Source organism: Capricornis sumatraensis, chromosome 11 (assembly GCF_032405125.1).
Source record: "Capricornis sumatraensis isolate serow.1 chromosome 11, serow.2, whole genome shotgun sequence".
NCBI classification, from domain to species: domain Eukaryota; kingdom Metazoa; phylum Chordata; class Mammalia; order Artiodactyla; family Bovidae; genus Capricornis; species Capricornis sumatraensis.
Window position 1 is genome coordinate 40,688,753 of NC_091079.1, and position 72,089 is coordinate 40,760,841.

The 72,089-nt window shown below is 42.4% G+C and overlaps 1 protein-coding gene across 1 annotated transcript; it reads right to left on the reverse strand.

The window, feature by feature from the left end:
* Positions 1–18,408: 18,408 nt before the first annotated feature.
* Positions 18,409–49,930, reverse strand: RB1CC1 (RB1 inducible coiled-coil 1). The gene is made up of 23 exons (XM_068984147.1): positions 49,833–49,930; positions 48,793–48,913; positions 47,735–47,861; positions 47,408–47,578; positions 44,902–45,104; positions 43,082–43,508; positions 39,813–39,983; positions 36,993–37,177; positions 36,643–36,829; positions 36,480–36,561; positions 36,297–36,358; positions 34,988–35,091; positions 34,467–34,593; positions 32,478–34,378; positions 27,834–27,999; positions 27,172–27,280; positions 26,862–27,090; positions 26,247–26,301; positions 25,333–25,380; positions 24,110–24,168; positions 22,423–22,559; positions 20,470–20,540; positions 18,409–19,741 (listed from the first exon to the last, which is right to left on the reverse strand). The coding sequence occupies exons 2-23, from the start codon at positions 48,861–48,863 to the stop codon at positions 19,664–19,666; spliced, it is 4,770 nt and encodes a 1,589-aa protein (XP_068840248.1). The 5' UTR covers positions 48,864–48,913; positions 49,833–49,930; the 3' UTR covers positions 18,409–19,663.
* Positions 49,931–72,089: the final 22,159 nt, after the last annotated feature.

Below are 72,089 nucleotides of genomic sequence, written 5' to 3' on the forward strand. Positions count from 1 at the left end.
CACAGCATAGAAGAAGGAGACAAGAAAAAAAATGGTAGGTGAAGGGCAGGCTTGGATCCATCTATAACAAAGAATGATCATCAAAGGTTTCAAAGTCACAAACAGAAATAAAACTAAACATTGTGATAGAACAATTTCAATGCTTCTGAAAAGCTGAATTCTCTTGGAAGACAAATTAAAATCCACCAAGACGTGGGTGGAATTAAACTATTAAGTAGGTGGAATTAAACTATTAAGGCAACTGGTAGAGGCCGTCTATGGGATCGCAGAGTCGGACACGACTGAAGCAACTTAGCAGCAGCTGCAGCAGAGGAAACAATCTGTAATTTAGGCCACAGAGAACATTTTCGGGCTTCCCAGGTAGCACTAGTGATAAACAGTGATAAACAGCCTGCCTGCCAATGCAGGCACATAATGAGATGTGGGTTCAATCCCTGACTTGGGAAGCTCCCCTGGAGAAGGGAATGGCTACCCACTCCAGTATTCTTGCCTCAAAAATCCCATGGAGAGAGAAGCCTGGTGGGCTATTGTGCAAAGGGCTGTAAAGAGTTGGACATGAATGAAGCAGCTTAGCACACACACGGACAGTTTTAGTTTCGCCCTTCTCATTTGATATCGTCTTTGCAAAACTTAAAAAATAAAACAGGTTCCGGTTTGTTTAGAAAATTTCTTGGCATCTGTTGTAGTAATTGAGCTCAGTCATGTGATGATCTCAGAAACTTTCTTATTAATTTGTAATTATTTTAAATTGTATAAAGTAGTAAGCCTTCATCACAGTTGTAGAAATAATATTTCTTTGTGAGCTGTTGGCCATTTTATTTTGGTTATTCCAGTCACTGAAGAGACTTTTTCATTAGCACAGACAAGTTTATCTTTTTCTCTTCCTTTTATAATTTCTTTTTTGTAAGATTAGAAAGTCTCCCCCTTCCGGGTGGTGACAAACATTTAACTGTATCACTGAGCTTGTATTTAAATGGCATTTACATTTTCTATTGGAGAAGGAAATGGCAACCCACTCCAGTATTCTTGCCTGGAGAATCCCGTGGACAGAGGAGCCTGGTGGGCTGCTGTCCATAGGGTCACACAGAGTCGGACACGACTGAAGCAACTGAACACGTATGCATGCCCTGGAGGAGGAAACGGCAACCACTCCAGTGTTCTTGCCTGGAGAATCCCAGGGACAGAGGAGCCCGGTGGGCTGCCGTCTATGGGGTCACACAGAGTTGGACACGACTGAAGTGACTTAGCAGCAGCACATTTTCTATCCTCAGTTCATCTAGATGTTATTTTGGGTGAGAAACTAGGTTGATTTTTTTTTTTTTCAAGCAAGGTAGCTCTCTCCTCTGACTACATGTATAAAGTGTGTTGGTTTGGCTAAACTGGCCTAGTTCCTCTGATGCTTTAGAAAGATCTGGAATTTCGCTTGTCCCTGGGGTGCGTTGCGGGCTTGGGTGATGGGTTTAGCTGAGGGCAGGGAGAGATGATGGAGGTCTTGTCCAGGGTTAAGGCAGGAGATGCCAGCAAGGGGCATTTTGTGGGCTTCCACCAGTGCTACCAGGCACCCAGACAGTGACCAAGGAGGCCCCTCAATGCGGGGAGGGAGCTGCTTTAAAAACGCAAATTAAACCACCCCAACTTCTTGTCCTTTCTCCATCAACAAAGATATGGATCTGGCATTCTCTTTCATGCACACTCCTCCTAGGCTACACACTATATCATTTAATTTAAGTTTCAAAATTGGACAGGTCATCTGTCCTGAGCCGTTTTTCTGGCATATTGTTAACCACGGGCTGCACATGCTTTAAAGTGCCAGCAATAAGAAAGCAGAGCCTTCCAATTTTCTTGCTTTGAGTTCCCCTCTTCAAGCATGTTTCGGAGAAGGCAATGGTACCCCACTCCAGTACTCTTGCCTGGGAAATCCCATGGACGGAGGAGCCTGGTAGGCTACAGTCCATGGGGTCACTAAGAGTTGGACACGACTGAGCGACTTCCCTTTCACTTTTCACTTTCATGCATTGGAGAAGGAAATGGCAACCCACTCCAGTGTTCTTGCCTGGAGAATCTCAGGGACAGAGGAGCCTGGGACACGATTGAAGCGACTTAGCAGCAGCAGCTTCAAGCATGTTTATCTTGTAAGAAGACAGGGACCAAGAGTTCTGTTGCCTAAAACTGCATCAGACTTCATACCAAAGGCCAACAGGCACATGAAAAGATGTTCTACGTCGCTAATAAATAACAAAATGTGAATCAAAACTACAATAAAGTATCAGTTTGCACCAGTCAGAATGGCCATCATCCAGAAGTCTAAAGACAGTAAATGATGGAGAGGGTGTAGGATAAAGGGAACCCTTCTACACTGTAGGTGGGAATGTAAACACATGGGAAGGTAAACCAATGTAGGTGGTACAACCACAGTGGAGAATAGTATAGAGGCTCCTTAAAAACTAAAAATACAGTTACCACAGGAGCCAGCAATCCCACTGCAGGTCATATATCCAGAGATACATGGTCATCCCGTCCCTTTTAAATAAAGCAATGTGTATATTTTAATTTGGTCATACTTGAACTTCATTTAAATCGAATCATTCATATGTAATCTTTTATATCTGTCATTTTAATTCATTGTTATTTCTACGATATTTCTTTATGTTATGTGTACCAACAGCTCATTCTTTTAAGGTGCTACATAATATTCTACTGTGGGCTTCCTGGGTAATTCAGCTGATAAAGAATCTGCCTGCAATGCAGGAGACCCTGGTTCAATTTCTGGGTCAGGAAGTTCCCCTGGAGAAGGGATAGGCTACCCAATGCAGTATTCTTAAGCTTCCATGGGGCTCAGACAGTAAAGAATCCACTTGCAATGAGAGAGACCTGGGTTCAATCTCCAGGTTGAGAAAATCCCCTGGAGGAGGGCATGGCAACCCACTCCAGTACTGTTGCCTGGAGAATCCCCTGGGACAGAGGACCCTGGCGGGCACATACCACTGTGTGAATATACCATGATTGATTTATCCATTTCTTACTGAAAAACGGATAAATGTTGAAAAATGTTAAATGGAAAAAACATTTTGTTTCCAGGTTTTATCTATTTACATTATTTTGTGCATCTTTGAATAAACATACACACTCATTATTCTTGGATAAATCCTAAGGGTGAGATTGGGCTTCCCTGGTGGCTCAGACAGTAGTTATCAGCCTGCCAATGCAGGAGACCCAGGTTCGATCCCTCAGTTGCGAAGATCCCAGGAGTAGGAAATGGCAACCCACTTCAGTATTCTTGCCTGGGAAATCCCATGGACAGAGGAGCCTGGTGGGCTACAGTCCACGGGGTTTCAGAGACAGACATGACTGAGCGACTAACACACACAAGGGTGAGATTGCCATGCCAGTAAGGAAGAGTGTACTTTCAAAGGATCCTGCCATGTTTTCAAACCCCTTCCCCACTTCTCCCCTCAACAAGGTTGTTGCTGTTGTTCAGTTGTGACCCCACGGACTGAAGCATACCAGGACTCCCTGTCCTTTACTCCTGGAGCTTGCTCAGACTCTTATCCATTGAGTTAGTGATGCCCTCCAACCATCTTGTCCTCTGTCGTCCCCTTCTCCTCCTGCCTTTAATCTTTCCCAGCATCAGGGTCTTTTCCAATGAGTTGGCTCTTCTTTTCAAATCAGGTGGCCAAAGTATTGGAACTTCAGCTTCAGCATCAGTCCTTCCAGTGAATATTCAGGACTGATTTCCTTTAGGACTGACTGGTTTGATTTCCTTGAAGTCCAAGGGACTCTCAAGAGTCTTCTTCAACACCCACCACAGTTCAAAAAGCACCAATTCTTCAGCGCTCAGCTTTCTTTATGGTCCAGCTCTCACACTGATACATGACTACTGGAAAAACCATAGATTAGATTAGATGAATATTTTTCCACAAAGTAATGTCTCCCCTTTTTAATATGCTGTCTAGGTGGGTCATAACTTTTCTTTCAAGGAGCAAGCATCTTTTAATCTCATGGCTGCAGTCACCATTTGCAGTGATTTTGGAGCCCAAGAAAACAAATTATCTCACTGTTTCCATTGTTTCCCCATCTGTTTGCCACGAAGTGATGGGACCGGCTGCCATGATCTTTGTTGTTTGAATGTTGAGTTTTACTTTCACTTTCATCAAGATCTTTAGTTCCTGCCATAAGAGTGGTATCATCTGTGTATCTGAGGTTATCGATATTTCTCTTGGCAATCTTGATCCCAGCTTGTGCTTCATCCAGCCCAACATTTCACATGATGCACTCTGCATAGAAATTAAATAAGCAGGGTGACAATATACAGCTTTGACATACTCCTTTCCCAATTTGGAACCAGTTCATTGTTCCATGTCCAGTTCTAACTGTTGCTTCTTGACCTGCACACAAGTTTCTCAGGAGGCAGGTAAGGTGGTCTGGTATTCCCATCTCTTGAAGAATTTTCCACAGTTTATTGTGATCCACACAGTCAAAGGCTTGGTGTAATCAATAAAGCAGAAGTAGATGTTTTTCTGGAGCTCTCTTGCTTTTTCTATGATCCAACAGATGCTGGCAATTTGATCTCTGGTTCCTCTGCCTTTTCTAAAACCAGCTTGAACATCTGGAACTTCACGGTTCATGTGTTGCTGAAGCCTAGCTTGGAGAATTTTGAGCGTTATTTTGCTAGCGTGTGAGATGAGTGCAATTGTGTGGTAGTTTGAACATTTTTTTGGCATTGCTTTTCTTGGGATTGGAATGAAAACTGACCTTTTCCTGTCCTGTGGCCACTGCTGAGTTTCCCAGATTTGCTGGCATATTGAGTGCAGCACTTTAACAGCATCATCTTTTAGGATTTGAAACAGCTCAGGTGGAATTCCATCACCTCCACTAGCTTTGTTCATAGTGATGCTTACTAAGGCCCACTTGACTTTGGATTCTAGGATGTCTGGCGTTAGTGAGTGATCACACCATCATGGTTATCTGGGTCATTAAGATTTTTTTGTATAGCTCTTCTGTGTATTCTTGCTACCTCTTCTTAATATCTTCTGCTTCTGTTAGGCTCATACCATTTCTGTCCTTTATTGTGCCCATCTTTGCATGAAATGTTCCCTTGGTATCTCTAATTTTCTTGAAGAGATCACTAGTCTTCCCCATTCTATTGTTTTCCATCTATTTCTTGCATTACTGGCAAGATGGTGGAGTAGAAGGTTATGCATTCATCTTCTCCTGTGAGAACTCCAAAATTACAACTCGCTGCTAAACAACCATCAACAGGATAATGTTGGATCCCACCAAAAAAAGATACCTGACATCCAAGGCTGAAGGAGAAGCCCCAGCAAGACAGTAGAAGGGGCAAAATCACATTTAGAATCAAAACCCAGACCCGCCAGAGATGCTTGGAAGACTCAAACAAAACCTTGTGCACACCAGGACACAGAGACCACACAGAGACTGAGTCAGACCTGTGTTTGAGTCTCTTATGGAGGTACAGGTCAGCAGTGGCCTGCCGCAGGGGCAGGGGCTCTGGGTGAAGCTATCTGGCCACATAGCCTGTGGCATAAGCCCTCTTGGAGGTTGCCATTAACCCCACCATAGCGCTGCCGAGCAGATGACCCAGAAATTGCAGAACAATTATACTAAAGAAATTCTTGCACTGTTAAGAAGTTCTAGAACCCATAACAAATTTCCCAACCTGGGAATCTAGCAAAAGGACTGTGAACTCCAAGAGAATTTGACTTTGGAGAACAATGGGATTACAGAACTTATATAGGACTGGGGAAACAGACTCTTAAAGGGCACAAACGAAAACTTGTGCGCACCAGGACCCAAGAGAAAGGAGCAGTGACCCCAAAAGAGACTGACCCAAACTTGCCTGTGAATGTCCAGGAGTCTCCAGTGAAGCCGTGGGTCGGTGGTGGCCTGCTGCTGGGTCAGGAGCACTGAGTGTGGCAGTGCATGCAGGGGAGCTTTTGAAGGAGGCCACCATTATTTTCATTACTTCCACCATAGTTTGGTCTCAGATCAAACAACAGGGAGGGAATAGGCTCCACCCATCAACAGAAAATTGGACTAAAGATTTACTGAGCATGGCCCCGTCCATCAAAACAAGACCTGGGTTCCCCCACAGTCAGTCTGTCCCATCAGGAAGCTTCCATAAGCCTCTTATCCTTCTCCATCAGAGGGCAGACAGACTGAAAACCACAATCACAGAAAACTAACCAATCTGATCACATGGACCACAGGCTTGTCTAACTCAGTGAAACTATGAGCCATGCTGTGTAAGGCCACCCAAGACAGACGAGTCATGGTGGAGAGTTCTGAAAAAACATGGAGAAGGGAATGGCAAACCACTTCAGTATTCTTGCCTTGAGAACCCCATGAACAGTATGAAAAGGCAAAAAGATATGACACTGAAAGGTGAACTCCCCCAGCCAGTAGATGCCCAATATGCTACTGGAGAAAAGTGGAGAAATAACTCCAGAATGAAGAGGTGGAGCCAAAGTGAAAACAGTGCCCAGTTGTGGATGTGACGGGTGATGGAAGTAAAGTCAGATGTTGTAAATAGCAATATTGTATAGGAACCCAGAATGTTAAGTCCATGAATCAAGGTAAACTAGAAGTGGTCAAACAAGAGACGGCAAGAGTGAACATCGACATTTTAGGAATCAGTGAACTAAAATGGACTGGAATGGGTGGATTTAATTCAGATGACAATTATATCTACTACTGTGGGCAAGCATCCCTTAAAAGAAATGGAGTAGCCCTCATAGTCAAAAAAGAGTCTGAAATGCAATCTTGGTGCAATCTTAAAAATGACAGAATGATCTCTGTTCATTTCCAAGGCAAACCATTCAATATCACAGTAATCCAAGTCTATGCCCCAACCAGTAACGCTGAAGAAGCTGAAGTTGAACAGTTCTATGAAGACCTACAAGACCTTCTAGAACTAACACCCCCCTCCAAAGATGTCCTTTTCATTAAAGGGGGCTGAATGCAAAAGTAGGAAGTCAAGAGATACAGTAACAAGCAACTTTGGCATTGGAGTACAAAATGAAGCAGGGCAAAGATTAACAGAGTTTTGCCTAGAGAAATGCACTGGTCATACCAAATACCCTCTTCCAACAACACAAAAGAAGAGTCTACACATGGACATCACCAGATGGTCAATACTGAAATCAGATTGATTATATTCTTTGCAGCCAAAAGTGGAGAAGCAGTAACTGCAGTCATGAAATTAAAAGAATGCTTGCTACTTGGAAGAAAAGCTGACAAACCTAGACAGCATATTAAAAAGCAGAGACATTACTTTGTCAACAAAGGTCCGTCTAGTCAAGGCTATGGCTTTTCCACTGGTCATGTATGGACATGAGAGTTGGACCATAAAGGAAGCTGAGCACTGAAGAATCGATGCTTTTGAACTGTGGTGTTGAAGAAGACTCTTGAGAGTCCCTTGGACTGCAAGGAGATCAAACCAATCAGTCCTGAATATTCATCAGAAGGAGTGATGCTGAAGCTGAAGCCCCAATACTTTGGCCACCTGACCCAAAGAACTGACTCACTGGAAAACACCCTGATGCTGGGAAAGACTGAAGGCAGGAGGAGAAGGGGATGACAGAGGATGAGATGGTTGGATGGCATCACCGACTCTATGGACATGAATTTGAGCAAGCTCCGGGAGTTGGTGATGGACAGGGAAGCCTGGGGTGCTGCAGTCCATGGGGTTGCAATGAGTAGGACACGACTGAGCGACTGAACTGAACTGAACTGATTTCTTTGCATTGATCACTGAGGAAGGTTTTCTATTCCCTGGAACTCTGCATGGGTATATCTGATGGGTATATCTTTCCTTTTCTCCTTTGCCTTTCACTTCTCTTTTCTCAGCTATTTGTAAAGCCTCCTCAGACAACCATTTTGCCTTTTTGAATTTCTTTTTCTTGGGGATGGTTTTGATCACCGCCTCCTGTACAATGTTAGGAATCTCCGTCCATAGTTCTTGAGACACTCTATCAGATCTAATCCCTTGAATCTATTTGTCCCTTCCACTGTGTAATCATAATGGATTTGATTTAGGTCATACCTGAATGGTCCAGTAGTTTTCCCTACTTTCTTCAATTTAAGTCTGAATTTTGCAATGAGTTAATGATCTGAGCCAGGGTATGAGTTCCAATTGTCCCACTTCTTTGTCAACACTTCTTAGTCTTTTGAATTTAAGCCAGTGGAATGGGTGTGCAGTGGCACTTCATTGTGGTTTTGGTTTGCATTTTCCTGATGGTTAATGATTTAAGCACTTTATTAGTTAATTATTGGCCACTGGTTATCCTCTTATGATGATCCCATCTAGTCTTTTGTTAACTTTTATATCAGTTTGTCTTTTTTTTTATTGCTCTGTAGTTCTTTATATAATCTAGATATGAGTCTTTTGTTGGATGTAGGTATTGTAAATACCTTCTCCCAGTCTGTGACTTGCCTTTTATTCTAATTAAGAGTTTTGTTTATTTGTTTTTTCATGAACAGTAGTTCTTAGTTTCAGTGAAATCCAATGTCTTTTAATTGGTTTTTTCAGTCCTTCCCTAGAGGAGAAAATAGGATATTTTTCTATCGTGTTTTTCCTAAAAGTTTTATTGTTTTGCCTTTTACATTTAATGATCCATTTCAAATATTTTTTTATGCTTCAAATAGATTTTATGCATCATGTGCATTCAAGGCCACGATGCATGTAGGATCTTTTGTTAAGAAGACCACTCACAACTGTAAGAAGGAACTTACAGTTACCTGGGGGATGGGATAGTTAGGGAGTTTGGGGTGGATATGTACACACTGTTGTATTTAAAATGAATAACCAATAAAGACTTACTGTACTACAGCATAGGGAACTCTGCTCAATGTTATGTGGCCAACCGGATGGGAGAGGAATTTAGGAAAGAATGGATGCATGTCTATGTGTGGCTGAGTCCCTTTGCTGTGTACCTGAAACTATCACAACATTGTTAATCAGGTATAATCCAATACGAAATAAACAGCTTAAAAAAGAAGACCGTCCTTTCCACACTGAGCAGCAACGGTGCCTTTGTTGTAAATCAGGTGACTGTATACATGTGAGTCTATTTCTGGACTCTGTTTCTTTTCCACTTTATCCTGTGAGCAGAAACCAGGACTGAATTTGTGAGGCCAGAGACAGGCATTTCCCAAGATGCTATTTTTAGAGGAGACATGAATGCTTTTGCTTTGGTAGAATTCTTTGGATTCTTTTCCCCAACTTACTTTCCATCTCTTTATAAGGACAAAGGAGTGAGCTCCAGGCCAGGCACTGGCAGGAATTTTTTATTATGAATTTTATTACGTTTACTTTTTCTAACTGAAAAAAAAAATTAACAATATAAAGTTTAATATGTCCCTTAACCCAATATCCAGAAAGCAAAGTGAAATTACATGAATGCCTGTGGAACTTATATTTTGCATTATTCATAATTCATTTTCTATATTCCTGATAGTGGTGGATCAGACGGTAAAGAATCTGCCTGCAATGCAGGAGACCTGGGTTCCATCCCTGGGTTGGGAAGATCCCCTGGAGAAGGAAATGGTAACCCACTCCAGTATTCTAGCCTGGAGAATCCCATGGACAGAGGGGCCTGGTGGGCTACAGTCCATGGGGTTGCAGAGTCAGACATGACACACTAACCCTTTCACTAGAAATGCTGTGAAAATGTCTTGAAACCTCAGAGAGAAAACAGCTAGTGCTATAACCTGGGATTTAAACCTTTCCTGTTTTTTTACAAGTAAAAATATCACTACATCAGTTTATCTTTAATTTTGGCATTTAATATAGTGTTATAGACAGTCATGCTATCTCTGTTTGCAAATTATCTTTTAATTAGAAAAACACACTTTAAGCTCTTGCTTGTGAATGGAAACATTAGCTACAAGAAATATTTGTATGTATTTTGGTTGTAACATATGTATTTTGTGAAATATCTGTAAATATTTGTAAGAAATAAAATTCCATGTACTCTTTGTAAAATGACAACTTAAAAAAAATCACATGATGTAAGTATTGCTCACAATTTCTCTGATGCACCCAGTGGAACTAGTTTATCAAGTTCAATTTTCTACAAGTTCTGGGTCACTTACACTTCATATCTTCTGAAAATGTCTTAAGTCCATCTAAGAATGTGCCAAGTTCCAGAGTAGGTTCAGCAGCATGTGCAGCTTTAATGGTGAAATGAGGGATTTCTTTTTTCCTCCTCTTGCTGCATTTAATTGAGACTCCCTGTAGCAGGAGTTCATGATCTGAGCCACAGTCAACTCCTGGTCTTGTTTTTGTTGACTGTATAGAACTTCTCCATTTTTTGCTGCAGAGAATATAATCAACCTGATTGCGGTGTTGACCATCTGGTGATGTCCATGTGTAGAGTCTTCTCTTGTGTTGTTGGAAGAAGGTGTTTGCTATGACCAGTGCATTTTCTTGGCAAAACTCTATTAGTCTTTGCCCTGCTTCATTCCGTATTCCAAGGCCAAATTTGCCTGTTACTCCAGGTGTTTCTTGACTTCTACTTTTGCATTCCAGTCCCCTATAACGAAAAGGACATCTTTTTTGGGTGTTAGTTCTAAAAGGTCTTGTAGGTCTTCATAGAACTGTTCAACTTCAGCTTCTTCAGCATTACTGGTTGGGGCATAGACTTGGATTACTGTGATATTGAATGGTTTGCCTTGGAAACGAACAGAGATCATTCTGTCATTTTTGTGATTGCATCCAAGTACTGCATTTCGGACTCTTTTGTTGAGGTGATGGAATTCCAGTAGAGCTATTTCAAATCCTGAAAGATGATGCTGTGAAAGTGCTGCACTCAATATGCAAGCAAATTTGGAAAACTCAGCAGTGGCCACAGGACAGGAAAAGGTCAGTTTTCATTCCAATCCCAAAGAAAGGCAATGCCAAAGAATGCTCAAACTACCACACAATTGCACTCATCTCACACACTAGTGAAGTAATGCTCAAAATTCTCCAAGCCAGGCTTCAGCAATACGTGAACCGTGAACTTCCTGATGTTCAAGCTGGTTTTAGAAAAGGCAGAGGAACCAGAGATCAAATTGCCAACATCTGCTGGATCATCAAAAAAGCAAGAGAGTTCCAGAAAAACATCTATTTCTGCTTTATTGACTATGCCAAAGCCTTTGACTGTGTGGATCACAATGAACTGTGGAAAATTCTGAAAGAGATGGGAATACCAGACCACCTAACCTGCCTCTTGAGAAGTATGTATGCAGGCCAGGAATCAGCAGTTAGAACTAGACATGGAACAACAGACTGGTTTCAAATAGGAAAAGGAGTACGTCAAGGCTGTATATTGTCACCCTGCTTATTTAACTTCTATGCAGAGTACATCATGAGAAACGCTGGACTGGAAGAAACACAAGCTGAAATCAAGATTGCCGGGAGAAATATCAATAACCTCAGACATGCAGATGACACCACCCTTATGGCAGAAAGTAAAGAGGAACTAAAAAGCCTCTTGATGAAAGTGAAAGAGGAGAGTGAAAAAGTTGGCTCAACATTCCGAAAACGAAGATCATGGCATCTGGTCCCACCACTTCATGGGAAATAGATGGGGAAAATGTGGAAACAGTGTCAGAATTTATTTTGGGGGGCTCCAAAATCACTACAGATGGTGAAATTAAAAGACGCTTACTCCTTGGAAGAAAAGTTATGACCACCCTAGACAGCATATGCAAAAGCAGAGACATTACTTTGCCGACTAAGGTCTGTCTCGTCAAGGCTATGGATTTTCCAGTAGTCATGTATGGATGTGAGAGTTGGACTGTGAAGAAGGCTGAGCATCAAAGAATTGATGCTTTTGAACTGTGGTATTGGAGAAGACTCTTGAGAGTCCCTTGGACTGCAAAGAGATTCAACCAGTCCATTCTAAAGGAGATCAACCCGGGGATTTCTTTGGAAGGAATGATGCGAAAGCTGAAACTCCAGTACTTGGCCACCTCATGCGAAGAGTTGACTCACTGGAGAAGACTTTGATGCTGGGAGGGATTGGAGGCAGGAGAAAGGGACGACTGAGGATGAGATGGCTGGATGGCATCACTGACTCGATGGATGTGACTAAGTGAACTCCGGGAGTTGGTGATGGACAGGGAGGCCTGGCATGCTGCGATTCATGGGGTCGCAAAGAGTCGGACACGACTGAGCGACTGAACTGAACTGAACTGTAGCAGGACACTTCTTCCTGTTACAAGAGGCTCACTAAGCAGGAAACTGACAATCCCTATGCTCGCACATGGTCTGCCTGCACTGCCTCTTATACAGATCAAAATCCAGAATTCAAAATATGGCTTTAACTGAATATCTATCTCTTTCACAGGATAGTCAAAAAGTCTAACCATTGTAAATCAACGACCATCTATATACTCTGCCACTACAAATCAGCATGGGTTTTGCTTTATACCAGAACCACACCAGCTCTCTGCCTTTATTTATGAACAAGGAAGAACTGTGACTATGGATTTTTTTTTTTTTTTTTTTTTTGCCATACCTCCAGGCTTTCAAGATTTTAGTTCCCCAGTCAAGGATTGAACCCACACTCTTGGCAGTGAAAGCATGGAGTCCTAACCACTGGACCACCAGGGACTTCCCTTAGGAAAAAGCTTTATGATAAGTTATTTAGAAGACAGAGCAGCATGGACACACCTGTATTAAACAGAAGGAAAGCAATACTTCAAGTAATAAGAAGGCAGCATTTATGCTTCAAAGTCGAGAAACTTTTTCGACATTTGTTATATCCACAAGTCTCTGCTCATTGTGGGTGTGCTCAGTAGTGTGTGACTCTGCGACCCCATGGACTAGAGCCCACCAGGCTCCTCTGATCATGGGATTTCCCAGGCAAGAGTACTGGCGTGAGTTGTCATTTCCTTCTCCAGGGGATCTTCCTGACCCAGGGATTGAACATGCGTCTCTTGCACTTCCTGCTTGGCAAGCAGATTCTTTACTATTGCACCACATAGGAAGCCCCACTCTATTCACTAGGAATTATCATTTCATTCATGTTGTGAAGTCTCAGCTATTTCAGCTAATACTTTGATCACTGATGACAGTAAATGGCCTCTTAGTTTTTCAAGAAATCAAAACTTTGTAGTTTGAAAGCCTTCTGCTGTTACAAGGAGTGTGCAGTGTCTTGTGTTATAATGGGTCAATGTAGAAATGCTTTGTGGAATATCAAGTACTACAGTTAGAAGGTGACCTCTAATGTTCTTATTACATAATGATATTTATTCATAAGGCATCTCAAAATATTTTTAAATTATGCACAATTGCTTTTAGTTCTAATTGGTAACAAGAAGAGCGATCTGTCTGGTAAGATTTTGAGTGTAAATGGCCACTGTCACAGAAGACAATGGCTCATTGCTTCCATGCTCCCATGTATTCCTCCATGCTACAAGCTAAATCTGAGGGATACTCATGAAAACATTAATTTTTTTTCTAAAAAAGGATCTAATTAAGTGTACAGTGGCATGAAAATAAAGGGGAAAGTATGCACTTTTGCTGACCATGAGTTGTCGTCGCTAAGTTGTATCTTAACTCTTTGCAACCACATGGGCTACGGCATGACAGGCTTCCCTGTCCTTCACCATCCCCCACAGTTTGCTCAAACTCATGTCCACTGAGTCAGTAATACCATCCAGTCATCTCATCCTGTCACCCTTTTCTCCTGCCTTCAATCTTTCCCAGCATCAGGGTCTTTTCCAATGAGTCGGCTCGTCGCATCAAGTGGCCAAAGTATCACAGCTTCAGCTTCAGAAGAGTGCTTCCAATGAATATTCAGGGTTGATTTCCTTTAGGATTGACTGGTTTAGATAGATCATGTATAACTTGTTTTAAAAGCGGTACCTATTAATACATAGGTGGTGACATCTCCATACTTCCCAAACAGTGAGGAAGAAGAGAGAAGCCTGGAGCTTAAAATTTTGACTGAAATTGCCGAAAACTCAGGCATCGTATAAGCTTGTGAGATTAGGCTTTCCAGTTCATAAGAGTTCACTTTAAGAACTCATTCTTTAGGAAACCAAACTCATGGAAGATGTCTGGACTGGTTAAGGAGACACCTACTGGCCAAACAGAATTCCAAAGAGATTACAAATGACAGCCAAATTAATTATTCACTATAGCCAGTGCAGGAGTTAGTTGGGGGCATTTCTAAACTAACCTGAGAAAAAAGCTTTACAATATGGGTTTGGAATCAGACCATCAAAAAAGCATCTGTACTATTAGGGTCTACAACACTGCAGAGACCCCTCTGAAGCAACACTTGACATTTGTCAAAGTGAAGTGAATTCGCTCAGTCCAACTCTTTGTGACCCCATGGACGGTAGCCCACCAGGCTCCTCCATCCACGGGATTTTCTAGGCAAGAGTACTGGCGTGGGTTGCCATTTCCTTCTCCAGGGTATCTTCCCAACCCAGGGATTGAACCCGGGTCTCCCGCATTTCAGGCAGATGCTTTACCAGAGTTCCCCAAAGTGCTGACACTTCCTAAATTGCCTTAAACCCTAGTGATGGTGAGGTGGAGGATTTCTGCCTCTAGTAGGTCTTAATGCTTGGCTCTGAAGGGAAAGGGTTGTTATTGTTTAGTCACTAAGTTGTGTCCAACTCCTACAGAACCCCATGGATTGTAGCCCATCAGGCTCCTCTGTCCATGGGATTTCCCAGGCAAGAGTACTGGAGTTGGTTGCCATTTCCTTCTCCAGCAAATCTTCCCATCTGTTGAAGTGGGTTGATGGCCCAGCATTTTCAGCATGCACACACACACACATACACACACACCTTTCACTAAAAGTACGTTAGAGATTGTGTATTTTGTCATATGGAGGTTTGTTTCCGCCAACACTGGAAATGATGTTGCTATGAAGCGTCACCTATTTTAAGGTGAGACGCAAACAAACAGGTGGGGCTCAACCTCCCCGGCATCAGAAGCACCTAAGAAGTCTGTAAACCACATAGCTTCCAGCTGATAGTGTGTCTCACCAGCGATACGCCAGGAACCATTTGAATTTCCATTTTACCCATGAACACTGTAAACTATGCAAAGTGGTCTCACAAATTGGCCAAAGATGGCTGGTTTATATTCTAAGAGCATGGCTAATATAAAAGCTCTCAACTAATGGACATTAGTAACAGTTTAAACTGCTTCCCAGTTATTATTAGTAAGTGTTAAGTAAAAGGGTACATTTATAAAAATTAGATTTTAAAATCACATGCTTTTAAAAAAATCAAGGATATTTACACCTAAATATTAATGGCCAATAGCTACTTCAGTCCTAACTTCAAAAACACATGTGATGCTTTAAAGATTGTATGTATATAAAATACATGCATATAAAAAATATATGTATCTCCAAGTCACTGAGTCAACTTGAAGCACAGGAGTAGCTACAGACACACTTTCCAATGGCTCAGCAGGTAATGAATCTCACACACACACACACACACACACACTTTCCAATGGCTCAGCAGGTAACGAATCACACACACACACACACACACACTTTCCAATGGCTCAGCAGGTAACGGATCTGCTTGCAATGCAGGAAACACAGGAGACTTGTGTTCGATCCCTGGGTCAGAAAAACCTCCTGGAAAAGGAAATGGCAATCCATTCCAGTATTCTTGCCTGGAAAATCCCACAGACAGAGCAACCTGCTAGGCTACAGTCCAAAGGGTCACAAAGAGTCGGACATGACTGAGTGACTAAGCACTATGTATTTATTATTAATGTATGTGGATATATATTTATAAACTTTTTTTGTAGTACATATAAGTATATATTATTTTGTATATTACAAAATATTTATATATACTATTTTGAAGTATATACTTTGAATTTATATAGTTACATATATATGCACTTATTTTCTACTTAAGTATACATATTTATATAAATATATATATTTATACTTGTTTTTAAAGCATACATGTGGTACTTTAAAGACTGTAATAAAAATATAAAATTTTATATATGTCATTGGCCCAACTTGAAGCACAGGAGTAGCTGTGCATGCACACACACACATATAGATATACATATACATATATATCAAATACATATAAACATACATGGATATTATATATATCTATGCAGCTACTCCTGTGTTGACTGGCTCAGTGACTCAGGATGACCAAAAGATGGTAGAAGTGAAGACTTCTAAGCCTCTGACTCTGCTGCCTGCCCCCTGCCACTTTTAGGAATTCTGTGGCCACTGCTCAGAAACAAGGGTACTCTCACAGGACATATAAGGAACCAAAGCACCTGGATGACCTGAGCAATGTCACGGAGCTCCCAACCCAAGGTGAGTTGCCAGATGAGCACACCCATGTGAAGCAAATCAATGTTATCATAAGCCATTGTTCTGAGTGAGCAGTTACCAAATACTTGACACAGCAACCAGCAGCCAGAGGGGCAGAGCACTTGGCACTGCTGCCTGACAAGGCTGGGAGAACAGGGAAGTGCCTGAGAAGGCTGGAAAAGAAAAACTGCAACTGGAACAGAAGATGGAAAGATGGCGACTAACGTCTTTTAGCAGCAAGATAACTGGCAAAATTAATGAACACGCTTTTGGCTAGGAAAGCTTTCCAAGAAATGTTTGCAAGTGTCCACTGGTTTCCTTCAGTTGTGCCCGGGAAGAGATGAAGTAAGAGAAGCAGTTCCTTTGCAGGAACAGTTCAACAGAGATATAGGCAACTCAGGCTCTGTAAGGGGTGGTGGTGGTGGGTTTCACTTTCTCCAGAGCCCCAAAGTCTCAAAATGAGAACTGGTTTCAGAGCCATTCTAGCTGTACATCAAAGGAGATTTTCAAGAAACTGACAAGATGACCTGCCAAATGGGAGAAAATATTTATAAATCATCTAAATGTAGAATCCAGTATATATTTAGAACTCTTACAACAATAAAAAGAAAACAAAAAAAAAAGGACAAAGTGCTTGAACTGGTATATCTTCAACAAAAAAACAGAAATCCCCTACAAGCACACAAAACACCCACTTAGAATGGCTATTTAAAAAGAAGGCATGATAATGTAAATGCTAACCAACTAAAAAGTAATGTACTACACAGGAATGAGAGCAGAAAAGGTTCTTGTAAAATAACTAAATCTTCCTTTCATATGAGAAAGTAAACTGACATTATAAAAATGCTTTATCCAGAAATGCCAACTTAGTCATACAGCTTAGCACATCAAAGCGGCCAAACAAGTAAAATTACCTCTACCTGGCAAAGTTGGGAAACAGGACAGGGGTTTAAGAGCTTCCCTAGTGTCTCAGACAGTAAAGAATCAATCTGGAACGCGGGAGATCCAGGTTCGATCCCTAGGATCTCCTGGAGAAGGGAATGGCAACCCACTCCAGTATTCGTGGCTGAGAAATCCCACAGACAGAGGACTCGCCTGGCAGGCTACACAGTCCATGGTGTCACAGAGAAGTCAGACATGAGTGAGCGACTTTCACTTTTTTCACTTTAAGGGGCATTTTTTTTTTTTTGAAAGCATGTGCATGTTTTACACCATGATGATTTTTAATAAAAATAAAATTTATGTAATTTTTGCTCATTCTGGTCTTAGTATATCCAGGTATCTTTGCAAAAATAAAACTATCCACGTAATTCTTATGTGCTTGAAATATACTGGCATGTAAATGTGACTTAAACTTTCATTCTTACAATAAAGCTACATTTCTATTCGAGTTTGAATAGTGATTTTGCAGGTTCTGATTAGACAAAGAAGAAATCTTTATAATAGCTAAAGTTTATTCAGTACTTAGTCTGTTTACCTGAAATTGTTCAAAGCCCTTTACATTTATCATTTTCACCCCTTAATTTTCTAAAATAACCCTCTGAGGCAGGTCTTATTATTATACCACTTTATACACGAGAAAACTGGGGTTCAGAGTTTATGCAGCTTGCCCAGATAAAGTCAGACCTGGGACAGAAGCTTGGGCACTCCGATGCCATGGCTGGCCTCATCCACCCAAAGTTAAGAACCCAACCAGGCTTCATTTCTCTTCTTTGTAACTAAGAAAACCATACTTCCTTTTTGTTTGCTTTATGAAGGCATAGGTAACCACTGATAGCATGGATCAGAATAAGATATAAGAAAAATGATAAGCAACAAAAGTCGACATTAAAGAGGGCCACTCAGGAGAGATCAGGTTCAGCCTGCATTCCACAGCATGACTCTGAAATTTGAAATCAAAAAAGCCCACCGGGCAGACTCACTCAGACCCAAGAACATCTGCTCAGCAGACCCACCCTTACACAGAGCTCTTTGCTGGTGATGCTGTCTGCATGAGGATGCAATGGAAGGACTGAAGAGAAACGTGAAATCATTTGTCCATTTATTCATTAATATGCTGTCAAATTCAGTTTTCTATACACTATGGTGTTTATTCCATTTTCTGTACTATTAGATATACATATTTAAAAAAATATTTAACTTATTTTTATGAAGAAATTAAATACCTTCTGAAAAAAAAAAGCCATTTTATTGTTCTCTGGCAACAAACCTAAAACAAGTCTCAATCTACTCAGGCAGCTCACTTAAATGCCTCTGTTCGTGGCATTTATCTGAAGACCGGGTTTACACAGTTCTACTCTACAGAAGGCTGTTTGACCCTGTTACATAGCATACAGTTAAAGAACATTTTTGCAATAAACATGTTTCTCTTTGATATGATACAGAACAAGTTTTTCACACTTCCCAGCAGTCACTCAAATATATTAAAAATGTTTCCGTCTTTAAAAGGCACACACATTTACAGGTTCAAATCTTTATTGTTTTAAAATTCTACATGTCTTTTACAATACAACATTTTGTTATTTAAATGACCTCTAAATGGTTAATATACAATGAATATGCTTTTTCTGAAACTGAACCATGAATTACGACCTCGTTGATGTGATTCTTCTAAACAGAGTACGAAAGTGTTGGAAGGGGCTGTGTGCCACTTGGAGACCACCCCCAGCACACACCTCCTTGGAGAACCCAGGTGACCATCTGCTCATAGTGCTTCTCACGACTGTGGATATGCCTGATCTTAAAGTCAGTCAATTGAATTAGAGTTCCTTTTTGTTTTGAAACATCAAAGGGCATTTAAAAAAATAAATGAAACAATTTGCTTTAGTAATCTACAGAGGCAAACAAAATCATGATTATCTGCATGCAGGAACACTCCTCTTTAAATAGTTTTGAAGAATGTATACATTTTATAAAGAATGTGTTAAAGAGTGCAAGTCTTCTGATATTGGCTTCACAAAAAGACAAATGCTGGTACAGTAACTAACACGGACTATCTAAGTTCAAGCTAATGTATATGTAACAGGCAATTAGCATGGCTAATCGTAGGCCACAATGCACAGGGTATGCCCTTTGAGAAAATGAACTAGTTTGGTCCCCATTTCTAGAGTTACTTGGGTAGAAAAAAACAAAACCATTTTAATTCAGCTCAGAGTTTTGATGAATTTATTGTTCCTAAAGTGTAGCCAGGTAAAAAGTAACTGATATACACCAATGAAGTGCATTGTCCTGTTGACTTTTATATAAAAAGATGGCCTGCTGTTTTTGGAGTGATGAAAGAGCACTGTTGGACAAACCAGGAAAACGTCACAGAAGGTCTCAATTTCTTCCACAAATTATACTTTCTTATTCCATGACACAGCTTTCACTCTGTAAAACTTTGTCCCCAAAGGAACTTTAAATCTGTTTTGTGCCTAAAACAGAAAGAAAAGGGTGATTAAACCAAAGTGCCTAAGTTCCATGCCATCACACTACTCAAAGGTGGATTACTGGGGGGATCTTTATCAAAGGACACCTGCCTCCTTCCCATATGAGTGGAGACTCAGCCACTAATACTGAGTCAAGAGTCAGTGATCACTGATAAAGATACGGTGCCAAGTGAGCTGTATGTCATTACTATGAACATCAAAGAAAATCTAGCACCATCCAGCTCGAGTCCTGCTGGTACACGGGGCACAGAGGAGGGTCGGGAAGCTGCTCACTGGAGGTCACTGAGCCCACAGCACCGACACTGCCAATATCACAGTCAGGCGCATCCTGAGCCAGCAACACTTCACTTGTCTCTCCTCAGTGGGGGGCCACTGAGTTAAGACGCATCAGCTCTGCCAGCAGACGGATTCATCACCAGCTCCTTTACTGCACAAGAAGCACCAGCAACTCAACACAGAACAGTAATTTGCTATTTCCAGTAACAGTAGTTTTCCTGGACAGGTTGACAGTTTGTTGGTAATCTAGCTCTATTTTCAGAAGGCAAGTAACACAAATATTCATAAAACTGCTGGTGCAAACTCACATTCATGAAATTCAAGGCCTGACTCAAATGAACTAAAAGGCCAGGCCTAGCACTGCTCCTGACTTCTACATGACACAGCCAGAGAACCTTCTTTCAACTCCGGGGTCTGCATCCCACCATGAGGCTTACCTTTTTGGCCTGGCAGTACTCCTTTTCCATCACTTTTCCAAGGACCCACGGTCTTCGAGATGCACCTGAAGCTACGGAATCAAATCATTAATTTCTTTTTGAAAGTACTACTATAATTACTCATGAAAATCAAACTTCCAGAATCAAAACAGACTAAGGACCTTCTCCCAGGTGAAATCACAGAAATGCAAAATGACTTATAAAACAAAACTGGATTCATTTTACTTTAAGTGCAGATGGTAAGTAAATCAGAAGCAAACAATCTGAGTACGAATCAGGAACAAATAAACCCGGGTATTCTAAGCAGCTCAGCAGTGCCACCTACCGTAAGTGCAGACACATGACCTGTTCTGCTGCTGAAAAGCAGCGTAGAGCTGATTTTCTAGGTTCAAAGCAAAGCACTGCATTTTTATTTTTGGCACCACAATGCAGTCAGTGCAAAATAAATACCTAAGAATGAAAGAATATCTAAAAGGACTACTTTTGTGAAGGGAAGGAAAAAAATGTGGAATACAGGATGAAAAAACTCATGTCACAAGCTGAGAGATACAAGCTCATTCTCTTAACATTCATCAGAAGCTGTCATTAAAAACAGTTGATTCCAAAAGTATTTGACCAATAATTTATCTGTTTAGAGTAAAACCTCTGAAATTCCCAAGAGAAGATAAAACTGATTTTATTCTATAAACATTACTTGACAAGATGTAAATTAACAGATCTCCTGAATAAATCATCAGAAACAAACACACAGACGCCACCATGTGACACAAAGAACCCCTGGACCACAGGACATGGTGAGTCTATTCTAAGGCCCAGTATAGCACTCCACAGACAAGTCACAGTTTCTGAAAAGAATCATCTAACATAGCAGTCCCCAACCTTTTTTTGGCACCAGGGACTGGTTTAGTGGAAGACAATTTTTCTACAGACAGGGGTGCAGATGGTTTCGGGATGATTCAAGCACATTACATTTATTGTGCACTTTATTTCTATTATTACTGTATCAGCTCCACCTCAGATCATCAGGCATTAGATCCCTGAGTTTGGGGACCTCTGGTCTAACACTAAAGTCTGAGGAGTGACAAGTACCCCTGGTCAAGGGCATAATACCCTGGTCAAAAAACCATAAAAAAAAAAAAGAAAAACAAGTTCATGGTTTTCATGGTACAAAACTAGTAAATTAAACTGAAATGTCTAGTCTCACTTTCTGTGGTTACACTCTACATAACCCACCAACAACAGCCACAGAGGCAGTGGCTAAGTTAGAGAACTGATATTTGACCATTCTAAACAGGAAGGGAAGTGAAGTGAAGTGAAAGTCGCTCAGTCGTGTCTGACTCTTCGTGACCCCATGAACTATACAGTCCATGGAATTCTCCAGGCCAAACAGGAACATCAAACCAAATGGATACAGTCTTTCTATTCAGGCAAAGTATTTCAGGGTGTCTATTATGTTCTTTTTGAGTTCTTTTAAAGGCCAATGTACCAGAAAATTGTAATATACTAACTGTAACATGGTATATTTTAACAAAGCTCATTGCTTTGGAAAGAAAATGAAAGTACTGACAAGTTTAATAATGAAAAACAAGGCAGAAACACAGAATGATATGTTGCACAGAAGAGACATTTTATAATTTAAAAGAATTTATTTTCGCCAAAACAAGGAAAGTGCCCTTATAAACCAACGAGCATGTTATATTCAAGCTTACATAGAGATGAGCATTTTAACAGTACAATCCTGCTGTCACCAGGGCATGAGATAACTGACCCGACTGCGTTAGCTGCACTCAGGCTGAACTGTCAACAGAACCCAGAAAAATAATCTGGATAATGCAGACCGAATAAAAACAAACAAACAAAAGAGCAGATGGAAGCAGAGCTCTCTCTTGCCTGTGTAACTCTGACACAGTTAGACAAGCACACACTGGGTTTATGTCTCAGTGTGACACTTACCGCCCTCTCCCGGCCTAAGGTCCAGGGCGGGCAGGGACTCCGCGTGCAGGAAGTATAGGGTGGGGCTCACCGTGAAGAGCACGTAGTTGTCGTGGCGCTCGTCCAAGATGATGAGCACCAGGTCGCCCACCTGGAAACTGAGCAGAGGGAGCAGCTTCAGTCGCCTGAGAAGCCACCATCTCCCCCTCAACGCTCTGCTCGCGGACTCTGCAGGGCCCAACCAGTGCAGCTATCAATGCAACAGCAGATGTCTTAGCTACATGACTGCTCGCGCAGCTGCTCATGCGAGTGCTGGACATACACGTATGTTCAAAGGGTAACACCAGCAACTGTCAGAGACCAACATAATCTGCTGGTTAAGAAAACAGCCACACACACACACACACACAGCCTGGGTGAGGAGGAAAAAAAATACCCAAGTTCACCTAGTTACAGGAAGAAGGTACTCATCCAAACCTACTATTTTACAACAACGCACACAAATAGAGGGAGCAAACGCGCGGTCACGGTAAGGAGGGAAGCGCTAACTTGTCCAACAGTGCTGCTCCAGGCTCTGAGGAGAGTCCCCTCAAGTCTGGAAGGAGAGGCAGTAAGGAGACCAGGTGTGATGGCCTGGGGTTTCAGATGGCGTCTGTCTGTCTCCCCAGGGTCCTTCAGAACTGTCTTCGCAAAACCAGTTCAAAGTTAATCTGGATCTCAGACAATAGTGGTCCTGAACCTGATAAATCATTAACATCTCTAGGGAAACTCTACAAAGATAACAGTCTCTCCTTCATTAACTGTTTATCTCACAATTAACTGCCTGCCTAAAAGAATAGGACCAGACATGTTCTGGACAAGCATCAGAAGACAACACCTCAAAAGGGAAGGTGGGCTTCTTGGAGATGGTGTTTTTGTTTTAAGCTCATCTCTCTCATTTTTGAAAGATTTTAAGTTGATTTGACTTGACATACAGCTGGTAGGGAAAGACAGATACACCCAGCCCTTTCAAATCATTCAGTTTAATATCAGTAACCCAGACATTTGGTTGATAGATCTATTACAGACAAAACAGAAAGTTTTGTTTATTTTTTAAGTCAGTGCTGATAAGCAGTGCATTATTGATGTGTAGCATATCAATAAAACAAAGTCTGAGAAATAAACAGAAGAAACACTGCAACTTAAAAAATCAAGAGTCTCCAATCTAAAATGAAAAAGATGAAGGTGGTAAAAGGGATTTAAAAGAGGTGGCAGCAACTGAAGAGGCTTCAGGAATGCAATGTAAGTGACAATTAAAGCTAGGACAGGAAGGACTTCCAATACAATCCCAATGTCCTCAAATCCCAATGCAGGAGACCCAGGAGACCCAGGTTCGATCCCTGGGTGGGGATGATCCCCTGGAGAAGGAATCCAATATTCTTGTCTTGGGAAAGCCCATGGACAGAGGAGCCTGGTGGACTACAGTCCAAAGGGTCAAGAAGAGTTGGACACGACTGGGCACAACAACATCCCCAAAATAGTACAGAAAAACCTTGCTTTTCAATTAACAAAAAATTAATTACGAATGAATGTATAACACTCTGCTGACTGAAACTGAGGTTGAAGGGCTACAGTCACTGAAACATATTTTCATGAACAATTCACTACTATTCAATCTGGCAATTTTTTTTCACAGAAAAAAGTCATAAAAGACAAACATAATACTTACTCTCTAATGGCTATCTTCTCAGAATGCCTCGAGGACACGGAAGACATGCTCTGAGACATCTGGAACAGAACAGTTTGAAGCTTACATGAGTCAAGTGCTCTCTCCAAGCACTTTCCAGGCCTGACTGCAAACACTTCTTCCACTATGATGTGCAGTCACGACTGCGTCCCAGCTTTCAGGGCCCAAACTCCCATGCTTCATTAATGTAATGCCTTTCCTTTAACAGTTACTCTCAGTGTACACATTTACCTACCCTTCTACTTATGCTATTCTTAATCAAATTTGGCTGGATTAAAAACTGGATATAGAATTATTTTATCAATAAACAGATACTTAACCCTAACAAATATCAGAAGGAAGAAGCTGATGATTTCAGTAAGAGTTTACAGTCCATGATTCTGAGTGAGCAGCAGCCCAGGAAGGGCAGCTGACCATCCTCCCCTGCAAGCATCCAGGTGGGAGAGGGCAGGGCTAACCGGTCTCATTCAGGGTTCAGCCCACTTCTCACACTGTGTTACTTGATACAGGGGATGTGGGTCCCAAAATCTGGGGGCCAGAAAGGATGGCAGGGATACCTAACTCTCCCAAGCAGAGTGGCTTAGTCACACAAACCAAGGACAGATAAATGACTTTCCGTCTTTAACACCGAACAGCACCTACAGCGTCCTATGCACTGCCTACTGCTCTGGGAGCGCAGTGGACACAGTGACGATGCCCTCGAAGCAGAGTGTCCTCCCGCAGGGACTCAGCCCAGAGCACATGGGGGGCCGCTGCGGCAGCAACTTCTCCACATCTTCCTGAAAGGATGTGCTTCACTTACACAAACAGCAAACAGCCTTAAAGCTGCTGAGGTCATAAGCTCAGGACTGACAGTTTGGCAGTTGTGGAAATAACATGGAAGTTTTACTGCTCGAGTTAAGACAGGCACGTGCAAGAAACTGGATGCCTCCTTACAAGACACTTTAAAGTAACTCCACTCTAATCAGTGCCTTAAGGTTTTCAACAGGCCTCAAACTGCTCCCACTTCCTCATAAATCGTAATCATTAGAGTATGAAAAATGAAGCAATTGTTTTATTAAAGCACTAAGACTGACTTGTAAAACTGATTAGTCAATGAAACCTACCAGGCATGAATTAATCAAACCACACAACTTTCTAATCTTCATAATGAAATGTGACACAAACAGTTTAAATGTTAAGATCAACTGGGCAAGAAATCTTACCAGTCTCTGATTTAACCGCTTGTTCTCTTCTTCTTTCAACTGTAGTGTCTGCAGAGAAGAGAAAGAGACCATGGTTTATGCTCATAAATACTCAAATCCAAACACAATGGACTAACGCTGACCTCTACTATAAAAAGATCTTGGGGACATTCTTTTCTAGGCAATCTCTCCAACTGTTTTATTTACTGGCATAAAAGACAATTGGAATAATTTTTAGGTATACTTCCGTAAGTCAGGTGTTCTCAAAGTTTAATCTGCATTAGAAGCCCTCGAGCACTTGCAAATATATACTAACTATGGAGATCTGTCCCCAGAGGCTGTGTTAGGAGGTGTGGCCCAGGAGGTGGGACCCACAGTCACTACACACAGGCAAGCAGACGTGATGACCCTTCACTAACAAGAGCACAGGGCAGACCCGAGCAGCGAGAGCACGTGTCTGCAGTTCAGACTCCGAATCCTCAGCAGTTATCTTGTGGAGAGCAAAAGAAACTTAAAAATCTTCAAAGCCTAAGCAATGAAAAGTGCTCTATGAACAAAGAAAGCCAAGTCTGCAACTAAGAAACCCCTATTGCCATTTATTTCTCTTCACCTCAATCAATCCCTATTAAAAAAACCTAACTTTTCTTCATTATTCACATATTCTATTTTTGCCCCATTTTGGAAAATACTTAATACTTCATTTTTGAAAATTAGTATGCAGAATTCACACTTAAACTTTGTTGCTGAATCCTGAACTGTTACCAGCCACTAGGATCACAGATGACAAGAGCTTCTCAAAAATAACCATAAAATAACCATTAAAAAGATCTAATATATAAACACAACAAAGCCTGTTCTCATGTAAGGTCGCTTCACTGAGATCCAGAGTGAAGGCCTTTACCAACTATGCTTCAACACGGACAAAACGCACTTACTCGTTCCAACAGCATTATCCGCTGTCTTTCTTCAGAAAGCACATGGACGTTTTCTCTAAGAGAAAATGACTTACTTTAGCCATATTGACAAATAAAACTGTAACATGCTTAGAATGCACAATGAGGTGGTCTGAGACACGTGTACTGTGCAACACTAACCCATACCCCCCTCACCTCACATGACTACTCCTCGCTGTACCCACAGCCCTGGGGGAACCACACTCCTCCTCTCACTTCCACCTGTATGACTTTCATTTCAGATTTTACCTGTAAGTGACCACTCCATCCACCTCGGCCTCAGCCCCATGAACACACCTGAGCCTCTGGTAACCCCTGCTCCCCGAGGCCACGGGCTCAACCCCAGAACCCCTGCAGACACCAGTCCAGCAGCCCATCCTGGCTACCCGTGGACACTGCAGGGACACCAAGGCACCCAGTGAAACACGCCCATATGGGCTGCCACAAATAACCAGTGATGTTAACCCAGGCTGTGCTATAAACAATCCACCAGGTCCAGCTCTCGGGTCCGCAGGCTACGGTCACCACCAGGGCTGCCCAGCCCTCCCACCCTCACTGCTGGCTGGCCATTCCTGAAGAGGAGGACGGAGCACTCACTGGACAGACATCGTGCTGGTCTCCATGGCTGAGTCTGGCCTCCCCTCACCAAGGGTGTCCAGGGCCTCCACCGGGGCCTCAGGTGCACAGGCCCCGTACAACTCGGGGGCTGCGGCCACACCCGGGGAGGGCACGAAGGCACCGCCCCGCAGCCGGCTGACCTCCTCCTCCAGTCGCTTCTTCTCCTCCAGCAGACGCGCGCGGTCCTCAGACAGGGACTCGATCAAATCTGCAGCCAGGGGTGGGACAGAGTTACCCACGGCGCGCGGCGGTCAGAGCCAGAGACGCCGCGCTCCTGAGGCCCACTCACCTTTGTCCCGCTCCTGCTGCTGCATTGTGCTCTTGAGCTTATCACTGAGATCATTGATTATGTTTTCTTTCCTCATTTTCTCTCTTGTTAAAACAGTGTTAAAATTGGTCTGGAACAACAGAACGAGAACCACTCACATGATCTGCACGCACAGAACAGTGACAGACACAAAAACACACTACATCTATTTCTGGTGGTACCTCTCAACATGGAGAAGAAAAGTATCATTCACAAGGTAACATTTACTTTTAAATAAAAATGCCAGCTCATCACATGGATAAGAATTAACAGCACACAATTTAGAAGAAAATTTCACAGCATAGAGAAAAGAAACTCAAATGTTACCTTTGTAGTAGTATAAACACTTTCATTTGCAAAAATTAATGTGATGTGAAGACGTTGAATGATTTTGACAAGATCAGGGAGGAAGCTAGGAAGTCAGGAACAGAATTTAAATTTCTTCATTTCTAAACTAGGACTGTTTTCTTTTTGAAATACTCATGTGAAATAATGACCATTAAAGAGAGCATGCTTTTAAATATGAAGAAGATATTCAGCAAATACCACCAGGATCAATGTAGGAAAAGTCACACTTAAGACAGCAAAAACCTCAGCTATACAGACACACTTGTTAACCCTCTTGAGTCCAGGAATCCACACACCTGCTGCTCAGCAATCAAAGATGTTCGAACATTCTGCATCTCCTCATTCTTCCTCTTCTCCTGCTCTTCAAGTTGTTCTAGAAACTTAGCTTTTTCTTCCTGGAGCTTTTCTTGAAGTTCAGCAACTAGGCTTGAAGAATCTTCTCTGGCAGATTCCATGGCATGACTTTAAAAATTAAATACAGTATTACATTTTCCCCCCAGTATTACAGATATAATCACAAGTATACCAAGTATCATAATCAGATGACATCAGAAATGCTAAACATCTTCCTTTAACCTAACAGTAGTTAACTGGTGTTAAAAGATCTTTCTATGTCAACTCTCGCTTTTTATCCACCAGCAAAAGAGAAACAAGTGCCAGGGAAAAGCCTAATACAGACCGCATACTCCCAGCAGTGGGGCTGAGTGGTTATATCCAACATTCAGGATAATCAGTTTCTACAGCAAAAGGCAACATTGTCAATGTAAAAATCAATATACTTCAAGAGCTCAGCTACAAATTCTAGTTTTACCTTCCCTATAACTGCCAGACACAGGACTGAGAGTTGAATAAAAATACACCTGCAGAACCCACCTGTTGAAGACCTTTCATTTTTTAAACAGGCTTTGGTTCATTTGTTAGCTAATGAGTAAGTAACCCTAAATTAAAGCAAAACTTAAATGTGTACACAGCAAACTGACATATGCCTGAATTCAGATTCACTTCTCCCAGGACTTGCTCACCTCCAAGGGGTGCTGAGGGGCTGAGAGGCGAGGTCGGCGAGAAAGCACAAGCCCAGGCTGCTGGTTATTTTGTCTGCTTTCAACCTCACAATCCTCTACATCAGAATGCTTGTCAAGAAGTTGACAATCTCATCCAAGGTGTTAAAATATCCCCCGCTCAGGAGAAAGACTGTAAACATTCCCATACTATACTAGCAACAAAGTCAGTGGAGGGTTTTAAAAGTACATTTATTTACTCAATTTAAAAGGACACTTCAATGTTTTCCAAAGTTTCTCCTTCAGGGCTGGGGAGGGGGTGGATTAAAAATCACAGGCAGCATCATTTCAAGGTTACTGAGGAACCAGAATGAAGGCAGGGACTTTGCTCACTACGAAAACGGACTTAGGATAAAATAAGCCGTACGCAGGGCTTACGTGTGAGCAACTCTTCATACTGTCTGCCTAATGCCTTTGACTGTGCGGATCACAATAAACTGGAAAATTCTGAAAGAGATGGGCATACCAGACCACCTAACCTGCCTCTTGAGAAATCTGTATGCAGGTCAGGAAGCAACAGTTAGAACTGGACATGGAATAACAGACTGGTTCCAAATAGGACAAGGAGTACGTCAAGGCTGTATACTGTCACCCTGCTTATTTAACTTCTATGCAGAGCACATCATGAGAAATGCTGGACTGGAAGCAACACAAGCTGGAATCAAGATTGCCAGGAAAAATATCAATAACCTCAGATATGCAGATGACACCACCCTTATGGCAGAAAGTGAAGAGGAACTAAAAAGCCTCTTGATGAAAGTGAGAGGAGAGTGAAAAAGTTGGCTTAAAGCTCAACATTCAGAAAACGAAGATCATGGCATCCGGTCCCATCACTTCATGGGAAATAGACGGGGAAACAGTGGAAACAGTGTCAGACTTTATTTTTGGGGGCTCCAAAATCACCACAGATGGTGACTGCAGCCATGAAATTAAAAGACACTTACTCCTTGGAAGAAAAGTTATGACCAACCTAGATGGCATATTCAAAAGCAGGGACATTACTTTGCCGACTAAGGTCCGTCTAGTCAAGGCTATGGTTTTTCCTGTGGTCATGTATGGATGTGAGAGTTGGACTGTGAAGAAGGCTGAGCACCGAAGAATTGATGCTTTTGAACTGTGGTGTTGGAGAAGACTCTTGAGAGAGTCCCTTGGACTGCAAGGAGATCCAACCAGTCCATTCTGAAGGAGATCAACCCTGGGATTTCTTTGGAGGGAATGATGCTGAAGCTGAAACTCCAGTACTCTGGCCACCTCATGTGAAGAGTTGACTCATTGGAAAAGACTTTGATGCTGGGAGGGATTGGGGGCAGTAGGAGAAGGGGACGACCGAGGATGAGATGGCTGGATGGCATCATGGACTTGATGGACATGAGTCTGAGTGAACTCCGGGAGATGGTGATGGACAGGGAGGCCTGGCGTGCTGCGATTCATGGGGTCGCAAAGAGTCGGACACGACTGAGTGACTGAACTGAACCGAACTGAATGTCTACTTTGTGCAGGTTTAAGTGACACGCCTTGAAGAACCCCTACAGTTACACGGTAAGCCAACTACTGTGGGGAAAACAAAAAGCCAAGTTCCAGGCAAGTAGGGAGGGCAGAGGGAAGAGAATGAGGTTAGAAGCAAGGGGGCGGCAGGTCACAAAAGTCTAACTGGACTACTGTAATATACAAGATGAAGGAGTAAGGTCCTGTTGTACAGGAAACTCTATTCAATATCCTGGGATATGCCTTAATGGAGAAGAATATACATGTTTAACTGCATCACTATGCCACACAGCAGAAATTAGGATAACAATGTACATCAACTATTAAAATGTTAACTGTGTCCAACTCTTTGTGAGTCCATGGACTGCAGCCTGTCAGGCTCCTCTGTCCATGGAATTCTCCAGGCAAGAATACGGGAGTGGGTAGCCAATCCCTTCTCCAGGGGATCTTCCCGACAGTGCAGGCAGATTCTTTATGTTCTGAGCCATGGGGCTTCAGATTTTACTTGCGTCAATGAAATACATTTTTTTAAGTTAAAAACAAAGTAAGTCCCTGGCAATCCAGTGGTTAAAACTCCAGGCTTCCAAAGTAGGGAGCATAGGTTTGATCCTTGATCAGGGAACTAAGGTCTCACATGTGCTGGAATGACCAAAAATAAATTAATTTTTAAAATTAAAGGAAAAAAAAAAAGGAATTAGCAACTACTTGAGCTATCAGGGCAAGACACAGTGGGTGAGCTATCAGGGGCGTGAGCCACAGCTTGTCAGTACAACAAGATTTCTAGGTGTACAGCACTTCAGGCACAAGGGACGGTCTGTCCAAGGTGAGGGTGAGGATTTCTGAAACCCAGAGGCAGGACAGAGCACATCTGAGTTGCTGCTCCAGCTTCTCCACTGAATATCTGCGCAGCCCCTGCTGTGGGAGCATTACCCCCTACCCTACCCCCCACCCCCCCAACCGCCAACCTGTGCAGCTGCTCTGCCAAAATGGACACTGAATGGAGCTTTGGCAAGTCCGGAGAACCACGGTTGAGGCCCTTTGGATTCTGAAGCAGGGAACCTGGCTTTAGGCTTGTACCTGGTCTGTGGAGACTGAGCCCTGCCATGGTCTCCTCAGTTACCATAAAGTGGACACAGCCTCACTCCTGGAGCTAGGACACTCAGGTGACACAGTGGACACAAGGTGGGGTCCACACAAGTCCCGACAGCACTGGGCAGGTACGCAGGGGCTTCCGTTCCCCCACGGCAGCCACGGCGAGCCTGCAGGAAGGATGCTGCAAGAGGGCCCAGTGTCCAGAGGATTCTGAGAGGACTCCAAAGCATGATGAGAAGGGGCAGGATGAGAGGGGGTGCAATGTCTGGGCAGTACCCCGCGAGGACCACAATCTCTGACCGAACACTGCGCACCATACCCATCACTGGCCCCTGGAGGACCCTGGTGCCGCCGGCCTCCCTGGCCTTCTGCAACGACTGCCTCGACCTCTGCATCCCCCAGGCTCTGAGGACACTCAGAGGTCCAATTCCTCTAAGAGCCTCCAATCCCTCCAGAAACCATAAAGAGCTTCTGTTTTCAAAACAGACTTGGAGGTTCAACTGTGCACCAGGTTATCAACAGTATACAGCAGATAGTCAATCACAAGAGACTGGGTAAAAGTGATAAGCAGCTGGAGGTTAAATTACATAAAGCACATACAGCTATACAGATACTCTCTTGGAAAAATTAATGATAGAACCAACTAATGATGCTCTAGAAATTGTTTATTAGGCCACAAACCCCCTCAATAAATTTTAATGAGTAGAAATATCAAAGTCCATTTTCTCTGATCAAAGGCAGTAACATCAGACAACAACAATAATAAAAAGGCAAAAAACCCCACCACTGTATAAAACCCAGAATTTAACATTATCTTTTGAATCAGAGAGGAAATAACTGAGATTGTAATATCAGAAAATAACAACCAGGAAGCTACAGTCACAACCTGGACGTTACTAACTGCTGCTCTTTTATACATACATACATGATTTTAAAAGAATGAAAATCAGTAACTTTCAAATGAAGAATTCAGGGAGCAAACTACATATAAACCGAAAGGAAATTTATATGTTAAAAAAAGGGGAAAAAGATCCTGAAAACATTAGAAATTTCCAAAACTTATTTGTCTTGAAATGCAAAATACGAATCCATTTTTAGAGGTCATCCCAGTGGATTTACAGTCTGTTATTTCTTTCAAATGTTTTTAAGTAACACGGACTACTTTGAAAAGGACATTTTTACTTCACAAATATCTCAATGGTTACTTTTACCTAAGGTAAATGAGGAAATTAAGGTACTGTGATTACACACACAATTTGAATCACCAGACTTTAGTTTTATGATTAGACTGAAGTTCTTTCTTACCTTTTTGCTAATTGACTCTCAAGATGTTTAACTTTCTCTAACAACTCTTTCTCAACAGCTTCTCTTTCCAAGTGCATTTCTTTTCTGGCAGTCTCAATAGCAGCTTCTTTTTCACAATTAAGCCTCTGAACTAACTGTTCTCGGTCCCGTTCCTGTCTCATGACAAATTCCTCTTTGTCTTTCTCTAGCTTCTGGATAATAGCTTTGTACATATCCTCTTGCTGGGAGATTTTCTCATCTTTTTGTTTTTCAAGAGCACTCAATTCTGAGTCCAATTTACTCTGCAGTTCAGCTAATTCTTCTTTCAGGCCTTTTTCTATTTCAAATGCTTGCTGATACAACGATGTCATTTTGTTTAAATCAGTTGTAAGCCTATCAGATTCTTCTTCGTGTCTACTAATTAACTCAGAAATGCACTGATCTTTTTCAACTGTCATTAAAGTTCTCAGCTCTGCCAAGCCCACCTGATAATTTTCATTATTGTCGTGAATCTTTTGATTTAGTTTACTGATTTCTGCTCTCAACTGTTCGGTCTCTTTTTCGAAGAGAGACTGCAAGGTCTTCTTCTCCTGGGTTCTGCTTTCTTCCAGCAACATTTTTATCTCGTCAGTTTCTGCTTCCTTCAGGGCCAGCTCCACCTCTAACTTACATCTCATGTCCGACAAATCCGAAACCTTGAGCTTTAACTCCTGGAGCTGCTGCTCCTTCTCCTGGATGACTGCGGCATGAGAATCTTGGATCTGCTCGATCCTCTGCTGGTTTTCCATTTCTAGTTTCTCCAAGCAGAGCCTGTGCTCGCTCATGGCCTTCTCCAACTCCTGTGTGTGACGGACCTGTAGTGTGTCCTCCAGCTCCTTCAGATGACTCTGCTCCAGGCGCTGGAGCTCTGCCCGCAGTAGCTGGAGCTTCTCGTCATTCTCCACGTGGAGCTTCCTCAAGTCCTCCAGCGCAATCTCGCGCGACTGCCGTAGTGCCTCCACCTCACAGTGCTGGCTGTGCACTGCGCGCTCCATCTCGAGCAGCTTCTGGTCCTTCTCTTTCTGCAGGCAGATGACGGCTTCCTTCTCGTGCTTGACCAGAGCGAACTCGTTATCCTTGTTCTGCAGCACCTCCTCCAGGCACGCCAGGTCCCCCCGCAGCTTGGTGATCTTGCTCTTGTTCTCTTCACTCTCCTTCACCAGGGTAGCGAGCCTGCCCTCGTACTCGCTTTTTAAAGACTCTAGTTCTTTTTGATGTTTTTCATGTAGTGTTATTTCCAAAGAGTGCTTTACTTTGTCGATAATGCTTCTTATTTCTACTGCTGTACACTGCAAGGAATTGGCAAAGTCGCACTGTTCCTTCTGCACGAACGTCCGGAAGTGGCAGAAGTCCTCCTTCAGGGTCTGAATGCTAAGGTGCAAGTCGTGGGCGGACGCGCGGCACCTCCCCAGCTGGGCACTGAGGGACGCGCGGTTGCCCGGGTCCTCCTGACCAGGGGTCCTGGTGTCCTGCATCCGCCTGCTGTCAATGGCGTTGATGACAGAGGAGTAGAGGGACTCCACCATCATCTCCGGGCTCTGCGGGTCGCTGATGGGGTTTGGAGACGACAGCTGCTCCTCTATGACGAATTCGTTCACCGCAGACATAAAGTCCGACTCAGGACTTTCTGCTAGTGAATCCAAGTCTAAGGAGGCCTGGTGGAGAGTATGCTCTATATTTGGATGGGGGATAGTCTCAAAGTCGAATGTGTGGGCATCAATGCTGTCTGGTGACAGCTCCTCTAAGGGGCAGACCGCAGGACACAGGGGATCCTGCACGGCGAGTGGAGGCGGTGTCCTGGGTGAGGTAGCGGTTGTGATTCCTGTCGCGCTTTCCAGCCGGGGCGAGGAAGCCGACTGTGGGGACGTCTGACTCGCAGAGGCCTGGAAGAGAGAGGGACAGGCTGACCGAGCTGCGACACCACAGGCATGCATGCTAATGGGGCGAACCACTGTAAAGAACTGGATTTGCCTTTTGTTCACTCAGCAGGTCTGTAATGGTCTGTGACATTTCATCCAAACTTTGTGCTGCTTTTACCAAATTATGCAGAGCGAGTACATGCTGGTGGAGAGGTTCAAAGTCACAAAGTAAGGGAACCCTGAAACAAAGCGCAACCAAATTAGACTTCTAATTTCTTAATGAAAAAGGGGTAACTACAACCAAATATTGTAATCTGTGGCCAAAATGATTCTCTATCAATCAATACTAAACAAGTTTAAGGAGACTAACACATACCATGCAACAACACAGATTACTATCAGAAAAAACTAATTTCATGTAAGGCATTAATTTACTTCTACTTTATCGTCTTCATTTTCTGATCTTTATTTTCTAATCATCTTTATATTCCCCGCAAGCTTCCCAAACCAGCCATGGAAGAACCAGCCCATCATGAAATCCTCCTCTGTTGTGGAGTCCCCTGTGAGCACTGGTGCTCTTCCCACCACCCAGGACAGCGAGAACATCCCAAAGTGGGAACTACAGGCATTTACCTGAGGAATGGCTGAACTTCAGAAGGACAAAATGATTGCAGAAACTGTAAATCTTTTAATGAAATATCTGGAAGTTCACAGTCAAACTTTCGAGGCTTCTGTGTCTATATATATATATATAAAAAATTAACAAAAAATATATAGGATAATTTTGTATATGATTTCTTACTATATATTGACTATACTTACTGTATTTGTTATAAATACTGTATTTCTTACTATATAATTCAATACAATAAGTAATTTAAAATGCTTCCAACGATCTACTCATCCCATAGAAACAGAATAAGATAATCAACTACAAATGAAGGACTGCTCCATGAGAAGACCATCTCCCCAGTCTGAAACAACAGGGATGCCGGGCTTGCTCCCTCTCTTCTCTGCTCTCAGCATCTTTTCACAGGAACACTGCTGTTCCCACCTACATTAAAGGAACCCATCTGTCTCGCCACCACACAGGCCTCAGCACAGTCCTGAGGCCCACTCTGGCCCTCCATCTACTTTTGTCACCACTGGTGTGTGGTGCTGTTTTAAGGCAGCAAAGACTTTCTTTCTAACATAAAACTTCCTTCCATACCCTTTACTCCAACTTTTCATTACATTTTCCCAAGTATGAAATCTTAGTCAATTGCAGCTTCTGAAAAAAAAAAATCACCTACCATTCTTTTTATTATTGCTGAGAAATGCAGCTTTTAAGACAAGGCCATGGCCTGAGTCATGACTTATGCAGGGTTCCCCAGTAAAGGCGTGTGTGTAAGAAACCCTGCCTGTTTGCAAACACACAAAAACACGTCTACAGCCCTAAGGAATCCTGTGGCACGAAACACGCATGGTGGTGAAACAATGTGTGTGAAGAGAAAATTTGTGTGAGGAGAAAACAGACAGACAGCATTTCCAAAACTTACTTGACCATGGAATTGTTTTTTGTTTTGTTTTTCATGTAATAAAACTAGTGGTCCCATTCCGGTTTAGAAACACAGGGACCTTCTATTTCATGGCTTCGATGAAGATGACCTGATTGGGGATTGTCCAACATGAATGAAAGAAAGGGAAGGTGGGAGGAGAGCGGGAAGGAGAGGAGGAGGGAGACAGACCCAGTAAGAAGAGACTCCATTCCCACCCATCTCAACAGTGTCCTATGACATCACCGTTCTGAGCAGAGAAGACTCCTGACCAAATACTATGAATTCATCTTAGAGTGAAAAACACTGTTATTTTGATTAAAAAGTTGTTTCTGATAAATATCTCCACTTCTGAAATAAAGGTCTGAACACACAGGACTTAGTCATGTTAGAAAATAAATACATACACAAAAGGATGGGGGCCAGGAGTCCAATCCCCTGAACAGACGATTTCTTAGAAAAGACTTCCCTGTATAAAGAGATTAACATGCAGTTACTCTACAACTCCAGCTGCATAATGTACTTATAACTACAAAATAAAACCAGCACTTTTTCTTAAAAAATGTAAGTTATTAATAAAGAACACTTACTAAATAATTTCCCAAAGGATTCCCTTTTTGACTTCTCAGCCTCATATAATTGCTTTCCGTCCTTGACTAAAGCACCGGCCCACTGAGGAAAGGAGAGCACATGTTAACATCAGCACCAACTCACTGAGGCCCAGACACAGTAAACACAGCTCAGCCTGCGTACCTCCCTGTAGTGTTTTATGAACATTTTTCTCCTGACAACCTCAACAACAGCTAAGCAGTACATCTGAGGAACTGTGCTCAGAGCTTCTACGATCTTGACTCTTTCTAAGAGCTCGATAACCAGGCGGAGCAAAGCCTGCAACTTCTCTCCATCCTGATCAGCGTGGAGCATCACAAAGCAACACCACCTGCAGAATGAAATCAAGATGCACAGACTCTGAAAAACCATCCGTGCCATGGTCGTCAACCGATGAAGTACGTCAGTATGGTAATAAAATCACACCATCACTTGGGAGAAACACAATGCATCAACTCCCAACATCCCAAACCAGCTGCCTGAGAACGACTTACTTGAGTCTGACATGAAGGTTATTTGCGAGCTCCTGTTTGGCAGTGGTGCACTTCTGTTTAATGTCCAACAGCTTTCTATGGTTTTGCAACATAATCATCAACTGATTTGCATGACTCAGGCACAAATCAGGTAGCACAGATGCATCCTTCAAGTTTTCAGCTCTCATCTGATTAGCTAAAAATCCCTTTGAGAGAAAACATTTTAAAGGATATTAACTTTCATTAAAAACATGAACATTCATTTAAGAGGAAAAGCTTCATATTAGACACAAACTGTTCTCCTCTCAAATAAGATTTTAAAATCTCCTACTTTTCTGAATGTAGTAGATAGGTCCATAGCAAAAGATTCAGTTTTTAAGAAATTTATGCTTATCTAATTCTGTTCAATTTTCATGCTTAAAAAAAAAAGAGAGAGATCCAGGAAGATAAAGCAACCTGTCCAAGGACACAGCAGGCAGATGAGAACCAGAACCTGTGACTGTAAACCCCTGCTAGGCTGTCAGAGCGCAAGGAAGTCACACAGGGCCACTGACTTTACAAGATTTAATCTAATCAGTGATACTCAACAGTATACACTTCTCCCAATAAAGTAACAATCGATTGACTACATCACTCATTGAAAAACCATTCCCCACTCCAATAATCCTGGGCTGTTGTACCTTATTCCACTGACTTGTGTGCATGTCTTCAGAACAATGATTTCCACAGTACTATTTTGTAGGAAAAATAATGACTAGACTCTTTTCTTAGCTATCCTTATTTATTTTCACAAGGGAGCCTTGCATCTTTTTGTTAGGTAAGGACTGTGCTTAGGCTGTAGATTGATTCAGACACACGTGTCAAATCCAACAGCAAACAATTAAAATAAGTCTAAAGACATCTTGAAGAGGCACCTTGATGAGTCAGTGTAGTGACAGCTTTCCTCTTGCTCTATTTACTGAGCAGTTAACATGCTAAGGAAGTTTTGGGGTGTGCACATCCATGTTACTGTCACACCTGCCACCGTACACAATCGCATTTGTAGGACTCAAGCTAGGACAGCACACATAGCTTCTTTGTGTAGTTCTCTCTCTTTACTGTTTCATGTTTTTCTAAACATCATGAATGTCAATTTAGGTTTAAATGATTTGTTAAAGTCAAGATGGTTCAATTCTGAAAATAAGACAATTTTAGTAATAATAATGTTATACTTTATTTTTCTTCCAATATGTTACATGACGCTTTTTCTGTAATTTAGTTAAAAAAAAAGGACTGCTTTAATCTCCTTTGATAAAATCTTAAGAGGTTTTCAATACTTTTTACTGAATCCAAGGAAAATACTGCATCAATCCACAATCCAAGAAGTGCAAGCTCAACGCAGGAGAAATACAAAGAAAGCCACAACTCGCCACGTCACAAACTGCTAAAAACCAAACCAAAGGCAAACGGCTACAAGTGAATCACTAACAGCCTAGAATCCCCTATCAAGAGAAAATATCCTTGAGAAACAAAGGATTTTCCAATGACAAAACCTGAACTTACCACAAGCTGGAAATACTAAAGAATACTTTACTGTTGAAAAGTAGTGTAAGCTGCTCAGTCATGTCTGACTCTTTGAGACCCCATGGACTGCAGCCTGTCAAGCTCCATGGGGATTCTTCAGGCCAGAATACTGCAGTGGGTAGCCTTTCCCTTCTCCAGGGGATCCTCCCAACTCAGGGATCTAACTCAGGTCTCCCACATTACGGATGGATTCTGTACCTTCTGAGGCACCAAGGAAGCCCATTTTTAATGTATGATAGACTTTAATACATCAAAGATAAATGTATCATTTAAAGGGAAGACTGCTAATACATTAAAAAGACAATATATTATGACCACAATGAAAGTATTCCAAGAATCCAAGGATGGTCCAAGATTAGAAATGGAATGTACCTTCCTTAACCTTATAAGGCTTTCTAATAAAACAAGGGGAAAAAAAAAAACCAACCTACTACAAACATTGTAATGGTGAAATGTCAACCATTTCCCACAGATCAGGAATTAACCAAGGACGGCCAGTATAACATCTATCAATACTCAGCACTGCACTGGGTGGGGGTGGCATAGGGTGGGGACCCAGTCAGTGCAAACACAAGATGAAATCAGTTAAGGGGGCTGGATCCAAAATTAAGGGAAAGGAAAAGAGAATCTGGTAGTTACAAGATGAATTCAGTCCGTAAACTATAAAAACATAAATATTTCAAACATATTTAAAAATTACAGAACATCACCACATGGGGAAAACGTCCAGGTCAGTCACTCTCCACAATCCCACCACCTTCTCATGGTTATAAATCTAATCTTGTATCAGAGTTCTTGGAAGTGAAAGTAGCTCAGTCATGTCCGACTCTTTGTGACCCCATGGACTGTATAGTCCATGGAATTCTCCAGGCCAGAATACTGGAGTGAGTAGCCTTTCCCTTCTCCAGGGGATCTTCCCAACACAGGGATCAGTCTCCCACATTGCAGGCAGATTCTGTACCTGATTTCTTGGAACACAGCACTGAACTAGACCTTCTAAGGCTCCCCATTTTCCTAAGGCGGGAGCAGGAGGTGCTCAGGGATCATGGACAGGGGCTGTCGGCGTGTGCAGGGTTCCCCTACCGCCCAGTGCAGCCTCAGCTCAAACCTCTGAACGTGAGGAACGAGCCTCCTCCTGTCCTACCAGAACCAGTAATACCACAGTTAACAGTACTCACGGGTGACATGGAAACACAGGGCACAGCAAACGAACAATGTATATAAAAGACTAGTCTAGAAACCACAAATCCCCTTTCCTGAAAGGTCTGCAGTAAGCACCTGAGCGAGTTCTTTCTGCTCATTGACCAGTCGGCCGCAGCTGGCAATCATCTGGTCCAGGGCGTACAGCCGGTCCTCCAGGCCCTTGATGGCTTTCATGTTCTGATTATCGAGATTGGCAATAGTCTGACGGCATTCTGCCATAAAGGGTCGAATGATCCGGGGATCAAGCTGAGTGACATGGAAATACGTATGAATGAAATTTTCAGCCAAGAGCTTAAAATACATTTCACACTATTGTGACCTACAACTTCAAAAAAAAAAAAGTGATAGTAAAGATTATACAAAAGTAGAAACAGGAGAAATCATGATTATATTTCCATAAGGTCAAGAACAGGGTAATTACAATGTTACAAAAACACAATTATTACTGATTATATTGGGATACTTAAGAAGTAATCTAGTTCCAGGCATACACCTTTCAACTCAAGCCCAATTCATTCAATTCTCAATAGCCCACCAAAAACGCTATTTTCAAGCTCTTATGAAATAGGGCAAAATTAGTAACAAAAACATATTCTTTGGTCATTACCTGTCTAATCAATCCAACCTCCCCTATAAAACATATCAACATCTTCAAACCTCCCTCCCGTGGGCAATATCTTTATTTTCAGGTCGTACTCCTCCAGCAACCTGTTTCATCACCTACACTTTCTTGCTGTGTAATCTCTCCTATTGCTGGACTTTAATTCTCTGTGTAATCTCTCCTATTGCTGGACTTTAATTCTCCACGTTTCCTGGAATTTACGTAATTCAAGGAACCCAAACATTTCTCTCCACCTGCTCCTCTCCCCTTGGAAGAACACTGCACACTGGTGTCTTCCGTGCAGATGGCCCTGCACTGGCTGCTCTCAGGGCTCACACGTGGCCCATCGGAGACCACCTCCTCCGGTTTCAGTGTCCCCTCCGCTGGACCCTGCTCCTCTTCCGCCTCCTCCATAAACAGGCAATCCCGGGGGGTTCTGTGCAGTGGCCCATTTCTACTGCTTCTCACAGGGTTTCAGCAGTGACTGTAACCAGAATAAGGTAACTCCCAACCTTTTCCAACCCTTTATCTTCCCACTAGTGTCCAGTCCATGTTTCTGCCTGTCTGCTACCATCTCCACGTGGACATCAGCCACGATCACTGACTCATTACAGCCGTCCTCTGCTCATGTTCCTTAACAGCTACCTTCTGCCCAGAGACACAGAACTGTAGACGAGTTTCTCCAGCTAGGTCTCTGTTCATGCTGACTGCCCTACCAGCTACTGAGCCCACCTCTGCTCACTATGAGCAGTCCCATCAAACACATCTTCCCTGAACACTAGCCGCTGAGCGACAACCAATTATTTATTTTTGGTACAGTGTTCAGCATGCTGACAACACAAGTAAGCAATTAAACATGAACTATTCTACAGTTACTGAGAATTCAGTGTAGTCATAAGCAGCTGCACTTCTAAGATCATGAAGACGTCAACAGCCATTATTTAACATGGGAGGCACCTGCCTTGTATGACAGCTAACTGAAATGTGTGCATATGTGAACATTTTCTATTTTCATAGTGAGTCCAGTGCACACATTTCCAAAATACTGACTAGCTATAAATTATTAGGGTGACAAAAGGCTATAGAAGATGACTAAAACAGATTTCATCTTGGGCAAAATTATGACACACAAAACAGCAGTGACTTAAGGAAGAAAAAACTCCAGACCATATGCTGCTGGTTATGATGATCCTGTATTTCATAACTCACTGAGAGAGCAACACAACAACACAACTATACAGATGAATATGGAAGAGTGTCTTGAGACTCACTCAATTCTGTAGATGTAAATGAATGTGAATTTTCATCAAGCCAGACAAGGATTATTGTTTCTTCTCTCTTGTCATATAAAGTGAATAAAACTTGAGTCTTTGCTAGATTTCATTCAAACATACAAACACACAGCTCTCTCTCTGTAAGCCCTTTAAAATGAGGTTCCTGTGGCCTAGAGGCCTGTTCTCTGACTGATGTAAAACTATAAAAAATGACACTTCACTCACTCTATCACAAGCACATGACTGATTTTCCACAAACATGAACGGAATTTTCAGGGTACTAAAACATCAATAGTTTGAATAGAACACTAGCTTTCATTCACTTCTGGCAGTAATCTTTGCATAATATATTCCAAACTTCTCTACCCAGGCAAATGTCTTAACTGAAGCTTTCTTTGACAACAAATAATGAATGGCCAAAATGAAAGCCATGCCCACAGGATGTCATCAAGGACGCGGGTACTGAGACAATGACGACTCAGACTGCACTCCACCTTCAGCAAGAACAGAAGGCTGCTGTTTCCAGGCACCCAGATCTGTGTGGCCTTTCTCCCAACAGCCAACCACAGACCAAGCCTCTGTCCAACTGACTGAGAAGTTCACCTTCACACGCTGTTTCACCTGGTCCGCCTCATTGACACACGTGCCCCACCAACTTCCTCTCAGGCAGCCAAGATTTTCTACCACTTACTGATGAGGTCTGAAGAACTTTATTCCAGATTTATTCCCCAAATTTAAAAGCTTTTATAAGTGTACTTGGGGAGAGCATAACCCTAAGCAAAAGTCACTATGATTACAAAATACAACTAAAAAAATAATGTCTAAGTTCTGACTTTTATCTCAGGTGAATCTAAAATTACTTCTTTTAAACATCAGAGGCCAGTTGCCAGGGTAGCGTGGGGGCCCGATTAGAAAGAGGCCCACTGAGTTTTCTGGGAGGGAGAAAGGTTCACTGTTGTCCTCCTTTGGAAGCTGGTTCCTAACCACTCAAGACTTGTGTATTTCACTGAATGTAAATCATTTTCAGAGTAAAACAATTTAACTGTTAAAGATGTAAGCAAAATTATATCTGCAGCATAGCTGCAGAGACAAATTACAGGAGCTATTAAAAAAGTCCAAGTGATACTACAGGACCATGAAGAAAAAAATTCTAAGTACTACTACCACCACCAAAACCATCCCCATTGGAATGGACACGTCAAGCCTCAGCCCTGCATAGAGATTTTACCTATTATTACCTCTAGTAATCTTCCCAAATTTGCTATCAGTTTCCTAAGTATGGCTACATTACCTGTTAAATGATTTGGTTTGTCCAAGGTCCTTCCTACACATGGTTATGAAGTTTCACTCCGAGGCTCAAGGCACCCTTTCCCCCATTACTGTACAGGAAATACTTAGTGTAGGCAATGTAACTTCAATTGGCGAAAACAACACAGTGACACAAGAAAGATCAGATTAAGACTCCTCACCCTGCTCATGGAATCAAAGCACTTCCTGACCAAGGACTCGACGTCATTAGGCCTGTCCTGCACGTTGATCCAGTCTAACAGAGAAACATTAAAGAAAGGCAGGTCCCCCTCTTTAGCCTCTACTGCAGCTGCGTCCCGCTGGGCAGGGCTTGGACAAGGCTCCCTCACATCTTTTCCACTTTCAGCATCTGCGGCGTCTGGGGCTATGTGCTCCACAGACATGTGAAATGAGGTTAACGAGGGTTTGCTCGTTGCTGCAGGTGTGTCAGGAGAGAGCACCAGTTCAGTGGAGGTCTTCGTCTCAGCCTTTTCTGAGCCTTCACGTTCAGGCAAGGAATCTGCTCTCCCCAGACATTCCCTGTAACTGTGTCTGGTGAGGCACTCCAACAGCGGAATCTTGGCCATGACTGAAACCGCAGTTCCTAAACTTAAAGTACAAAAAACCTGTCAGTAAATCACGGGACTGCTCGAGTTAGAGGTTAGCATTTTGAAAGGAAGAGGTTATCTCTGCATAGAAATCTCACCCCCCCTCTCTTAGACTACATGCATCTGAGCAGTCCACAAGGTGTCCGTTAAAGAAAGCAGAGAGGAGAGTACCTTTACACACTGAGACCCTCTAAAGTAAAGGTACCAAGTCCACACTATACATACGGACACTCAGTTTTTAACTAAACTTAAAGTATAAAAAATTCCAACTTATAGAAAAGATTTACCATAGCAGTCTCTTAAAGTTTAATGTTTTGTCTCTAAGCTAATCAAACATTTTAGATATAATGAAAGCAGAGGATAAAATTAACAGTTTTATTAGAGATTAAGGTTAACTCTTGGGTTTATCACACCCTGAAAACAGACAGACAGGCAGATAGATATATGTTCTCAAAAAACATGAAGCAAAGATGAAATCTTGACGATTTAACTTCTATAAAAATATATATATAATTACTTATGCTCCTACATTAACATGTGAGATGTCTAGCTCCTGCCTTGTACCGCTGAACAGTTTTACTTGAAAAGGTTATTACAAAAACTTTTAAAAGCTCTTTCCAGTCTTAATCACTCTCTTCCTTCCCAAGATGTGTCCCACTGTCATCTCAAGACCAAAATGTTCTAAATATTCATACCACAAAATACAGAAACCTGAATTAATAAGACCACTTGATTTCAAAAAAGAACATGCTACTTCCCTCCAACTCTAATAAAAAATTTAAGAAAAAACAAACAAAAAATGAATACAAGACACTGAAAGCATACAGGTACACATACAACAAAGGGCTACATTTGTGCAGAATTATTGCCGTATTTTTTACATTCATTATAGCCCTTTTAAAAAAGAACCAATGGGTATCAGATGCTTACATGCAAAGAACCAAAAAAGAAAAGAATCTAAATGAGAACTAGAACACAATGGCTCTTTTCCATCTTAGCAAGCCTACATCATATGGCAATATTTTTTTTAAAAATTTTCCTTTGACTAACTTTGAAAACTTTTCATTTGCATTTTGCCTCACTTTATTGGTAGCAAGGCAAGAAACAAAGATTCTTGGGTTTCTAAATAATTTCAAACAATAGAGTCTTTTACATAAAGAAAATACAAGAAAACAAAATGTGGTAAATCCATATAATATGCGGAGGATAAAACTAACCATAGTTTTACAAATTTTACACTCCATAAAAGTCATTATAAAAGTCTCAAAAAAAATAAACCTCAATTATAATAAATATGTGGCCTACTAGAAATGAAGTGACCGTTACTGAAAGTACTGATAAACTGCAAAGATTTTAAACAAACATCTTATTATCCATTTTAATGGCAAACATACTGAGTAAGTTTTAATTTGATGTCTTCTACGGATTGCAGATAATTTGAATAAATACTTTCAAATTTGAAAAGCAGCTTTTGGTAAGAATTTGAGCAATCTTCCAGATTGGCCATAATTGCAGCCCAGCCTTGGTGCTGAAGATGTTCATCATGGACCAGACCTTCACAGAAAGAGCACAGTTTCTTGGCAACTTCATACATTTCCTATGTTGGAAAAGAAGAAACAAATGGTAAGAGAAGGTAATGCCTATGCACACGTCTGCACATGTGTACTTAAGTACATGCATGAATGTGCTCTGAACTCATGTCAAAGGAAGCACTGTTCAGGACTGTTTCAGGTTATGGTTCCTGCCTGCTGCCATGGTAATAAGGAGGAACTCACACCTGGGGGAGGATAAGGGGCTGGAGGTCTGCGCAGAGTCAGGCAACAACAACCATCAAAAGTAAAGCTGTGATTCACAAAAGGGAATACTACGTGGCAGTTAATACAAACCTGCAACTACACAACTGAGTCTCAGGAACACTGCACTGACTCAGGTCAGGCACAAAAGGAGTTAAGACACTGATCAACTTCACAGAAGGGAAAAATGGGGACTGAAAGCAAAGGAGGGCCATGGCTGATGCCATATTTTTAAATCTGTGTTCACTTCGTGAAAATACAATGACAATGAATATCTAATTGTGATACATGCATTTTCAAATATGTATGTTAATAAACAAAACTCTATTATTAATTTTACTAATAGTAAAGACAAAAGTCCAAGGTCACACAAGTAACTGGGAAATGTGACTCTGGAGATGGCACTCTGGATGGTTAGAAGACAGAGCCTAGTGGTCCAGGGGTGAGGAATATAGACTCTCACTATTGGGAGCCCAGGTTCCATCCCTGGGTGACCAACTACAATCCCACAAACCCCATGGAATGGCCCAAGACACAAGTCTCTAATTGCTGATGCGGTAGACAGTCTGAGCCACAGGTCACTGTCTTGGTTTCGTACAGCAGCTTTTGGGAGGAATGCTACAACCTGAGGTACTTTCTTCCCTCTGCTTCCCATTCTTCTTTCTCCTTATTTTCTTACCTATACGTGGACAGTGATCTTTCTAAGCAAAACAAACAAAATCCCCCAAACTCTCCTCATTCCCCAGAAGCAAAAATGCTTCATCACAGCAATTAACTAATTAAGCTACTAAACACTGTGATTAGAATATTATCATGAACATCAAGAATATCTTTCCATTTGTTTATGATGTTTTATGTTCTAGAACTGTATACACTTTTGTTGATGCTGCTATTGAGAATGCAATATATTTCCCATTTCTATTCTAAAGGAGAACCAATAAGGGAAATATGAATAATGTCTACACATTTTTATCACATATTCCAATCAACTTTACAATTCCTGCTGATGGATTTTTATTAAATTCTCTCAAATTTACCAAATATGCAATCATATCACCTAAAATGGATGTTTTTAAATGGCATTCAACTGTATAATCTATCTTTATTAGTTTATTTGTAGACCAATAATCAGAAAACATATCTAAAGAACTTAAGCAAATAAATTCAGTTGACAGATTTGCCTTTTTAAAAATAATGCTGCCTTCTAAAAATCATTTCCAGACCCCTCAATGTTTATTAAACATATTTCAGAAAGATGAGAGATGAGGTTCTCTTTTTTATGTTACATCTCATGTGAAGAATGAGCCAGTTTCACAAATGCATGTACTACATTAAAACAGACTGCTAAAAAATATATTTTAGAAAGCAAGTATTCATATTTATTAGTTTATTATTTTACTAGTTTATCTTCATAAAAGGTAAATACTTTTTGGTTGATTATAAGATATTTTTTATGTCTAAAAGCAAAATGTGTCCCCCTGCTGACAGCTTACAGCTAGTATATTATAGCAAAGTACTAGAAAGTCAAAAACAAACACAAACAAAAACAAAACCAAAATGACTGGGAAACAACCCATAGGGTTTGCAAGCAGCAATACAAGTATGTATCAGGAAGAAACTGGGTTCTCCTCCAGGACCTGACCATGGATACAAGAAAGAACCACACTCTTAAGAGCTCCTTAAGCTCTCTGCCTGTGTCTGTCTACCTGAACACAGGAACTTCACTGATCCAAGCAATGATCTAAAGTTATCATCTGCATATCATCCTCTAGGAGAGATGGTAAACAAATGTTTCAGATAGTTGTTCTGCGCTAAGGTTCTGTAACTGCAGAATGACTAACAAAGTGTGCAACTGAAATTATAAATCAGACAGAGTTATCACAAAATTATCTTTTCAAAAAGTTTGCTATTTTTCATGTTTTGGGCATTCTTCTTCTATAATTTAGACTGCTATGCTATTTAGATTTGAATGCTTTTAGAAGTAATCAGTTTTTTAGATCATTTGCTGTTGCCTAATTGTCCACAAAAACATTACCGATCATTATTTTGTTAAATACACCAGTTTTAAATTTTAAACTGTACTAAGTATAAATAATATTACAATTACCACTGCAAGTTGTGTCCTTGAAGCAACAGTGTGAAAAACGGCAGGCATCATAAGGGACTCTTCGACTTTTATTTCCATGTCATTTTCTGTTGAAAAGGTAGTTTTAGGAATAGCAGGTAGACGCTCAGACAAGATCATTTCCTTGTTAAAAAGAAAAATTGGATTTGTGTCCTAGAGAAGTAAAAAACAAAAACAAAGAAGAACTGAAGTAAACTGTTACAGACACAAAATATGCACACTGCCCTCTACAGGAGTCAGACCCCAGTTCCCAGCCGCCGGAGAGCGGAAAGCTGGAGCCCGCCCGCGTGGAGGAGGTCAGGCACCTACCGTCCCAGCGCTGTAGGTGCACACCCTGCGGTCGGCAGCCATGCACTCGCCCCCGTTGACCACCAGCACCTGGTGCTGAATGGCGATCTTGTACTTGCTGTGGATCGCATGCTTCAGGTCAGCCACACTTCAGAGAGGGAGGGGGACAAAATCAGTTATTTACATTTGCCTGAGGACGGCCTTTCTCATTATCAAAGTCACTCTGTGCAAAAATATCTGACAAATGAACTTCAATCAAAAAGTTTCCCCACAAACAGTAGTAAAATATATAAGCTTATTGTTCCCGCAACTGGATTCCACAATCAACAAGCCAATCAAATAACTACAAGGTCAGTAAACCACCCATGTGCCACATCTAACACTGAGCCTATGAAGTGCAGCCAGCAGAAATATTTATTTCTGTGATCTTTACATAAGTAGCAAAGCTGCTTATATTAGCATTTGTTAAAATCCTCATGTGCTGTGGAGATTTTAACATACATCCCGTTACATAAAACACATTAAGTGGATACCATATGAAAATTGCCCCCATTTTCTCATCTTTCAAAAAACCATTAAATTACAAGTCAAATCATATTTTATAAAAAAACAGAACTCTCAGAAAGTAATTTCATCCATTAAAAAAGATAAGGTTTATCCAAATTTTACTCTAACAAAACAAACACTACTGGCTTTATTCATTAAAATAATAAAAACAATGATGAAAAACCACAGGACTGGAATATGCTGGTTTATACAGCTAGCAACAATACTCTCAGCAGTGCACTGTGAAATTCAGAACAATCAGCTATGAAAACTTACTTCTATTAGACTGCTTTGGTTTGAAATCAGTTTTGTTTACTGTGAAAATATAGTCACACAAACAACAAAGCACAACTTAACAAATTTAATGTTAACATTTTAGAGAAAGATGACAATTGTACACGTAAACAATGATTTAAGACTTTCCATATTGCCACTCTTATTTAACAAAGGAACAGCAGTCTCAAAATCAAATCTTTAACTTTCTACAGGTACAAAATGCAAAACTGATGAAAATCAAGAAAAACACAGCTCACGTTTGCACTGTAAGTTCAGTGTCAAATGTCAGGGTGGTTCCAGTGTTCACCAGAAATACATACAACTTCATGATGGTTTCCTGGATTCTGTAAGCTTACACCTCACACTCTGATACAGTTACTGAAAGAAACAGACAAGAGAAGTTGTCAATTTACAAACACATGTATAAATGTGGTTATGTTCCCATAAGACAGAGCAGTTATAATACACAAGCAACAAAAAAATAATAGGATTTGATGTCTAACAAGGCTAACTGGACAATTCAGTAAGCCTGGTGCTTAAAAAATGATAATGAACAGTAATGAGGCTAATGAGAAGTATAACTTTTATCATGAAAAAAAAATTGATTTCAGGAAGAAAGAGGCGAGGAGTTAGAACAGTTTGGTGTATATTTCACACTGTTCTCATGTACCACACAACATTAAGAATAAAAATTAAAAATGCGGTCAAACATTTTTCTAACTCCAAAAGTTCTCCCAACTTCTTCCTTGGAACAACAACAACAACAACAAAAATAGTTTTAAACTTACTAACAGCAAGTAAGAGCCACCACTTGCAACAGGAGGGAAAGACTTGGTTAATCCAAGTTCCACCTCCATGCTGAGCTAGAAACACTCCACACAAGAAACTCTGGCCCTAAGAGCTCATCACTTTGTGGAACAGCACAAAGTGCATAGGACATCTGAATATTTAAAACAACTCTGCCATTACCCAGTTATCCAAGTCAAAATCCTACATATTAATAAAGCTTCCTCATCTATGAATAAAGGGGCAGATGTCAAGAACTAGTATTTTATTTTTTAACGACCAGAGGTAAAAAACCCCAAGATCAATGTAAGTGATGAAAGATGACAAAAACTAAATTTTCAGAAACTAGTAGCTATCTTTCTTTACGCTCTTTCTACATGAGCTTAGAGTAGAATTATGAGGGAAGAAGGGAAAAGGAAGGAAGCAAGGCTTTAAAATTAACGTTTCCAAAATCACTGTTTTAAACGCATTAGATCAAAACTCCGTTATAAAGGCAGGAACTGTGACTCACCAGCAGGCACTGTTAGAAGGACTACCACTGTTCTTAAGAAGCAGATTACAAGTGGCTTATGTTTGCTTTGCTTGATATTGGCAACTGAATGGCATTACTGGTTAAACTCAGTGAACTAGAAAAGAAAAATTTCTGGATTATTATAGAGAAAAATAATTCAACAATAACAACAGCATGCTCTTCCAAAAGAGTGATCTCTACTCTTCTTCACTGAACCAGAAGCACATGACCTTATCCTAGACCATCCCATTAAAAAGACATCAAAGTCCCCAGAGAGCTCCCCAACACTGTCAAAGCCTAGAGTCCCTTTTGTCTTTAATACACAATGGTCCCCATTACTTGTATATTTAATACTCACGGTTTCTTCTGTAAAACAGGAATAAAAGGGTACCATAGCTGCGAGCCTCATAGCCAGCCCCTTGGACATGGGCAGGGCCTGGGATCTGTTGGAACCACTGAAACTCGGCCAGGGTAACAAGAGGTCATTTACACGATAGCACCTCCTCAACATAACCTCCACCTTGCCAGCTGACCACTCCCGCCCACCAGCTTCACAGGACACGCTGTCATATGGAGAGGCCCATGTGGCAAGAAACAGAAGCCAGGGCCAGCAAGAAGCCTCTGTTCAAGAACCTGCAAGGAGCTGGTTCTTGACAAGCACGGCAATTCCTGCTGAACCTCAGACAAGACCCCACCCCTGCCAGAGACCATCACCGAAGCTACTGAGACAGAGCACCCAGCACATGTGGAATAATACATCTGTGTGTTTCCAACAGCTAGGACTGTGGTACTTCTCACATACAGTACCAGCATCACAGGGGCATTGAGGGAACACAGTGAGTACAGACCATCAGATCTCTGGGCAGACAGGAAGCACCCTTGCTGGGTGACTGCTCCTCCTCCTCCTGGGCCTCCTCCCCAGTGTCTGGCTGGGACCCCACCACCTCCCATGGCAGCACTGCTGATGACCAAACCTGCCAGCATGCCTCCCTAGACCCGAGTTCTCTATATAACCCCGCCCCCATCTGCTCCACCACCTAAAACCTCTCTTTACTAATGGAACCAACAAACCCCCTCTCTCATGTGCTGTCTTACAGACCATCCTGTCTTCCTCACAGGTAGGTAAACAGCAGTAACAATCCCGTCAGTAGTAGTCTCATTGTCTACACACCACCGACTTTGACTCCTGAGGCTCCTGTGTTCATCAAGCCCTCACTTGTCTCTGGTTTCCACAAGTCTCTCAACCTGCTCCCTGCATCCTCGACCCCTCACCTCCTTCAGCATCCTCCCACTGTCCTCAGGGAGGATGGCGGGGGGGTGGGGGGGGGGTGTTGTGTGTGTAAGATAGTTCCACTCCTGAACACCAACCACCATCAGGATGACCTTCATAGCAGCAGCCACCATTCATAAGTATGTACTATGCTCTAGGTCACTGTTCTAATAAACGCTTCAGTAAATGAAATGTTTCATTTGATCCTCACAAGAATTCTTTAAGCTGAGCTTCCCTGGCGGCTCAGATGGTAAAGAATCTGCCTGCTAATGCAGGAGACCCAGGTTCCATCCCTGTGCCAGGAAGATTCCCCTGAAGACAGGGTATGGTAGCCCACTCCAGTATTCTTGCCTGGAGAATCCCATGGACAGATGAGCCTGATGGGCTACAGTCCATGGGGTTGCAAAGAATCAGACGTGATTGAGCAACTAATACACACAGACAGACAGAATCCTTTAAGAGGGATACTATCATCATTCTCACCTTACAGATAAGGAAACTAAGAAATCAGGGCTTCAGTAATATCACAGGATTCAAGTCCGGACAGTCCAGTAAAACGGCAGACACTGTATGGCTTCTTCCTCTCCTCCCCTCCCCAGATTTCACTCCCAAATGCCACCCGGCTTAACTCTCTTAACAAAATGAGCTACTTCAAGTCTCTGAGGCTCTTCCCCAGCCTAGACCCTCCTTCCTCTGCCCACTGTGATCATGACCCACCATGATCTACTGCAACCCACCCTCCCCCGCATCACATACACACACACATTCTCTTTCATGAAGTTAATCACACAATCCTGCCATTCGCTGTGCTGACTTTATATCCATGTGTGCTTCTCTGCTGCAGCTACTGGGATGTTTCTCCACACAGTTCTCACCTCTCCTGAATAACAACCTTCTTTAAAGCAAGCATCCTGCATTCCTGGACACCAGCTCTAAAATACTTTCTCAAGAAAATGAATGAATAATCTCACACTAGCAAATAATTATCCTATATGCCTGTGAGGACTGTGGAGAAGTCACATGAGTAACACTGACCACAGGATTTCTCAGCTCGCTCCCAAAGGTAAATCCCTAAGGTTTTCAACGTTGTCATCTCCACCAAGGGTAAGTAAGGCTCCACTTCACCTACACTCACCCCACTACCGATTACAGGGCACGCAGTTACTCTCCAAATGCACCCAATGGCTCTACACTAACACTAAGAGACGTGTTCCTGTCCCACTGCAGATCAGAACAAAATCTTTTAATGAATGAAGGGCGAGAAGCCAACAGATTGAAGTGATAGACAGCTGACCGTCAGGAGCTCCCAAGTGGCAGAGCCGGTCCTGGGTGAATAAAGTCAGTGCAGACCCCTGCCTGCCCTGGAGGGCTTGTGGTGTGAGAGAAAAACTGAACAATCACAAAAACTCTACGTGAGGATTTCATACGAGAGCATCATCCAGTATATCTTGACTCATCAATTACCTGTCCACTAATAACTGTCTCTCCACACTATTACAGATACTTCATAAACAGCATTATTGACACTCAAAATGCACTCCACATATGGGTATGCAGTGGTTTCAATCAAACCCAGACTTAGATGGACCAAGCTCCACAAGACCACTCTGCCCCCTGGGATCCCAGCCACAAGTCTGGTGGTGCCCGGGACCACCCCCACTTCAGACCAGCGGACTACAAGTTCAGGTGTCACCTAAGCTCACAGAGTTCAGAAAGTGCTGTACTTTGGACTACCGTTTCATTATAGTGAAAGGATACACATTAAAGGTAAAAGCAGACAAAGGAAGATTTGCATGGCAGGGAGTCAGGCGTGCTCCAGGTGCAGGGCTCTGGGGGTCTTCTCCGGGGTCAGGAGGGACAGTCTTGCCTCCTCCTGCTGGGGACGTGTGGCCCACCCACGTTTTATTGTGTTTTAAATGTGTTTAAAATGTTCATTAAATCCATACCTATAGATAAGTGACATATTTATCATCATTCAGCTACAGAATGTACCATGTGGTTCTGTTTGTGGGTTTTAGTTTATTAACTAACACTGAGGGATGTATATGAAGACACAAGCATTAAAAAGTCTGGAAGAATGTAACATCCATTTTTTTTTAAAGGCTATCTCTGGATGCTGGACTTTGGTCTCTTTAAAAATCCCAATTGGGGGTTAAAAATACTTGTTTCCATTTTTGAAAAGGAAAAAAAGAACATCACACAGTTACAAAGAAATAAAGGACCTGAAAACCCACCATCCCGGCTGGTCCAGCTGAGGGATGGACAAGACTCCTCACCTGCTGGTCCTAGGCTGGCTGGCCCCCATCAGGCTCCCAGGGAGAACTACCCCCTCACTCCACACACTTCCCTAGATATGCACAGAAGAGGGAGGAGAGCACTGTGAAAAGAACGTGGATCCTGTGTCAGAAGACCTATATTCAAGTCCTGCCCCTACTACTGACTGTGTGACTGATGGACCTCAACTAACCTATTCTGATACAACAAAGCAGGAGACTTCCCAAGTCACAGGGCTGTGAGAACACAGAGAATGTATACACGCAGAGAAGGGCTATGCCAACCAGAGGGAAGACGACCGCCACTGAGGGTTATGAACCCTCCCAGACCTCTGACCTCAGCTCAGGACTGGTGCTCAATCACTGCAAGTATCTCCAACCAGAAACCACACTGTCTCTCAAACTCAGCAGGTCTACACTTCAATTCGGTGCTTTCCCTTTAAAACTGTTCCCTAACTTCCTCTGTGAACAAAACTATCACTCTGTTGCTACCCAAGACGTCAGTTATTTCTGTCTGCATCCTATCCCTTTTTTCCTATATAATCCAACCCCTGATTTTCCAATGACATAATCCTTATTTTAGAGCCTGGAAACTCTCCTCTATCCTGCTCCAGCCCTTCCTGAACACACCCACCACTTACAAGCCAGACGCTCCGCCCCCTGGAGCCTCACTGTGGCCACCGCAGGCCACAAACCTGTCATCTGTTTTTCCACAGCCACTGCCCTGCTGACCTCAGGACAGGACCCACTCGGTACAGTCTCCTTGAACTCCATCGTCTGCCCGCCCCTTTAACGAGAACCCACCAACTCTGGCTTAAGCTAGATGAGCACTGAAATGGCGAGTCACCTGTACTTGAATGCCAACTCTCCCACGGAGACTCAGATGACCTCTGCACATTAAGAACTGAAATAATACCTCTGCAGAGGGACAGCAATAATGCATCTCAGATTACTGCACGGTGCAAGGCATATAATAACAACTCTAAAAATGGTGACAACCGTAACTTTACCAACATTTTAGAACTTCATAATCAACCTGTTTGCCTTTCCACAAGTATCTCCAGCTATTTCCCTACATGAAACCCATCCTCTCACTTTACACAGTCTTCCCATACTTGCCATTTCTGCTCATTTGAAAGTTACTCATTCAAGTGTGGTCAGAAAGCCCTTCTGGGTCCATCAGCCCTTTTGGAAGTCGCCCGTGGTCACAGATGGCCTTCGGCCTTCCCTCTCTGACTCTGAACTTACAGAGCTCTCTCAAGCTGTCAAGTCGTATGAAGTATCTCATGTGGGGAGAACAATCTCACATCGTGAAAGGACATCTGTTCCTCCTGGGTCCTTCTGGGATACAGTAAGCTATAAATGAGGGGATATTTTTAAAAACACTGATTCCAATGCATTTATTCCCAGAGATACAGGTGTTACAACTGTACTTTAATGCTTGTAAAAACAAGAAAGCATCTCCCATATTCACACAAGTGTCTATCATTTATCACTGGATATCTGCAATTTCTTCTTTGAGGCAGTACCACCACAACAATCAGGTTTGTCACTCTAGCTTACTGTCAACCTGTCTGATCCATTCAAAACTCACCATCAGCTTCCTTACACGGGGAAACAAAGGGAAAGCCCCAGACAACAACTGACCTCCCAAACAGCACACTGCTGGTCATTATTCACCTTATGTTTACTGAACACCCGACAAAGCCAGATTTTGGCTCAGATAGTAAAAAAGAATCTGCGTGCAAGGCAGAAGACTCAGGTTTGATCCCTGGTTGGCAAGATCCCCTGGAGAAAAGAACGGCTACCCACTCCAGTATTCTTACTTGGAGAATCCCATGGACAGAGGAGCCTGGCGGGTTAAAGTCCATGAGGTCGCAAAGAGTTGGACATAACTAAGCAACTAATACTTCTATGCCAGGTGCTGGGAGTCCAAAGACCCTCAAGTTGCTCTCAGGTCTAGCAGACCACATGAAATGTGGATGATGCTGGACAAGGTGGACCAAAAGCTTCAGAGAAAGAATAAGGAGTAGGACAACTTCTGTCTGATTTGCAATTTTGCAAACTGTAATTCAGCAACTGAACCTGAGGGTCACGGGTGCTGCATCAATGAAACTAGTGGTGTTCACCACAAATGGGAGTGTCCAGGTCACCCAGGGACTGCAAACTGGGCTTCCAATCTCCAGATCAGATTCATTCCCACCTGATCCTCCTCTTTCTCTGCCAAGAAAAGAAAAAAGAAGGAAAGAAGAGTAGATCAGCCATCTTCCTCACATTCCCCAGAGAGCCTTTCCAGAAAGGTCCAGGGTGTCTGTATCCAACCTGATGGGAGGACAGCAGGACAGGAATGGAGCGAGAGGGAGAGCTCTGGCAGTGTGGATAAAGCTGGGCCTTTGGGGTCTTCCTCCAGATACAGGAAGTACACGTAGACAAAGTAGTTTCTCAAAAATGAAATAACAGCACGCATACATGCAATCTGTTTGAGTTGAATAGTGTAATAACATGGGAATCTCTCCCTATCAGTACATACAAACGTATTCCGCACTGTGGTGTCCTGACATTCATAAAAGCTGTGTAAAACACATGACTTTAAATACAGTCTGAAATATGTGTACCAATAGAGATTATTATTACTTTATCCTTAATGCAATTAAAAATTTGCATGTTCTACGGCTGATTCCTATTGATGTTTGACAGAAAACAAAATTCTGTAAAGCAACGATCCTTCAGTTTAAAAATAAATAAGATTTTTTTAAAATTTGCATGTCATTTGATAGATTCTCAGAATAACTATTAAAAGATGCTACATCAGGGTTGCACATGGTAGTTTTTTAACAATCGCAAATATGAGCTTCCCGGGTGTCTCAGTGGTAAAGAATCTGCCTGCCAATGGAGGAGACCCAGGTTTGATACCTGTGTTGGCAAGATTTCCTGGAGGAGGGCATGACTACCCAATCCAGTATTCTTGCCTGGAGAATTACATGGACAGAAGATACTGGTGGGCTACAGTCCACGGGGTTCAAGAGTCGGTCATGACTTAGTGATGAAACAAGGTATGACACTGTCCTTAAATGTAAATGTGAATTCTGCTTGTTTAAAGTCTAACGTCTCACACAATAATATCTACAACAAGATTTTCTAATCTTTCATAGCATGTAAATACACAGCAATATCAAAAAAGGATGTGCACAGCTGGAATTTGCAGTGTAATGGTTAAAAACACAGTCATGGAAATATTAACTGCACTGATTGACTAGTATTTCAGTATTCTGATGATTACTAGCCAATTATGTACAGCATATAAAAGAAAAATATGACCTAGATAGTCCTGAACCAGTCACAATTATGTCCATCTCTAAGCACAATTACAAGCCAATAAAGTGAGAATTTAGGGATTTCCCTGGTGGTCCAGTAGTTAAGAATCCACACTTCCACTGCAGGGAACGAGGGTTCCATCCCTCCTCTTCCAGTAACTAAGACCCCACAGGCTGCATGGCAGGACCAAAAAAAAACATTGAAATAAAAAATTGTTAAAGGAGAATTCAACAGCAAAATTGGAGGAAAATCCCATAACCCTCAGGGCAGCCACTAAATAGCTGGAAGAAGGGGTGTATGGAGGTACTCAAGCACTGTGCCTGCAAAGAGTCACTTAAGAGAACAGCAGCTTCCCTGAGGGATGGAGTAAGGCCACCCTCCCAGGGCCCTGCACAAGAGGCCCAGGTTCCAGGTTTCTCAGGTCCACAATAATGGAAGAATCACAGCACTGTAATGATAACATGTATAGCAAGTATGGAATCTTCAATCCAGCACTCCACAATCTGCTCCTCCAGCACTGTGTCTATTTCAGCACATCTCAACGTAGTGTGAACTTGCAACTGATCTTCCTTAAAATTACCAGTGTGTCACTGCCGCTTTCTACAACCTCATACAAAGCTTACATATAAAGTTTCCCTTGTTCACTGCTCATTGCTAGAGTTAAAACTGGGTCTTGCTGGGGTTTAACATTTCATGAAAAAATGAATGACTCTCAATCCAAACTGCTTCCCAGATTCACCAGGTTTCCTGAACAAACCACTGTGCCTCCGAACATGGTAGTTTACAGGATATTACTCTCCTCTCTCTAAAGTATCTGTTGAGCCTCCAGGACACCACCTCTTCCTACTGCTCTCCCCTCACTCCTGTCTGCTCAGTTTTTAGTGATCTTTTTCCCTGTATATGCCAAGAACCTCAGAGGTACTGCAGTTTCCTTCTATTCCGAGATGGTCAGAAATAGTCAGCTTCCTCACTTCTCTTGGGTCTTTCCTTCAGATTTCAGACAACGCTTAAATAATTGACTGTATACAGGACTTCAATCTCCCTTCTCTTATTGGGCAAAAACAACATGGTACACATTCCTGAATTCCCTGTAGAGCCTGGCTCCATGGTCTACCTCGGTAAGGAAGTAACAACCATCTGAGAGAGGGAGTGAGTGTGGAAGGGGGATGCTAGACTTTCACTTGAGGTGCCTGAGCCAGTGTTTTCTGAATACGAAAAGCTTACTGGGATTACCAAACAGTACTATCTGGATGAGAACATTTTACTACCCACTGCTTTTTTTTTTTTTTGAAAAGTTACACACATCTGCAAAGTAAAGCATTTGCTGAATGCAGGAGAATTTAAAGACAGTCTCAAAATTAGAGGCCCAATAAGAGCTCCTCTCAAGCTTCTGACTGAAATGAACAAGCTTACATAATAAACATTTAGGTTCAAAAGTGTGGGGTTTTTTGTTTGTTTTTCCTCCCCAAAATACAAAGGTCTTGTGCCCTCTGCCCCTTCAATGAGTTATATTTGTTGGAAGTAAACCTGCCCTCTATTCTGACCCTGTCTGTGTTCAGCAAGGGCCAGAAAAATGTGGTCCTCCTCTCCTATCATCCAACATCTCCACACAAGAATCAGGCCAGAAACAATCCTAACTGTGACAAACATAAAGCATTCCAAACAGACGAAATTAAATTACTCTTTTTAAAACTGTGTCTGAGTCCATATCTGATTTCCATTAACAGGCATTTACCAACACAACCGTTTATCAACATAAAGCACCCTGTTTTATAAAACTCTAGGTTTCAGATACAATGTTAAACACAAATGTTGAGAAAATATGTTCATTCAGACCATTTTCTGTTGTTACAACGTTAAAAACAGAAAGGAGAAAACCATCTTCAGATCCTCAGCAGGGCCTGGTGACAGATCCAATCAGCCGCCTCCCTCGACGGCCCCTTGCGTCTTTCCACAGAAACACCGGACCTGGAAGAACCCTCTGGGTATCAAACATGGAAACGCTCCAACGAAACTCCTCATCACACAGGCTGTCTACCTCAAATTGAGTACCCCTCCTAAGCTGCTAACCTCCCCACCCTGCGAAGAACCACACACACACAAGCACCACCCACACAAGACAACCGAGAAACTGTACAATACGGCGGCTAGCAAAGCAGGCCGGTCCTCCTGCGGCCAGCATCGGGCCTCCCCTCTCCGGCTTGAGGTGTCTCAGCCTCCGTATCCACCGCGAGCACCTCGGCCCGCCCCGGCCCGCAGGCCCCGCGCTATGACCACACCGCAGGAGCACGGTGCGGGGACTCAGTTACCAAACAACCCCCGGCGCCGCGGCGCGTCCAGCGGGAAGCCCGCGGAGATGCACCCGCCCGGCTCCGGCCGGGGAAGTTGTGAAATCCGCACACACGCCCCGGCCCGCACCCACCCGCGGGCCGGCGGAGGCTGAGTCATTCCCAGGAGTAACTTTATCCGGACGCTGCTCTCGGGGAGCCTCGGGCTCCGGGGTCCGGACAGAGCCGCGTCTGCGACCCTCGCCCCGGCTGGCTCGCCGTCTGACACCTCGGAGCCCGGCCCGGCGGCGGAGGAGCGGCGGCGGGGAAGGTGCGTCCCGGGCCCCGGCGCTCCCGACGCCGGCTGGGAGCACCGGGAGGTCGGGGGGCACTGGGAGGTCGGGGGGCACCGAAGAGTCCGGGCCGCACAGGCCCAGCGCAGCCGCCCACCTCCGCCTCCCGCCCGGGGACCCGCGCCCGAGGGGCCCGACGCCGCGCTTACCGGGCAGCGCCTCCTCCTCCGCCGGCGGCAGCAGCAGGGCCCGCGGCCCCCGGCACCATCTTCCGCCGCCGCCTCGTCCTCGGCGGCGGCTACCAACCGCCCATCCGCGCCGCCAACCGACACAACCGCTGGCGCCGCCGAGGCAGCCACCTCCGGGCACGGGGACGGGCAGGCCCCTCGGCTCTGTGTCAGGGGCCGGGGAAGGGCGAGCCGCGGCCGGTCAGAGCCGAGGGGCCGGGCGACGGAACCCGAGGCAGCGCCGGGCTCGGTAGGGCCGCGGACACGGCCGCCACGGGTTTGTTATTGTCGACTCCGGCCCTTCCTGCGCGGGGCACGCCGGGAAGCGGGCGGGGGAGGGGCGGGAGCACTCAGCGCACCTCAGCGCAGGCCCGGAAGTCGTAGGACTGCCGGAAGTCGACGTGCTTCCGGATAGGGCTGGTTCCAACTGCTCCGACACCTGTGGCTGCAGATGCCGGGGCTGGTGACTTGGGAGTCCTCTCGTGACCCCGGGGACTCCGCCGGGCAGTCTGGGACGGTGCTGGCTGCCGTCCGAATGCGAGTGCCCCAAGGTGAGCCTGACCTTCTCCACTACAGCGAATAGCCCTGCGCCCGCCTACCCGCCGAATCCTGAGTTAGCCTGGGCGGAAGAGCTCGACCTGTCGAGGAGGTGGAGGGCAGCCGATGGACCGGGACCTCGTTTGGGACTGGACCAGGGCCTGTGAGGGGACTGGGCGCCGGGAGAGCTGTCCCAGGCCGGGTCCCATAGTGCGGGCGGCGCACGCTCACCAGAAACGGGGAAGAAGGGAGCTAAGGCTGGGTGGGGTGGAAGAGGGCGAAAGCGCCGCGACCGCCTCTTTCAGCTCGACCCTGAATTCTCTAGCAATCCCCGGGAGCTCTTGATTATGTGAAGGTGACCAATCATGGGCAATGGCTTGAAGCCGCACCGTTTTAAGTATTAAAAGTCTGGTGATCAGAAGTTACAGGTGGAACAGTATATATAATCCTTTCAGAATTTCTGTTAAATCGAGGAATGTCTGTAAGTTAACAGCTTGCAGGTGGTAGGGCTGAGTCATTAGAGGGCTTTAGAGTTGTGTTTGCGTAAAAATGGGTATTAACACCCTTTTCAAGGGCTGCTAAGCCGAACACATGCTACTGGGAAGCAGTCTTTGAACCTTTATTTGTCAAGTTGGGAACTGATGAACACTAAACGGCTGGTTAGCGTTATGGATTTTCAGTTTCCATCTCACTGACCCGGTATCCGAAAGGCTGAGAAGAACCTACAGCGTACTACTTTATTTATTTTTTGTTTGTTTTAACACTCCTGCCGATCCCACTAGGACTTCCCTGGTGGCTCAGACGGTAAAGCATCTGTCTACAATGTGGGAGACCAGGGTTCGATCCCTAGGTTGGGAAGTTCCCCTGGAGAAGGAAATGGCAATCCACTCCAAGACTATTGCTGGAAAATCCCATGGATAGAGGAGCCTGGTAGGCTACAGTCCATGGGGTTGCAAAGAGTCGGACAGGACTGAGCGACTTCACAGATCCCACAGAGGCAAGTCATTTTACTTTTTTTTTGGAAGTGGAGTCTTATTACACCACACCAACGATGTACAGCAGGGAACTGAAAATTAAGAGGCTGAAGAAAGGAGCTGATTCTATCAGACACAGCATAGTAATAGGTACAAAGAGAGTAAGCGGTAAGAAGAAATTCAGCCAGAAAATTGGTAAGCAAAGCACAGTCTTAGGCCTTTAAAGAATATATTGGTGCTTGACCTTCCTCTTAGACATCAATGACATTCATAATTACAAATTAAATACACCTTAGTGTGTAAAATCATGACTGGAATATGCTGTGACAAATCTAGTGAATAAAATGTTTTAAATGTTTCCTGTCTGACTTCTTTCTTTGGGGTCGGAAGGAGAATAAAACTAATTCAGTCCTCATCTTCCCCTTTTCCAGAGTGTAAATAGTAGAAATGTATATGCCCAATAGTCTTTCCTAGTGATAAGTGAAAATGTATCAAGATTAGTTTTTTGACATATGCACATATCTAGAGAAAGACCCTGATGCTGGGAAAGATAGAGGGCAGGAGGAGAAGGGGGTGACAGAGGATGAGATGGTTGGAGGGCATCACTGGCTCAATGAATATGAGTTTGAGCAAACTCTGGTAGATGGTGAAGGACAGGGAAGCCTGGCATGCTACAGTCCCTGGGGTCACAAAGAGTTGGACATGACTTAGCAACTGAACAACAACAGAGAAAACACTACTGCAGTTTCCTGATACTTCATGTGTCTATAATAATCCTCAGCAAGTTATATTTCCCTAAAAGCCAAGGATATTGACAACCCTCTGCACTCTCCCTTAATAAGTGAAAACAAGAACAAACAAAAAATCCAAGGACCAGCCCCCCAAGTTACTGTATTAAATGGACAATGCTGAGACTTAATTTGAACTTTCTAAACCATTGCTCCTTTACATTTTTAAATCTTTTTCTCTCCCTGCTGCCCTCTGTAGTGTCTCCCTTTGCTCTTAAATCTGTTATTTAGGCCTCTACCAAATTCCCAAAAGTAATTATAATACAGATGCAAATGATGAAAACATGAGGTGCTGGAAGAGCAGAGAAGAAACTGAATCTTGTCCTCATCACATTATTTCATTAATAAACATTTTAGGTCCTTCTGTAGATTTCCCATGTGGGCAAAAGAAAGTGTTTCTTTTTAGGAATCCTTAAGAGGCTACTATTAAAACACCCTAAGTACTTCAGGTCAGTCCCATTGTTAAAGCTTTTTTTCCCACCAGGTCTCAACTTGAGTGTCACCTTCTCAGGGAGTCCTTCCCTGACATGCCCAGAGTTCACCTAGATCCTTCTGTTGAGTTGGCCAAAAGTTCGTTCAGGATTTTCCATGACATCTTACAGAAAAACCCAAACAAACTTTTTGGCCAACCCAGTACCTTTCAGTATCTGTCTGACCTGCCAAAATGGAAATCCTCTAATAAAGCTATTTGCCCAGTGCCTGCTGGACACTCATGTTTGTTAACAGCACCCAAAACATTTTTCAGTTTATTGCTCAGCTTACCTCCCAACTCATCTTTTGTTATTTACTTTATCTAAGACCATTCTGATCCTGTCTCTTACCTGCCTGTGACCTTCACTGATTTTGTTTTGTGTGTTAGATACAACTTCTAAGCCTGTGAATCTCCTAGGTAGCAGCACACCTGTAGGTTATCTCCTGGCACTTCTCACCTTTACACTTGCCTGGTATGAGGTTCATCATCCAGGATCATTCTTCTGATCTTGTTCATCTTTCAAAGTCATCTTTCAAAACAGATCTGGGACCTCAGCCAGCTTCCAGCTTCTAGATAGTGACTACTCTCCCTTCCACCACCTCTGCTTCATGTTACACAAGTAAACTTTCATCTCCCCATCTAAATCTAAAACCCTTAAGGAACTATGAATGACTCATTTCTAAACTCTTAGAACTTTATAGAGAGCTTGGCACTTAGTAAAATATTGAAAGTAATGAATTATGCAAATATTCAAGTTGAAGGTTGACTAGGTAAGGTACTGTGGAAAACTTCTTCCCTCTGTCCTTAAATATCTAAAAAACTTGGATGGGGACCATTCAGAAATCACTCTAGTAACAAGTTTATGACATCTAACCAAAAATGCATCAGAATATCGGGAAGATCACAGTATACAGCTTAATTTTGTTAACTCTGCCTGATTGGGGATTTCATTCCCCATCTGCATTATGTATTTCTCAAACAACTTCTTGAGATTATGTTCAAACAGCCAGCAACCACGACTGACATGACTTTACTCACAATATGAATCATAATTTCCCATTTTTTAAAGTTAACTCCTTTTAAAAGCTTCAGACTTTGTTTTGAAGATCATAGCTAGTTTAGTGTGTAAAGTGTGGTCATGTGCTACTTAGAGGCTGTTGGCACGTGATTATTAATTAGTCCGGTACTATTTACAGACCTTACAGCTGCCCTACTCAGCTGGCCTGTTGTTATTCACACATGTTATTAATGATAATGGTGATAGTTATGAGTGACTATCTTCAAAGCTAGTGAGGAGCTTGAGGAGCTGGTGAGCAACACTGTTTCTAGTGTTGCAACATAAGAAAATGCAGCAGGCTTCATTTTCCAACAGATTCACACCAGTAGGTCGTGACAAAACAACCATCTTTCATGTCAAGTTCCTGTCGCATCATTTTGAAAAAGTGCTTAAAATGTCAAAAAGTAGAGCTGGGATGTCTTGAAGCAGAAGCTACTACTTCCTCCACTCCTCCATTTCTTTCAGTCAGCCCTCCCTGCCGCCATGCAGGCAGAATACCTCCAAGTTGTGTAGCTGCTAAGTCATGCCTGACTCTTTTGCAACCCCATGGACTGTAGCTGCCAGGTTCCTCTGTCCATGGGATTCTCCAGGCAAGTATACTGGGGGGGTTGCCTTTTCTGTCTCTAGGGCATCTTCTTCACTCAGGGATCAAATCTGTGTCTCCTGTGTTGGCAACAGTTTATTTACCACCGAACCACCAGGCATCCTTTTTAATGTAGTTTATTAAGAGATGCACTGAACTGGGTCTCTTACTGGTGTCTAGTCCTGCCTCACTCTGCTGTGTTTCCCTAGTCAGCTCTCAACCCTCCATCAGATTGTGTTGCTCTTAAATCCCTAAGCCCCACCTCTTTCCAATCCCTCTTTCTTGGTCAATAATGTCACCTCCTACATCACAAGGAAGTTGTGAGAAAGAATTCCTCCACCCTTCCTTGCCTTCCTTCATCTGCAGACCTATCCATGCCTCCCGTTGGTTCCCCCTCCAGGCACTTGGCCCCTTCCAGCGAGGGGGTCATGGCTTTTGACTCCGTCATCTGTCAGTCCTTCTGTGAGACCACTTGACACATGCCAAATTCAGTGCATATGCAGAACATTTTACAGAATTTAAAGCATCTTTCAAAACTGGAATTTATCTTTAATTGCTTATTGTTCCACTTAAGATTAAAGTAATAAAGCATTACATCAGCAGTATGATTTAGTACTTGCTGAAGGTAAATTTGGCTGTTTCAGGTTTATTAAAATTGATTTATTAATTGCTAGACAATTATTTACATGAAGTCTCATGTTGATCTCTTAACAAAAGATTAGAATTAAAACTCTTAGGTAGATACAAAAACTATAGAGAGATTGTTTTCCATTTTGTTTCTGTAATGTTTATGCTACTTTTAACTTTTAGTTTTGACTGCCTTGATTATGTGACTTTTCAATAAAAATTTTCAGTCTTTATTTTTTGGCCATTATTAATGCATGATTGTTACTTAAATCAATCTCGTTGTATAGAAGAATGGACTATTGGAAATTTATCCACTTTTTAGTGTCAAGTACACTGGATATATACCAGGGCCCAGGACTTTTTTAACACGTTGTAAGGGGAATTCTACTCAGTGGTAAAGAATCTCCTGCCAAGAAGGAGACGTGAGTTCAATCCCTGGATCACGAAGATCCCTTGGAGAAGGAAATGGCAACCCACTCCAGTATTCTTGCCTGAAGAATCCCCATGGATAGAGGAGCCTGGCAGGCTATAGTCTGTGGGGTGGCAAAGAGTCAGACACAACTTAGCAACTAAACAGCAGCAAAGGGAATTCTAATACAGATGATGGCCTTGAGAAACAAAGGACTAAATCTTCACAGATCCTTACAGTCCTCCTAAATCTTCCTTCTCCTTTTTATCTGTACTGTTATCCTCTCTCTCAAGATTAATTTATCAGATAAGTCCTAATCCATTCACAGCTTTATACATCTTTGTACTTTTAAAGGAATTAATTTGAAATCATGTGTTATTCTCAAATGTGCCCTAATTTTTTAAAATACGTATATTTATACATAACTAGACCATAAGTTGTTAGCATTTAGGAAAACCAGAGGTCTCATTTGGATTTGGAAAATCTATGATTTCAAATTCCTCCTGTTAAAATGATAGCAATACCTATTGTAGCTACCTCACATCACTCTCTAGGTTAGGATAAAAAGTAGCATGTAGGGACTTCCCTAGTGGTCCAGTGATTAAGGCTCTGCATTTTCACTGCTGAGGACCTGGTTTCAATCTTGGGTCAGAGGAACTAAGATCCCACAAGCCAGGAGTCATGGCCAGAAAAAAAAAAAAAAAAAACATGTAAAATATACTGCAACTTGGACATTTTGTGTGGTCCCAGAACAATAATTGGCCACTCAAAATACTTTTTTTTGAAAAATGAAACTCCATCAGTTCCTGAAATTAATGAAGTGTTAGTGTGTACTTCAGTACACACATTTAGCTACATTTAAAATATAAAAGAGTTTCAAAATTTTCAGTTTTACATCTTTCTTATCACATTCATATTGCAGGCTTTTTATCTCTTCCTCTTTCCCGCTTCATTCCTTTTTGCCCCTAAATTTCTGGAAACCTACCCAAGAGAGATCTTTCTGTGAAATGCTTGTCTTCTTTCTGTACAAGTCTCCCCCAAACATTCGTATTTCAAGGAGATTATCTTTTTGAAAAATGTCCAACATCACCAAGGAATAAACTGAGAATCACAGGTTTCCTGAAAGGAAGTTCATGCGGCCTTTTAAAAAAAGTTATGGAATGGATACCTTCAACAGAGCAGATAGTACAGATTCAAAAAATAACAGTGAAAGTCCACACCAAGTGATTTCCTACTTCATGAGTCTGCTTCAGTGGTGGTGTTTACTTAAAGAATTTTCATTAGAGTTCTGTAATGTAGCAATAAATTTAAAAAGTGAAAATTTAAGAAATGAAAACAACTCTTTTTAACAGCCTCTATCTTAAAAGTCCATAATAGGAATAAGCTTAGCCAAAGAATTGTAGGACTTGTACACTGAAGATTGTACACAAATGTTGAAAGAAATTAAAGACATCCCCTGTGCATGAACTGGAAGACTTACTAAGATGGTAATGCTTTCCAAACTGATCTACAGATTCAACATAAGCCCTCCCAATATCCTAAGTAGGTTTTTTCTTTGGGTTTTTTTTTGTTTCGTTTTGTTTTTGCAGAAACTGGCAAGTTCATCATAAAATTCATATGGAAATCCAAAGGACCAGAATAGCCAAAACAATCTTGAAAAAGAAAAAATGTGGAGCATTTATACTTCCCAAATTCAAAACTTAGCACAAGGCTACAGTAATCCAGACAGTGTATGGGGAAGGAAAAGGCAACCCACTCCAGTATTCTTGCCTGGAAAATCCCATGGACAGAGGAGCCTCACGGGCTACAGTACATGGGGTTGCAAAAGAGCCAGCCACAACTTAGCAATTAAACAAGAGAAACAGTACCAAGTTTGGCAGAAAGCAAAGAGGAACAAACTAAAGAGCCTTTTGATGAAGTTGGAAGAGGAGAGGGGAAAAAACTGGCTTAAAACTTAACATTCAAAAAAATAAGATTATGGCATCCAGTCCCATCACATCATGGCAAATGGTGGGGAAACAATGGAAACAGTGACAGACTTTATCTTCTTGGGCTCCAAAATCACTGTGGATGGCAACTGCAGCCATGAAATTAAAAGATGCTTAATCCTTGAAAGAAAGGCAATGACAAACGTAGGCAGCATATTAAAAAGCAGAGACACTACTTTGCCTGCAAAGGTCCATCTAGTCAAAGCTGTGGTTTTTCCAGTAGTCACGTACGGATGTGAGAGTGGACAATAAAAAAGGCTGAGCCCTGAAGAATTGATGCTTTTGAACTGTGGTATTGGAGAAGACTCTTGAGAGTCCCTTGGATAGCCAAGGAGATCAAACCAGTCAATCCTAAAGGAAATCAACCCTGAATATTCACTGGAAGGACTGATGCTGAAGCTGAAGCTCCAATACTTTGGCCACCTGATGTGAAGAGCCGACTCATTGGAAAAGATCTCGATGCTGGGAAAGGTTGAGGGAAGGAGAAGGGGACGACAGAGAATGAAGTGCTTGGATGGCATTGCTGACTCAATGGACATGCATTTCCGCAAACGGAGGACTGGGAAGCCTGGTATGCTGCAGTGCATGGGGACACAGAGTCGGCCATGACTGACCAAATGAACAACCACCAACTACGGGACAATGACCAAATAAATATTTATTAAAAAAAGAAAAGACAGTGTGGTACTGACATAAGGTTATACTGATTAAAGGAAAAGAATTGAGAGTCCAGAAATGAACTGTTAAAGTTAATTGATTTTCAAGAAGGGCATCAAGATGCTTCAATGGAGAAAGAATAGCCTTCTTAGCCAATGGTGTTGGAACAACTGGGTATCTACATTGAAAAGATGAAGTTGGGCTACCACCTCGTACCACTTAATCAGCTCAAACTGAAGCAAAGACTTACATGGAACAGCTAGAAGGTAAAACTCTCAGGAGAATGCATAGGAGAAAATCTTTGTGACCTTGCATTAGACAGCGGTTTCTTAGGTATGCATGCTCAGTCATTTCAGTTATGTCCAACTCTTTGAGGCCCCATGGACCATAGCCCACCTGGCTCCTCTGTCCATGGGATTTCCCAAGCAAAAATACTGGAGTGGGTTGCCATTTCCTTCTCCAGGGGATCTTCCCGACCTAGGGATCAAACCCATGTCTTCTGTGTCTCCTGCATTGCACTTTAATTCTTTGTCACCGAGCCACCAAGGAAGCTCTTTCTCAGGTATAATACCAGGCAATTCATACAAATTAGATAAATTGAACCTCATCAAAATTAAAAACTGCGCTTCAAAAGACACCATCATAAATGGAAAAGGTTACACAGAAGGTGAGAACAGAAGAACAAGTACCCAGACTATATAGTGAACTCCTATGACTCAATAAAAAAGAACCCAGTGTTTTAAGTAGGCTGAGATTTGAATGTACATTTCAACAAAAATATTCACTTATCCAATAAGCACATGAATATATGTTCAATTTTGTTAGTTATTAGGGAAATGCAAATCAAAATTGCAACAAGATATCACTTCACATCAGTTAGAATGGCTAAAATCAAAGACAATAACAAGGGTATGGAGAAATTTGGAACTCTTAATACGTTGCTGGTGGGGATCTTAAAATGATGCAGCCACTTTGGAAAACCGTATGAAGGTGTCTCGAAAAACTAAAAACAGCAGCATTATATGACCCAGCAATTCCACTCTGGGGTACATAACCCCTGCAAAAAAAGGACACGAATTCAAAAAGATATATGCACCCCCATGTCCATAACAGCATTATTTATAATTGCCAAGGTATGGAAGCAACCTAAACGTACACCAATAGATGAATGGATAAAGACGTGGTATATAGAAGACTACCCAGCCATTAAAAAGAATGAAATTTTGCCATTTGCAGCAACAGGACTTGGGTATCAGGCTAAGTGAAATAATTCAGACAGAGGAAGACAAATACTGTATGATATCACTTATATGCGGAGTCAAAAATTCAACAAACTAGTGAATATAACAAAGAAGCAGCAGACACAGATATAGTGACCAAACTAGTTGTTACCAGGGGGAGCTGGAAGGGAGGAGGGACAGTACAGGGATAGGGAACTAAAAGGCACAAATTACTATATATAAAATAAACTACAAGGATATATTGTACAATAGAAGGAATATAGCCAATATTTTATAATAATTATAAATGAAATATGTTGTGAATCACCATGCTGTACACATGTAACAATATAAAATTGTACATCCATTATAATTCAAAATAAATTATTCATAAAAAATGTTTTTAATAGATATACCACTGATTTGAGAAAAAGGGAGCTGATAAAATGGAATAAGCATGTATGAGGTATCACACTGAGTGCTTTATATATAGGCATAGGCTTAAGTGGCTGTTTTTCCTCAAATTCTGTTAAAAATTCTAAATAGCACGAAAATTTTGTATTGGCACATTTTTGCTGTCTCAGTCTTAGGCTGATTATTGCTTTCTCAAAACCAATGTAATAGCATACTGTTTATATAATTAGTTAACTTTTAAACTTTTGTTAGCTCTTGATAAGAATACCTTTCCAGGACACTAGTACAAGTCATGGCAAGACAACTGTCTCAAGACAAAGGGAATTATTAGTAGATGCATATACTTTAAAATGAAACTTTTGGGGGACTTCCCTGGTCCAGCCGTCAACACTCTGCACTTCCAATGCAGGGGGCACGGGCTTGATCTCTGGTCAGGGAACTAAGATCCTGAATGCCTTGCAGTGTGGCCAAAAGAAGAACAAATGATAATGTATGAAGTTTGTAGCTTTGTAACTTGCCTAGTCAACATGAACTCAGCTCAAAGAAAATTTGTCCAGAAATGCTTCTATCAGCAAAGCCTTGGTGTATAATTTTATTTTGAAAGGTGAGTAATAAAAGGAGATAGAGTCATTAAGATAAGGTCCATGTCTAAAATATAGGACAGGAAAGAAACAAACCTATTTTCCTTAAACACATTCATAAAATGTTCTCTCTTGTCTACAATTGAAAACTTTTAGGGTGAGGATGTAGAAGCTGGATACCAGGAGAAAGTATGTGTGATAATTTGCCAAAAATCAGAAATTTCTAGGCATGGTTTCAGTCAACCACATTTCAGCATTGCTTTGCCCCAGCCACAGAATGCATCATCCCCAAATATTAAATAATGTCCTATGCCAAAACTGCCATCACTGCATAGTCAGTGCTGTCAAGTTCTTGCATGGAAGCTGCCTTCTGTCACAATATGAAAACCAACTGAGGAATCAGAGTATCTGAACTCGAACTTGAGCATTAAATAACTGGTCTCCTTGTAACAACAAAGCAGCCTAGGCAGATTTATTCTTGACTCAGTAAATATAGGCCACAATCAGGTTGTGATGGCCTGTAGCCAGCCAGCTGGGTGTGTCCCTACAATTCAAAAGATGGCTAATAGAGTGCTGTTTGAATTCAAAAGTAGAAAGATCATCCTTGAGATCTACTGTTTCTTCAGCTGAGAGATGATTGAGGATATTAATGCCAATTATGAAAACTGAAAAACTATATTCTACAGAGCTTGAAAGCAGTAAAAGGCTATTCTTCCCCAACCCTGTCTATCTGCCTCTAAGATCATGAAAACAAAGCAAGGGGTTGGGCTTGGAGCTTCCTGGGCATCCTTTTGACACTGCAATTTCTAGTAGTGATTCTCAACTACAGTCCATACCAGAAGTCTAACATGCTTCACAATAAGCTTCCTTGTTACTCATGGATGATTCATTTAGTTTATTCATCCACTCAGCAAACATTTATCAGGGATCAGGCACTCTGACATGACTAAGCGACTAAACAACAACAACAGACACTCTGACAAGGATAAAGTGATATGGGAAAAGCATAATTGCCCACTTGGGATGCAGATAAGTAAATAGCAGTATACTCAAGTTATACAACTGAAGACTACCCATAGTGCATGAACTAGAGCTATGTGTATCTCCAAAATGTGTGTGTATATGCATACCAAGTTGCTTCATTCACGTCCAATCCCGTGCGACCCCACGTACTGTAGTCCGCCAGGCTCCTCTGTCCGTGGAATTCTCCGGACAAGAATACCGGAGTGGGTTGCCATACCCTCCTCCTGCCGTACTCTGGATCTTCCTGACCCAGGAATCCAATCTATGTCTCTTCAGGCAGGCAGATTCTTTACCACTGAGGCACCTGGGAAGCCCCAGCTAACATCAGTGGATGGTCTTAAAGATGAGAGATAAGAATAGCAATCTGCATGTTTTTCAAAACAACACCAGGGGTCACTATAAGCTGCTGCTGCTCTGCTGCTAAGTCACTTCAGTCATGTCCGACTCTGTGCAACCCCAAAGACGTCAGCCCACCAGGCTCCCCAGTCCCTGGGATTCTCCAGGCAAGAACACTGGAGTGGGTTGCCATTTCCTTCTCCAATGCATGAAAGTGAAAAGTCAAACTGAAGTCATTTAGTCGTGTCTGACTCTTAGCGACCCCATGGACTGCAGCCTACCGGGCTCCTCCATCCATGGGATTTTCCAAGCAAGAGTACTGCAGTGGGGTGCCTTTGCCTTCTCCACACTATAAGCTAGGAACCTTTAAACATTTTTAAATGTTGAGTTAATATCAATCACACGGTTTAATTTGAATACTAAGCAACAACAAAATTAATTCAGTATTTATTATTCAAAATAAACAGGCAGATGAAGGATAAAGACCTATATGCAGGCTGAAGCTTAGGTAAAAAACTTTCAATTTTCTGGTTGGGTGGGACACCCTGTATCTACAGAAATAGAGTTCCTGTTACAAACTCTAGATTTTACCATTTTAAGAGATTATTCCCTCCTTCTAGAATTTGTTTATAGCTACAAACACTCTGATCCAGAAATATGCACAAAACTCAGTGTTTAAGAAGCAAGGACTTCATGTTGAGAAACTCTACCAAAGACATTTCAGTCTGATTTCTCTTATTTGTAGAGGATAGGTGAGGCTAAGCTGTGTTACAGGCTTGCTTTCAGCTACAGTTAGGCCTGCACTGGGCTAATTCAGCACACAGCAAACCTGCCCTGCAGAAGCCATTAGCCATTCCTGTTAAGTGCAGTTCGGCTTATCAGCAGCCTAATGGCAACCCACTCCGGTATTCTCACCTGGGAAATCCCATGGACAGAGGTGCATGCA

Bases quoted from the DNA above. Each gene is read 5' to 3' on its own strand.
- RB1CC1 (XM_068984147.1), bottom strand. From the start codon at position 48,863: ATGAAGTTGTATGTATTTCTGGTGAACACTGGAACCACCCTGACATTT. The intron at 37,178-39,812 runs GTGCTTACTGCA...TTTCTCTCAAAG, and splicing joins AGCAGAAAGAACTCGCTCAG to GGATTTTTAGCTAATCAGAT. The intron at 20,541-22,422 runs GTAAGTGTCACA...TTGATTCCGTAG, and splicing joins CCTTAGGCCGGGAGAGGGCG to CTTCAGGTGCATCTCGAAGA.